We start from the raw sequence: 60,948 nt of genomic DNA, 5'->3' as shown, positions 1-60,948 counted from the left end.
GTCGTGTTTATGTTGTTTGAACATTTCTTGAGAAAACGGTGAAGAGAAGGACTTCAGAAGGGGGTTGCAAAGTACCTCAGTAGTTGCAGGAAATGTATGCAGCTCGGTTTAAGAGCAAAGACTGCCTTAGCGAAAAAACCCCAAACGTGTTGTATTGGTTTTACAAGAGTCAAACCTGTCGAAACTTGTGCCAATCAATAACCATTTTTCTGTATTTTGCAGTCAGTTACAAGAATAAGGAACGCGTTGTGGCCCTCGTTTAAGTGCACACAGTACGCAGTGCATGTCACACTGCTGTCGACAATACACACCCCGAGTCATCACTCGTAATGATTGTTTTATTAATGCTATCATTACTAAATGCTTGTTTTACACACAAGCAGACAGCCGTTACTTGATCTTACCGTACGCTGAGTTTGACCAGTCCCTCTTCACACCTTCCAGAACTACAGCTGAGGGAAACACACCCTTCGGCGAGACAAAGACTTCACTGACAAAGCAAACACACAAACCCGATGGGAGAATGACCGATGGTAATACGGCCCCAGCGTTCACTATCAGCAGCGTTTACAGATCTGCGCTCCGTTCCACACCCTTAAACCGGACCGGCACTTTCCTGTACGTCATCATACGGGCCCTTCCTTTTCCGCTATGTATTTAAAGTGGTATGTCTACAATTTTGTGCGTCTCAATTCTGTGCGTCACATACGACCAGCCCCTGCTCTAGGTACCCTGGGCGAGTTGATGCTCCCCCGGGCCTATGCCACCACCCGATCTGATCTGAACCCCCAACAACAAATTACATGTTTGACTGTATAAAATATGTTAAAGGTTTATTTGCTTTGCACACAAACACACAACAGGGTTCCTTCACGTGTAAACAATAGAAAGATTACTTTAAATAATAGATACTGCTGGTATTCTTAAATAGACTCCCTTAAAAAAAAACAAAAAAACAACTATGTGGCAACATTGCATTCAAATGGAAACTGGGATCAGTATGCAAGCTACCTTTCACATTCTTGTATGTTCGTGTGCTTAAAGGTTTGACCAGCGGTCAGGATCAGGAGGTCAAAGGTTCAATTCCCAGCTCTTCAAGTGCATGTATTTAAGTGTCCTACAACAAGACATCTGTAAGTGCGAGAATGTGAATGCTGGACAAAAAGGGCAAGAATAAAGTACCGTGTGCCTCGGTGAACGTAGGAGTGCTTTGAGTGTTTAGTAATAATGAAAAAGCACAGAAAACATTGTTTTAATGTATATTTTAGTTCATTATCAGTAAACAAAAAACAGTTCATAGAGTGACATGCACTATAAACAAAGGACACAAACTACACAAAATAAGCTGCCAGGGCGGCCATTTTGTCTTTAGGTTTTTTAGGATTTCCACGACGTCCTCGCCCACGCCCCCTTCCTCCTCTTCTTGCACCCCCACCCCGGTGCATGGAATGCCTCATGGTGGCATGTTTGAGCTCCACCAAATCCTGAAACACTGGATCACAGAAAACACAGCCGGTGTGTTGGGTCTCGCCGGCAGGAAGAGGAGTGCGAGTCTTGTTAAAGTCCACTGCAACCAGAGAGGCGTCACACACATCACAGCTCTCCTGAGCAACCTAAGAGAAAAGAGAACAAGAGTGTAAAGAATCAAAAGGAACTGTCTGATCATTTTTTCTGTTTAAGTGGCGCTTGAGAAATACTGCAGTGACAGGCTTTTTCCAGGATTCGTGTCTTCCATACAAGCTAATAGCCTTAGTCATTAGCTCTGAATGGTTGCAGGAGCAACCTAAGAAACTGCAGAACCAGTGGAATACATTTACTTGACATTACATTTATGCAGTTTCCCCAAACAATAGAAATATCCTCAAATGCTGTGGGACTAATCTGGCTGACATTTTAGTTACCTTTAATGGTATGCCCACAGGATAGAGCTATATGAAAACTGTGGAAACTTTAATCACACTTTGAACAAAAGGCAGTAGCCCACAGGTGGCCTTTGTTGATTTTATGTCAGTCTCAATTCATCTGTCTTTTTGTTAGCACTGCCTGATACAGAGCTCAAAAAGACAGGAGTATAAACAGAGCAGCAGCAATGGTCAGAATGAGGAAAATCATGTGGTTTTGGAACATTAATGCATTAACCTATTCTAGTAAAGACCCAAACAAAACAATGCTCCTGTAAGTGAGCGTCAGATGATGTATTGAAGAGCATCAATGCAAACAATAAAATGCAAAACTTATTAGGATTATTCTGAAATAATAATTCTGCTGTAAATCCTTGTCTAACTTAGCTCACGTGAGTTAAAATGGCAAAACACTGCAGTGGCTGAATTAACTTGGTAGTCCACCATCTTTAGATGAAAATGCATAATTTGGAGAAGTCAGATGCTTTTATCTGAGTTGAAAAAAAAAAAGGCCAGCTAGGATGTTCTCAGCTTGCATGTTCTCTGTACTTATATGGATTTTCTTCCATAGTAAAGACATGTATATTAGTGACTGATGATTCTAATTTGGCAGTAGGTGTGGATGAAATAGCAATAGAGCGCATAGGTGCATGGAATAAAGTGCTGCATGAATATGTATGAAAAGCTGAATGCTGCTTGCAGTTTACAGTGTGGCCAGAAAAATTAGAAAACAGTTCTAAAGACCAGTACATGTACATTCATTTTCTTACCTGAACTTTATGTGCATGTTCAAAGAAGTGTACCACCACATTGCATTTATTACAGGCCATCCTCCATTTTGGCCCAGAGGTGGGATCCAACACTAAAACCCCACTATCACACTCCACACACTGTCCAATACCCAACGAGTTAAGAGAGTGCTGACAGGATGGATGGGTACATTCATTGCATCCCATACCTGAGAAAGGAAGACATGGAAAACAGGGTCACAATGTCAGAAAAGCCAGGAGACCACCAAGATGGTGGTGTGCAAATGTGAACACTGATTTTTGGAGCTGCAGTTCCGTTTTGCAAATCGCCACTTTATCGTGGTGGAGGGGTGTGTGTGTGTGTGTGTGTGTGTGTGTGTGTGTGTGTGTGTGTGTGTGTCCCAGTGACACACACACCCCCCACCTCAACGTAGAGCCTGGGATCTGGAGCCAGACTCCTAGAGAGGGGCTGGACTCTGTTCCAATCTGGAATTGCCCATAGTGAGAGGTCACGGGCTGGGGTGGGATTCTTGTATCCCCCAGGCTTGCTGGGTGTATGCTGGAATTTTCACTGGTGGACGACAGGGCACTTCCCTACACCTTTGGGCCAGGGAATGGGCCTTGACAGTTCAGAGTATTCAACTTTCTTGGAGTGGCTGGGTGGGGTGTTCAAGGGTGCTCCATTTGGTGACTCCAACCGTCTTACTGAGAGACTTCAGTGCTCACATGGGCAATGACAGTGAGGAATGGCCTGCCTGATCTGAACCCGAGTGGTTAGAATTCTGTGCAAACCACAGTTTGCCCATAACAAACACCATGTTTGAACATAAGTACACGTGGCACCAGGACACTGTAGGATGCAGGTTGATAATTGATTTTGTAATCAGATCAGATTTTCCAGACACTCGGGTGAAGAGAGGAGCTGAGCTGTCAACTGATCACCACCTGGTGATGAGTTGGATCAGTTGGTGGGGGAGTAAACTGGACAGACCTGGTGCACCTAAATGTATAGTGAGGGTGTGCTCGGAACACCTGGCAGAGGTCCCACTTCCAGCATAACTTCGACAGCATTCTGAGGAAGGTTGAGGATACTGAGTCCAAATGGACCAAGTTCTGCACCTCCATTGTTTAGGCTGCTGCACGGCGCAGCGGCTACAAGGTGGTTGGTGCCTATTACTGCAGTAATTCCCGAACCAGATGGCAGACACCAGAGGTGAAGGGAACCATGAAGCTGAAGAAGGTGGCCCTGCCACCCTCCTTGGTGGCAGGGCCCCTCGGCTGATGGTCCTCAGCCGGAAAAGGGTGGAGTGCCCTCTCTGGGTCAGGGACAAGTTGCTGCCCCAAGTGGAGGAGTTTAAGTATCTCGGGGTCTTGTTCATGAGTGAGGGGAGAGGGAAGCCATTCAATGTGATCTGGGCATCTTACAAGGGTGCTACCTGGGCACCTCTTTGGTGAGGTGTTCTGGGCTTGTCCTACCAGAAGGAGGTAGGACATGCCCAGCTGGATCCAGGACATGCCAGATAAGCTAGAGGAGGTGGCTGGGAAGAGGTAGGTATGGGTTTCTCTACTGTTGCCCCATGGATTAGCAAAAGAAGATGGATGGATGGAGCTGCATTTTGTTCATGTGCATTGAGCTCTTACATTATTCATTCATTATACACAGCCAGCTTCTGTGCAAGTGAAGGAGAACCAGCTCATCAAGGTTTTGTTAGCAGCCGGCAATCAATCAATCTCTCTCTCTCAACTGTCGAGGAATTGTTTGAAGAAGTGACATCTTGGCACATTTGTTCATTACTTACAGCAATTTTTACAGAGGCAACTGCTGTTGAGGAAGTGTTGGAATCCTCTGTTTGAACACAGTTAAGTTATAACAATATAAACATACTGAGCTTGAGTCCAGCTCATCCACCCCCAGACCCACCTCTTGAAGAGGACCAGGGCATGGTATACTTGAACAGGCCCAGGCAATAATCCTATTGCTCATATGCACTGGACTCTGGGGGTCAAACATGGTTGGGCACAGAACAGATCGCCTAGTGTAAGTACACCCTAAGAGTGTTTCATTTTACAGACCTGCCTTTTTGAAAGTGAAGGTCAAAACTACTTTCAGGTATTCCCTTACTCACAAGGGGTTCTCACAGTGATTCTGCATGTTTGATTTGGCAGATTTTTACGCCGGATGCACTTCCTGACGCCACCCCCCCAGGATCAAACTGGGGAGTTTTCACTTGTTAGGTGAATGTGTAAACACTATGGAGCCACTTTAATTTGCTAGATAAATGTTTATGGAAGCTAAAACTGCAGGTTGTTGAGCAATGTTTGAAGAGTATTGATCATCTGGCCTTTCCTCACAATAGCTATGAACAGCAACAAGCTAATTAAGGTCTGAGACCTTTGTTATCTGAGAACTCAAAAGTTAAAATAAACTTTTGCATAGCAGTGCTTAATAGATAGTCCAATACATTATAAACAAACAGATTTGACATAAGAATCTCAGATAAAACAAAAGATCTAATCTTCATCATGGCTCCCTTATGCACTTTGTTTCTCTTGGCTTTTCAAAATATATTTAATTGATTGCCAATATCAAAAGAACCAATTCTGTCCTTTGGAATTCTTTCAAAGATAAGTGTTTTCCTCCATAATTAAATGATGTAAACCATAATAATGATGTTGTTAGGGGTAGTTTCATGTTTGCTGTAGGGTATCAAGGCTCATGCTAGTTAGCCACTACCCCACCACCCAAAAGGGAATGAACTCTCCCATTTTGCCCTACCTTTCTTCATGTCTCTGAAAGGCGGGTTGCTGAAGCAGTAGGGGCACAGGGGGTAGCTCTTTCCCCGGGCCCCAGAGGTCCACAGCACAAGCTCAAATTCATCCAGTGGACAGCGGAGCTCCTTGTACAGCTTGATGGCTCCATTCTGGGGAAGACTGTAGGTCTCATCGCAGTGAGAGCAGTGAAGTCTGCTGGGCTTGGCCTGCATACACATGTTGGCTTTGTTTAATTTAAGAACTATTCACTGCAAGTCCTGAGCAGCTCTGGGTTACATTACATTTTTTGCTAACACATTTTTACCATTGTGTTGTTAAAGGCCATTTTAGATCAAATCTCATTCATCAAGTTACAAGGTAGATTAATGTCAGTGCACATGTTCGCACCACATTTCAGTTTCTTCAGTCTCATGTTTAAGTACTGTAGACTCTGATCGCTGACCACACTGTGTTTGCTTTGTGATAACAAATGGACTATTGCATAAAGATCTGAAACACTGGTTGCTATTAAAGCCTCAAATGATATTGAGTGAATACATAAATTGTTGCGCTTATACATTATTGATTAGTTATGAAATAGAAAAACAGAGAAACTGTTTTGTGTGCTTATATTTTTGTTGAGTGTACATTTGATGCATTTTAAATATTTAGAATATTTGGTTAGATAGTACATCAGTCCTACAAAAACCAATGGTTAGAGTTAATGCCCGAGTCTACCATCTGCACAGGTGTACAGATAATCTGACTCTTCATGTTGCTGTAACTAACTTTAAACAAAGGGACAGCATTCACACTCATCACTGTCAGTCATATGAAAGGGTCAAGGCTTGTTCACTGAATTAATATGCACACCTACATTTTCAAATGCATTATGGGTTTAACATGTGTAGACAGACTGAGTGCACAAACCCACATATTCAGAGTACACGGAACAACCTAAACACATGATGTTTTTGTCCGATGTACTTCCTGGTGGAAAAGGGTAATGCAGACCATTGCGTTGAAACGTTACTCATACAATGACAATGAGCAGACCTGCAGCTTCATGACTCATTCATGAACTTAAAAATGGTTGCGGATGGAGATGGTAATAAAAGAAGTACGTCAGCTGAAGTCTGAAGGCCAGAGCCAGACATCCTGTGGTCTAGAAAAGAACATTAATGGTGCTTTTGTCATTTAAAGTAACACGTGACTGAGGGTAGCCTTATAAACTGTGTGGCAGTGATATAGAAAACCAAGGTTCAATATCTTGGCCAATTTCAAAATGCCACACAATATATCAAAAAGCAGAACTTCCACATACCCAGCCAATGATATTCTACGCTGTAGAGACAAGTTCAAAGGCCTTGGCAGAAACTGCAACAAGGATCTTTGGCCCTAACAAGTGCTGTGACCAACAGATGCAGTAATGTTGGCAACAAATGTCTTGTTGATTTACTGCTACCTAGGTGAGCTCTGCACCTACAGGTGTCCTATTTTCTTGTGCAAACATGCTCTAACAGTCTTCTGGATGAGTAAATCTTCTTCAAATGCCAGCAGTAGCTTTGACTGCTCACCTGGATGTACTTCATGAAGCGGTGGCATTTGCCACAGCGGGACAGGGGCTTCCCAGTAGCAGCAATGGGAGAAAAGGAGACCTCCATCAACTCATCCATGTCTGGAAAACACCACAACACAAAGAAAAAAAATGTGAAAAATGTGGCAGCATTGGAAACCCTCTCTTCCTATACTTTTCTAATGCCAGCTATGGGGTTTTTGTGTCTGCCATGAGCTATTATTTACCTAGTTGCTGATATAATAATTTGGCCAACTATCCATTACATTCCCTTTTAAGATTTTACGCCTGGGCCTAACCTAATCACTGTAATAAAAGAGATGGTTTTATTTTCCATGATTCCAGGATCATCAGAGAAGCAACAGCTGAGTGCATGGTTTTGATACCTAATAGGTACCTGAGAATCTAAAGACTCTTCCAGAATGTGTGTGTGAGAAAATGATCATCATCATTTCAAGTGCTGGATTTATTTGGGTTTCTTCAGTATTTACTGGTCTGTAGAGAATATTCTTGATGGATTATGGTGCAGTAGTTAGCAAGAAGGTCCTGGGTCTGAATCCACCCAGGCACTTTTTGCTAAGAGGGTTTTCTGTGTAGAGTTTGCATGTTCTCCCTGCCTATGTGGATTCTCTCTGGGTATTCCAGCTTCCCCCCAAAGTTCAAAGACTGTAATTATGAATGTGAGTATGAATGACTATCTTTCTGTGTTAGCGCCACAATCAACTGGCAACCCAGGCTTTGTCCCATCTCCTGGCCTACAACAAACGGGATAGGCTCCAGTCCCCCCCCCATGACTCTGAATTGGATAAGTGGAAAAGAAAATGGAAGGAAGGATGGATTTAATGCTTTGATCTATTCAATTCAATTTTATTTATATAGCACTGAATCACAACAAGTCACCTCAAGGTGCTTTTTATTGTAAGGTAAAGACCCTACACTAATACAGAGAAAACTCCAACAATCAGATGACCCAGTATGAGTAAGCACTTGGTGATAGTGGGAAGGAAAAACTTCCTTTTAACAGGAAGTTCTACCGCTCAGCCATTGAGAGCCTGCTGACGTACTGTATCACAGTATGGTACGGCAGCTGCACTGAGGCAGACGGGGAAGGTTTCAGAGGGTAGTCAAGACAGCACAAAGAATCGTTGGCTGCCCTCTCCTCTCCCTGACGGACATCTACACCTCCCGCTGCCTCAGCAGAGCCAAAAACATCATCAAAGACAGCTCACACCCGGGCTTTAAATTGTTTGACCAGCTGCCCTCTGGCAGGCACTACAGGTGCACCAAAGCCAGAACAAACAGACTCAAGAACAGTTTCTTTGCCAAAGCAATCTCCACCCTGAACTCAGACACTCACCCACTCTCACTGTGCAATACCCACATCTCTGCACAATATTATATTATTCATACCGAACAATATCACCCCTATAATGTGCAACATCCACTATTCATTCACTAAGTGCAGTACTCACCCATCTTCATTATTATATGTATATACTTATTTTATTTTTTTTTACAGTGTAAATATTTTTTTTACATTCTATTTATTTTCTTTATATTTTTAGAAGTTTTATTTTATATTTTAGAAAGTGTGACTTTATATTGCATGGCACTGAACAGGAGTGGCCCTCCAATCTCATTGTACATTCTGTATAATGACAAAGGCATTCTATTGTAGCCATCTGCTGCAAGCAGTTGAGAGGTGAGAGGAGGGAGACAGGACTAAAGACACACTGTGGAAAAGAGCCAGCTTTTAATAAAAACTAATGATTAAATGCAGAGTGATGTCTAAACACAGTGAAAAGAGGTGAGTGAAGAAGAAAAAGTGCATCATGAGAAGCCCCCCCAGCAGCCTAAGACTTTTAAAGCGTAACCAAGGGATGGTTCTAATCCAGCCCTAACTATAAGCTTTATCAAAATAAGTTTTTTAAGCCTAATCTTAAAATTAGAGACGGTATCTGTCTCCCGAATCCAAACTGGGAGATGGTTCCAGAAGAGGGGCCTGAAAGCTGAAGGCTCTGCCTCCCATTCTACTCTTAAGTATCCTAGGAACCACAAGTAAGCCTGCAATCTGAGAGTGAAGTGCTCTATTGGGGTGATATGGTACTATGAGGTCTTTAAAGTAAGATGAGTTTGATTATTCAAGACTTTGTATGTTAGAAGAAGGATTTTAAATTAAATTGTGGATTTAACAGGGAACCGATGAAGAGAAGCCAATATAGGAGAAGTACATTCTCTGTTTCTAGTCCCCATCAGTACTCTCAATGTAGCATTTTGGAAGTAAAGGCTTTTCAGGGACCTTTTAGGACAACCTGACAATAAAGAATTACAATACTCTAACCAACTGTGTCAGCACATGGCATTGAAGAAGATAACAGAAGAGGAATTATATCCTTAAGTACTTTCAGAAAGACATTTACTGTAATAAAATTTATTCCCCACTGATGTATAATCAATTATTGTAAATGTTATTAAGAAATGATCAGCCAAAAGAGGGTTTCAGAGAATACTGTTAAATGTTCGGTTTCTGTGCCATATGTCAGAACAAGATCCAGAGTGTATTTAATCTGTAATAACAGATTGAATGCAGTGTTGAGGCGGTCAGCTACATGGATGTAAAAATCACTATAATTATTTTATCTGAACTGAGCACTAAATCAAATAAAAAGTCTGAGAAATCAGATAGAAACTGAGTAACTGAGGGCCAGGTGTATGGTATATTATAGGTTTTTGAGTTTTCCAATTAGGGTGGACAAGACCAAGAGTCAGGCTTTCAGATGAATTAAAACTCTGTCTGGGTCTTTGGTTGATTAAGAAGCTGGAGTGGAAGAAGTGCTGCTACTCCTCCTCAACCTGTGCTTTAAGGATGCTGACAGTTAGGATGACTTGATTCATTTAAAGTGACATATTCATCCTGCTGTAACCGGGTCTCTGTAAGGCAGAATAAATCCATATGTTGATTAATTTACTTAAAACATAAAACATTTACTTACAGGGACTTCAAAGAGAAAGACCTAATGTAGTCCACATTTAACGGTTTTACTCGTTGGTGCAGAGTTGAGGATGCTACAAAGTTTTATTATTTATTCATCTTTTTGCTCATTTTTGGTTCGTATTTTGGTGGTCTGGGAGCAGACAGTCTATGGGGATGGGGTTTTGGGGGAATGACAGGAGGAGAGAAGCTGCAGAGTGGCATTTAAGACTGCAACTCTGCTTTCTGGTCTCAACCCTGGATAGTCACGTTTCTTGGGGTTTAATAAATTTGGCCAGATTTCTAGAAATGAGAGCTGCTCCATCCAGTGTGGGATGGATACGTCCATCCTAATCTCCGAATCATCTATAAAGCCCACATCGTTCTTTGGACACCACTCCGACAGCCAGCTGTTTAAAGAGAACATTTGGCAAGTGAATACTATGGATTTAATTTGCAGCCAATTCAGCAGAAAGCGTGCTTTAGATAAAGCACATGAAGGTTACACTATGAATTAAACCGTTGTTATGTTTGTAGTTAAACAAACTACACAGATTAACCTGCATGTGAGTTTTGGCAATACCCAGAGCTGTATAATACACCACAAGTGCAGTGTTTAGGAAGTGTGATAATAACTATGCATAATGCCCTCCGGCACCGTGATTTACAGAATGCCCCTTCGTACCAGATAATACCTTAAAGGATCTTGTGACACTGTTCCTGTGGCTCCAGAGAACTTACTGGTGATGGAATCCACAAAGTAGTGAAACTTCCTCTTGAAGATGTCTAGTGCATGCTGCAGGACCTGCTGGTAGTTGGCCTTACCCAGAGAAATAAGGTTCAGTTGCTTCTCCACTGCACTGCGTATAGTGGGAAGCACAAGTTCTGCATCTGCAAAGCCACACCCACACAGCCCAACACATTTAAATTATTATTAATACTCTTGTATTTTAATGACCTGGACCACTCTGTGGTCCATATCCTGATCAGTTGATTATACGAAAGTACCTGCATCAGCTACCATAGTTTTCAAAGATAAATCTGCTATGTTCTAGAAACCCTCCACTACTGACGAGCCACAAGTCCATTAAACGTCTAAGAGAATACAGAGTAATTTAAGGCAAATGACCTATCTTGTAGTAGCCATGTACCAGGACTATGCCCAAGTTGGTTGGCTTCAGCTTGCGTCCATTCTCAACCGTCACATAGTTCCTCTGGCAGATGTTATTGATGTGGACTGGGATACTAGCATCGGTACCTGGAGAGAGAGTGAACACCAATATCTAGAAAACTGTTTTTGTTTTTTTGTTATTTTAGATTATTCCCAGGCAAAGAAATGCTGTCATGCAGGAAATCTTTATTTTTTCTTCTTGAAAGACTAACAAATATATGAGTCATCCATGCAGATGGGTAAAAGAGGACAGGTTGAGTGTCCGGCATCTGGCAGTCATGTTGTATCCAAATAGCACACAATCAAACTATAACCACATATGAAGCGATAACACACACTTTGTCCACGTTATGGATATAGACAAGCTGTTCTGCTTATACAGAATTAGGTTTAATTCAAATGATGTGCATAAGTCGCTTCCTCCCTTACAAACACTTTCAGTTAGAAGATATAAATGAGCAGTGCTGAAGTATACCAATGCCATGTTTCTCCATGAGGGTGATGAGCTCGGCCTCGGTCAGGTAGTCTGGTGGGCTGGTCTGTTTTTCCACCAGCTTGATCTCGTCTACTGTGAAAGTGTCTCCATGCTCACATGCCGGTATGACCTCCTCCAGAGGGATGCTTTGCCATGGCATCACAGCCGTGTAACCTGTAAACAGGATATACACCTAGCAAGGATTAGTTGGCAGCAGTTACAGTTGTCCTTTAATGTTTGCATATTTCTGCAAAGATGACCTAAGCCATAATCTGATTTTCATACATCAGAGAAGTAGACAAAGGGAACCCAAATAAAGAAAAGAGACTAAATTATAATTTTTGGTATTTTATTTATTGAAGAAAATTAATGATCTATTATTATATATTGTTGTGTACAATGCAAACCTCAAGGATTTGCAGTTGATTTGGAGGTAAAACAGTAATCAGGTGCCTTTTCTTAATGTAAAGAACGGGGACCTAACAAAGTCTGATCTTCACAAGACGTGTTTAGAGGAAGTGTATCACGACATGCACAAACGAGGAGTTCCTGTCCATCATCAAGTTCAAAAAGTGCTCTGCAGTTTGCTAAAGGTCACATAGACAAGTCAGAACGCTGTTTGAACAATGTTTAGTGGGCCAATAAGACCAAGATTGCAGTTTTTTATAAATTCATTTTACATGCAGTTATGTGAAATTGAAAGTTTCCATAGGACTCTGGCAAGCCTGTGAGAAAAAGTATGCTGCATGATACAATACTTTTTAGAACCGCACACATCAAGTTGCAATTATAACTGCACAATGGGTTCACTTAAGGTAGTGAAAGAAAAAGTCACTGTACTTTCACAGCTCACAGATGTGCAGTAAATCATTTTCAAATTCATTTGTCTAATATTTCTATTTCCATTGAATTTCATTTGTTTATAATTAAAGGAATACTTTAACTTTTCTTAAACATTTTATTGCTGTTTGTTTTTCAATCCTCCCTTGTAAAGCACTTGGTAACTTTTTGAAAATAAATATTTAACATCGTTATCATTTTGGTTCGGTTTATCTACTTTCTGTTTAAATCTAAACTTTCCAACCTTATACAAACTGGGTTTAAGCTTGTCATTTGTGAAGTCAGGTTACACTATTTCACACCAACTTTTCAAGTAATGTGTGAAATATGTTAGGGCTTAAGAACTCACTGCTCTGACATTATTTGCAGATTTATTCTTAAATAGTTGTTAAGAACTACAAAATCTAGACTGGTGTCAAATCCTCAAAATTGGAGAACTGGATCTGGGTAACTCCACCATGTTGTCTATGATATCATGTGAGGTCCACATGATACGATAGATTTTGTTGACTTTTGTTCACCAGAAGGAAAGCATATGATGTCATGGCATCTTTGTAAGCTACATAGTCACAAGCAACCACTCCAAATACACTAAGCAAATAACAGCGTTACTTGTAATACAACAGTTTTCAGAGTATTGCTAAATTCTGCGAAACAACAATAAGTTTTACCTGGTGATATAAGGGTTCTTCCACTACATGAGAAAGCCTCTGTGCCAATGCTGAATTCTATAGTCGTTTGTAGGTACTTGCAGTCTTGACTAACAGTGGCAATAAAATGCCGTGTGATGTACTCATACAGCCGCCAGCCATCACTTCCTGTGAAAAAGGAAAAGTAAGTGTTGGAGTTATAGTATAAATTCCATTCTGTTTATTATGAATTATCACATCTTCTGTTTGTATATTTTCTATAAGTTGTTTTATGTACATATGATACTGTTGTTTTTATGTTTGAAATGGAAACACGTGGTGACATTTTTTACAAAGGAAGTTGTAGTTACCTGCAGGCTGTTTTCAGCCTGCAGAGAACACACACATAGGATACGTGTCTCATATATGCCATGTTACATGCACATTCCACAGGTTACTTACTACCATATATGGTAAGGAAAAAGCCAAGAATGTTGTTTATTACATGCCGTAAACTGCGTTTGGTGTAACCCACGTGATCTTATTGTGAAAGTCCGAATAAAAGCGCTGCGCAGGAAGCAGTCCTTTGGGACAGATAACTTCCGCTCAGCCGCGAGCTGAGTTCAAGGAACGGATCTCTCCTCCTTGCGCAAATTTGAAAAGAGTTGTGTGTTTGTTCTCTGAGTTATTAAAATGATCTGAACCTATCAGTAAGAATGGGTACACATGAAGTTATCAGTGTAGTAATCTAAAGGCCTACAGGTCAGTCCACTGTTAGAAGTTTTTATACAAATGTTAAAATGTTTGTTCACCAGATCTGATATGTTGTCTTTGCGCTATTAAATCATTTGCTAACTACTGCATTCTGCTTTTATTTACATTTTGCATAGTGTCCAACCGTTTTTTGAAACGCATCCTAAAGAATCACAGTCTTACATATGGTACAAAGCTCACCATTTATGGGTGGGTGGAGTTTCAAATGAGGATAATAGCACATTTTCAGTTTAGTATCTCCTGGGAGTCATCTAGTATGTACACATCTATCTCCAAAAAAACAAAACAAAGCTGAATATTGTGAAAAAAGAAGCATATTAATGGAAAATAGGAAAATGTGTAGGAAAATGTGCATACGCAACAGGGAATATGCATCCTTATGAGCATTCTCAAGATATTTTGATTCAAGAAGTTGGGATTGAGGCTGGTGTCAGTGCATCAAAAGCCACTGTGCACAGGAAAATTGGATACCACTGGTGTATTCCTCATACATGAACCAAAGACATCAGAGACATTAATGAAAATCTAAAATAAATATAGAACTCAGAATAACATTACAGCCCCATTTCACAGAAAACCCTTCAGCAGAACTCTTATTACCTTCAGCAAAATTATTCTGGAGACCTTGCCCTAAACTTTTCTCCAAATATTTTTAGTCACCCCTGGGTTAGTAAAAATACAATACAGAGTCCAGTTGATGTTGCACATCTTTGAATAGTAAAGAACACATATGCCAAATTCCATGGCTCAACTCCTTGTGGTTTTGGAGTCGATTGACTGAAAAGGTAAAAACCTCAGGAACAGACGCCTCAACAGACATATGAATATGAACACACTTTACCCTGTGTAGCTAGATTAACTATAAAACTCTAGATAATTTATTTCATGATGTACTCTTCATATGTTTTATCCAAAGCACACTCTTTGCTTATTCACCTGTAAATTATATTCACAGTATTCAACGTTGAATCCTTGGACATAACAAAATAATCCTCAACTTCTCAATGAAAGGGACTACGACAGGGAGTGATTTGTTCGTGAAGGTAGGTGCATGCTTGGGCAGGTTGGGGCTGAAATGGGACAAACTGGCAGGTGTTCCAAACAACAGCTGTCCAACTCTGACAGGAAAAAATGTCAGACTATGGTAGTGAATGCAAGACAACGTGAGTGAAATGAACCCAAAACCAAAATTTGTACTTTTGTATTGTATTATGCAACAGGAGGTGTTGTGTGAGTCAATACTAAAAGTTGATGTTGTTATTGTAACTAAATTAAACTTTAAGACATTCAAGGGAAGGTTTTATTTCCCATCACTGCGTGCCTTCAAACATCAAACCAATTTGAGCCTGAACAGAGGGAATGATAACACAAAAAAACAATACTATCACTGGGTCTTATCGTGTACAAAGAGATGAGAAAGGCAAAAACATAATTTAGGCATCATTTATAGCTCTATACTCAGGGTTTAAAGTGGGCCTGACCAACCTGAAACATATTTTGGTGCAGTATCCATTAGTAGTGGTCACAGTATTTCAGCATCTAGCTAGAAGAGGAGCGAGCATAAAGGGAGTGATGTTTTGTTTTATTAGTGGAAGGTAATTTCAAAATGCAACTTTTCCAAATGCTCAACAAATACCAGCAAACACACAATCTGTTTCTGTGCAATTTGTCACACAGTGTGTCTGTTAACTAAAGGTACAGCTGCTGTATTTTCCAGGGAGATAAAAAAAGTGAGATGAAGAAAGAGATATTATATTTAAAAAGGTAAGGATTGCTCACTGCTCATTTGATAAACTGAAAATTTGTGTTTTTCAAGGGTTGCATGAAAATATTTGGCAGTTTAGTGCAGGATTAGTTTGCACTAAAATTTACAGGGATGGAGTGGCTGTGGTTCAAGAGGTAGAGCACATCATCTACTAATCGGAAGGTTCAATCCCAGGCTGCTTCAGTCTGCATGCCAAAGTATCCTCGGGCAAGATACTGAACACAAAGTGGCTCCCATTGCGTTCATCGGACTGTGACTGTGTGACTAGTTTGTTCTAGTGCAGGAACAAAAGTAGGAAAAATACATCCCAGATGTATTAACAGAAAATGTGCATACACTATTGCACTATGGCTCTCTGAGGCCATGCCCTGTACATTATATTCTATAAGAACATGATATAAAACAGCTTTCTCTTATTATCTCTCACAGGTGATATTCCTATTGTTCATTTATTTGCCTGTATTACTCACCCAGTTCTGCTTCTGAGGCAGCACACATGGGAGTAATAGGTGGATGATCTCCAGCATCAGTGCCTTTCCTGGGTCGGTTTATTCCAGCTGAAAGAAGCGCTTTTACCTGATGGACAGTTAAAAAGCTTTTTTAAATTATAAAAAAAAAAAAAAAATCCATAATCCAAATATCCATTTTCAATCACATTATTTTCTAACTGCCTTCCTAAGACCATAAATACAATGAATCTGTTTATGTATACACACACAGCTGGTCTTGAATGAATGTCCTCACCTCTTCTCCCCAGATGGGGTTGTTGGTCTGCTGCTTCAGTGTTCCCTTCAGGTCGAAGTTCTCAGGGTAGTGGGTCGTCTCTGTACGTGGGTAGCTGATGTAGCCCTGTGTATACAGGCGCTCAGCAATCTGCATGGTATGTTGGGGACCCATGCCTGAAACACAATATCACATTATTTTCACTTTAATTCTTTCACACTTTTCTTCTTTTAGAAGATTGACTATACAGGAAGGCTGGCTCTGCTGGCTGAAAACTAGACACACTTGAAGTCATGGTGTAAAAGAGGTCCCTGAACAACTCTTACCCATCATGGACAATCCTGGACACCTTTTGCACTTACTGGAAAGGCAGTGGAGTATCTTCTCTAATAGAATCATTTACCTCTACTGCCACAAGGCCAGACCCAGCAAATCTTTCATATCACATGTAATAACTCTACAACAAAACATGCCATTTAGCACTGAATCATGTTAAGATATCTTATATTACATAACTGATAGGTGTGACGGCCAAACTCATGTTAAACATTAGCACATCTTAGACAATCTGAGTCATACATTTGCAAAGATGTTAGACAATCTATTCCTACATGTAAGACACCAACTCTGCTTCCTGGTCCCAACTCTGGATAGTTTGTTTTGGGGGGTTTCATAAGTTTGGCCAGACTTCTAGAAATGAGAGCTGCTCCATCCAAAGTGGAGTGGATGCTGTGTCTCCTAAAAAAGACCAGGTTTTCCCCAATCATACCTGGTCTGATTGGGAAGGGGTCCAGAGAAAACTACAGTTTGACATTGTTTTGGCAAAGTTACACATCGATTCAATATTAACTTTAGTAACCTCCAACTGAAAGGTGTCAATTATTGTGAACATGAATTATTATTTTACCAAATCTATGTTCATCCTTAGCCAGCAGTTTCAGATTTCCTTCTATGTCTGGGCCCTGGAAGACAATCAGCTATGGTTGCTGGTGTTGCTAGCTTCACGTTTCTCAAAACAGAGTTGCCAATAATCAGAGTTTGTTCCTCAGTGGGTGTGTCGCCAAGTGGTGAAAAAAAACTATTTGAAATGTGAACGGGTTGATGGTTTACCGGGGGCTTCTGTTTACCACAGTCACAGTCGCCCAGCCTGCTGGATTTCCCGGCTGCTCTGGACAATCTGCTGGGGGGAGAGCTAACAGTGGCTAAGCTACCTTTGCCCACACCTACACTACAGAGAGTATGCTTTGGACATGAAAATTATACTGTGAATGAGCTGTTATCTAAAGATTTAAAATTAATCAAGCTACACAAAACAACACTGTGCACTGATACAGGAACAGGAAGTTATAGAATACTGCAGTGAGAGTCAACACCAAATGAGTGTGTCACCAAGAGCCCAAATTTAATAAAAATTTCAGTTGGTGAAAGGTCTGGACTAGCATCTATATAGCACTTTTCTAATCTTACTGATCACTCAAAATGCTTTACAGTACATCACATATCCATACAGCAAACTTCCTCCATTGCGTCCACATATAAGGGCCAGTTTAGAATCACCAGGCAACCTAACATATCTGTTTGGACTCGTAAAACCCAATTAAATTCTATCTGAATTAGTTTCAATGTAATCATGATTAACATCCGTAGTTCTAACGTATGTATGTGGAGGATTTTCACACCTACACCCTCAGTTTCTTCTTCTTATACTTATGGAGAAATGACAGCTGATGAAAATGTAAATACCTAAGGCTGAACTGGCCACTCTCAGCATCTCCACTGTGTTTAAGGCCTGAGGCCTCTGCTTGGACTTTTCCTTCGTACTCACTGACTCCACCTGTGAGAGAGAAAAGACACCTGCTTAAGCAAGTTGACCTAGATTAGTTATAATTCAGGTTGGCTGAGAGTTGGCTGAAGTAGTGGAAAATGTCTTATGAAGCAGAAGTTCTCTTTGTAGTTATTTTAACTGGCGAAACAGTAGACATCATCTACACATGACGCAGTCAGGATTTTATTCTTACCTGGGCCTCCCTGGATGTCTTGGCCAGGTTGACAAACATCTGACCCACCTCCCTGTCAAAGACCCTAACCCTGTTCCAGTCCAGTATCAGTGGGCTCTCCTTTCCTTTGAAAACCTAACAAAAGTACAGCACCTCTGACAATATAACAGAAAAGCAGGCAAACTTTGATAGTGTATCAGGGAACAGAAGCAGTGATTTACCTTTGCCTGGAGGACCCAATAAGTCTCTGGTTTAAAGGACTGGATCTTGTCATGGCGTTCCACACAGAACCCAAGCGTTGGGGTCTGGCATGGACCAAATGAGATTAAGGAAGAGTCTAGATTGCCATATTTGCCTTGAAAGTACTTGGTTTGGAATCTGAAAAATAGTTTAGGCAAGAAAAAAAAAGGCTTAGATGAACTCTATCAATAGCTTTGATCAGCTGTAATCAATCATGTTTGGAAAGATTGTGGAATTTTATAAATGTATGAGCAGATGAACTTGGCTTTGAATGGGGATGAAATCACACATAAAGAGCACTGTAGCATTTTCTAGTCACCTCTGCCTTTTTTTTTTTTTTTTTTATTTTAAATTGAGTACAGTTTAAAGGTGTGAGATTTTAACTAACCTTTTGATTCTACTTGCATTTTCCACACAATCCTTACACATGCGCTCAAAATAGGTGAGTTTAGCTGATATTTTATGTGCATTGTAATTTTGAAATCTTTTGAAATCAGTAGATAGCTGTGAGTGGGTAGAGACAGCAGTGTACCGGGTGAAGGCGCAGCCAATACGCAGATCCAGCTCTTGGCGTGCATCTACTGACAGAGCTTCATTGCGGTTGGGCTCTCCCAGGCGGTTCATGGCGTTCCAGATGTCAGTGCTGGTAATGGAGCTGAATTTGGCACGGTAAATGCTTCTCATACTTCCCTTGTTCATCACTGGCTGAATGGCATCCAGTACCTGGAAGAGAAATAGTCACTGACGGGTGAGGCAAAAGAGAAAGCAGAAAATAGGAGCACATAAAGACAATGAACACAAACAGGACAAAACAGGAAAGTGCAGAAAAAATTAATGGCATGCAGTAGTGGCATATTAATACATTGGGGGTGATAAGAGGAGTAAAAACAGTGAGTGCATCATGGGAAGTCTCCCAGCAGCTGGGGCCTGTAGCAACATACACTATCTTGCCAAAAGTATTCACTCACCCATCCAAATCATTATATTCAGGTGTTCCAATCATTACCACAGGTGTCTAAAACCAAGCGCCTAGAAACACAGACTTCTTCGAGAAACATTTGTGAAAGAATAGGTCAGTCTGAGGAGCTCAGTGAATTCCAGCGTGGTACCATGATTTTATGTTTGTATAGGTATAACTGCAGGTTATAGTAGTCCGAAAGGCTTTTTTCGAACCGAAGAAGCCTTTTGGATGAGAGGTGAAACGTCTTCAAGAAAAAAAAGTTCAGTCACCCTTTTTCAAGCTCCAGAGACTACCATGACAATAGTTATGTTACAATCACCGTGTCTTTGGCCAGCAGTGTTGTCCGAGTTCACCCAGGGTTCTATCCAGAAAAAATTCACAGGCTGGCGGGATCATACGACCAGGAGGGGCGTGGCCCTCTTCGTACTGACCAAACGTACCGAACAACGGATAGCTAATGGCAGAATCGCTAGCTATCTGTTACGATAGTGGCTATCTGCTTAAACTCTTAGCCCGGTGCGACAGCATCTCAGCAAGGCACAGTGCCAGGTGATCAACCGCTGGCCCGAACCCTGTCACCTGTTTGCTTTTTGACATGCTCCATGTGGCTGACTGCTGATTGGCACCAGTTTAAGGTATATGAACGTGTAATTTTATGTTTGAGTTTGGTGTGGAAGAACTTGACTGGGCTGTACAGAGTCCTGAACTCGACCTGACAGAACACCTTTCGGATGAATTAGAGCAGAAAATGTGATCCAGGCCTTCTCATTCAACATCAGTGTCTGACCTCACAAATGTGCTTCTGGAAGAATGGCCATAAACACGCTCCTAAACTTTGTGGAAAACCTTCCCAGAAGAGTTGAAGCTGTTATAACTGCAAAGGGTGGACCAACATCATATTAAACAGTATGGATTAAGAATCGGATGTCACTCAAGTTCATGTGTGTGTGTGAAGGCAGATGAGCAAATACTTTTGGCTCTGGGTCACCTGATTCAGCTCTAACTATACGTTTTATCAAAAAGTTTTAAAGCCTAATGTAATGCATAAATGGGACCTGAATTACCTCAAAACATATGTTCTCTCCTTCTTTGTCACAGTCCAACCATAGAACCACGTAGTCACAGCCTCTGGCTTCAACCTGATATGACACCACAAACTTGGGGTTAACAATACAGTGCTGTGAACAAGTATTTGCCCCCTTCCTGATTTTTTTTTTTTTTGCATATTTCTCACACTTGCATGTTTCAGATCATCAAAAAAAATTAATATTAGACAAAGATAACCCGAGTAAATACAAAATACAGTTTTTATATGAAGATTTCATTTATTAAGGGGAAAAAAGCTATCCAAACCTACCTGGCTCTGTATGAAAAAGCAATTGCACCCTAAACATAATAATTGGTTGTGCCACCCTTGGCAGCAAGAACTGCAGGCAAGTGCTTGTGATAGCTAAAACAAATCTGGAATACATTTTTCACAGCACTGTAAAGACACAAGGCATGACACTGTCATAGAGAAGGCAGCAAGTACCAGTATCTCGTCATACCAATGACGTAGTCAACCTACCTGAAGGAACTTGACCATGTTGAGTTTAGGGTTGGCCTCCTTTTTTTCAGTAGGAGCTTTACTAAAGAGTTCTGCAGGGTCCACTTTATCCCAGTTGTTATACTTCCCTTGAAAATGAAGACAAAAACAAAAAAAGAAGCTGGTAAAGTAATCAGATAACCTAAGTACAGTGCAAAGTCCTACCAATTTACTACACTTGCTGTGGGACCAGTATTAACTATATAGTTCATATAAGTGGATCTCTCCAGTGATATGAAAGAACAGAAATTTAATTTAACACTGTTTTATGCTATACTACACTGTGTGAGCCTTTGCTTTTCTACACAATGGTGCTTTAAGAAACCCCAAATAACCCCTTCATTGCCTGTCACCTCTAGCTCTTGGTGTTCTGAGCTGGATTATTTTAGAAGAGTGCCTCTATTCATTTTAATTGCTTCTCCTCTGTAAAATCAGGAGGGGGAAAAGCAATGAAAATTTAGGTAAGGGCTGAGCAGGACCCAACATAGAGAATACCCACCAATAAAATCCAGACTCATCACATGCCCGCAAACAGAAGTCATCTTAAAGCGTACAGTTTGGCTCTGAAAACTGCCGGTGTATTCGTGCACTGAGCATGCTCCATTGAGCCCCTTACGACTTGTACAGTTTCCTACAGAAAAAAAGAGGACAGATTACACGGTTATATTATCATTACAAGCCTCTAATCATAAGTTCATTCAAAACATTTCAATGCCCATGTTATACCTGAATACAAATACAATAGCTCAAACAGCTATTGCAGCTGTTGCTGCTGCCTTTAGGGGTCGCCATAGCGGTTCATTTACCTCCATCTCACCCTGTCACTAACATCCACTTCTGTCATACCGACCATCACATGTCCTTCTTCACTACATTCATTAATCTTCTCTGAGGTCTTCCTCTTTTCTTCTTTCCTGGCAGCTCCATATTCAACAAGTTTTGCACAATACAGCACATCACCCTTGTTTTTGGAAATCAGTACAGAACATTTCTCCATTCCTCAGGCATTCTCTCACACTCACACTCAAGATTCTGTTAAAACAATCTGGTTAAAACTCCACTGCCTTCTCTCCTAGACATCCCCACACCATGGGTATGTCATCTGGCTCAAAGGTCTTTCCACTCCTCTTCATCTTCACTCTGTGAAAAACTGCCTAAATTTCACGTCATTATTTTATTTATTTATTTGTACCATCAGACGAGGACACCTTTGACAACCCATCTGCAGCATCAGGACCTAGCAAAACACCTGCACTTTTTCTGCAAGTGTTGCTATTCAAGAAGCACATATCTGCCCCATCAAACACTTTCACCCAGTTCAACAGTCTTGCTGCCTCTGGTTTAGAGCCAGCAGTCTTTTCAAGCAGGCAGAGTTTCTCTCAAAAGAGATGCTCAGTTGCCACGAATGTAATCTCCAATTAGATGACACACTCGGGGTGAGATGTGTTGGCATTCCCATTCCAGCTGAAGCCGTGAGACGGGAACCTTTAGCAATACTGTCTACTGACAGTTTGTTCTCCATTCTCTGTTTTCTCCTTGAAACTCTTTCATCTGGACAGACTTTAGGTTTGACTTGTACCATTTAATTTCAGGGTGTAGTATGATATATGGCAATATATTTTTTATATATGTATAAACTTTCTCCCCTTTTACAGAGCATAATGCAGAAAAAGATGTTTGAGAAATTTTGGAAATTGTCATCAAAAAGTTTATCCAGCTAAATGTTTTTCAGTATTCTCAACACTGTGTGCAGCACATGTAGCAGAGTAACACCACAGCTGAGCAGACAGTTGTGGAGTCAAGCTGACCCTTCATTATAAGTTTCAGCTAATTTGTGAAATACTCATTTACTTCTTTACATGAAGTAAATTAAAAATTACCTAATTGTTTGCCGTTTCTTATCCTTGATACACAAAATATCCACTGACATAGGAATCTTTAATCCTTAAAACCTGCATCAGTCCCAAAACATTCAGTATATCAGGAATAATCTGCATTGATACAAGTCAAATTTCAGCAAGACAGTCATTTGTCATGATGCAAGCATTCTTTGTTTTCATTATGTGTACTGAATAGTTTATATTTTTCATAGAATAATGCATAGATTTAAAAAAAATTAACGTTTGAATCAGGCTTAAAAACTTTACGGAAAAATTACTTAACTTTTTTGTTCTTTTCTCATACTGAAGTCTAATTGCTGATGAGTCACACAAGCAGCCATTAGTGGTGGTGGTGAGCGAGCATCCTTTCATTGGTTACCTGAACTCAGTGGTGCATGCTGATGTCCTTAATGACTAAAATGAGTCTCTCAAGGCTGAATTCTAATGACAGGAACTTGGACACAAACTATTATGATGGTAACTAATATATATCCCCACCCCACATAGACACGAAAGCCAATCCAGCCTCTGTGATGTGGACAATCCAATCAACAATACAGACATAGGCAAGTAGAACTCCAGCCAAGAACAGGGTGCATATATAGAGGCAGGTCCAGAAACAGCTCACAGATTGACTCCAAGCCAAAGAACCGAGTGACAACCAAACAAAGAAGAAAAATAAGCTCCATCGCAACAATCTCAAGCGAAACGCTTCAGCCATGGAACAGCTCCAAGTAAGTAAGCTGCCTCTTTGGTGCTAGTAGGCTGACTGATTCACAGCTACATTACACTCAGCTGGGCTTTAAAGAACAGACTAGCAGATTTATAGATGTTTCATATTCTTTCAACTCTACTTTAATGCAATATTCAGGCTCATTATTGAGGTTACTAATATTAAATACTAACATTCATTTTCTACATATTTTATGTATTAGCTTATTAGACAGCCTCTGAAGACATGATCTTGACTGCATAAGATAACTGTATGAATCTATGTGCCCAACTTACAGAAGTACTCGACAGAATTTTTAGGACTGTCTAGTAGCAGTATAAGACCAGTACACTGTCGCCAAGTGCTTGCTCATAGGGGGTCGTTTTGACTGTTGGGTTTTCTCTGTTTTATTGCAGGGTCTTTACCCACAATACAAAGCGCCTTGAGGCAACTGTTTGTTGTGATTTGGTGCTATTTAAATAAAACTGAATTGAATTGAATGCCTGACATCACCTACCAGCTGCTCAGTATATGGAATTGTGCAATATGAAGAGCTTATACCATCCATCCATCCATTCGCTTCCGCTTATCCTGGTCAGGGTCGCGGGGGGGCTGGAGCCTATCCCAGCTGTCATAGGGCGAGAGGCAGGGTACACCCTGAACAGGTTGCCGGCCTGTTGCAGGGCCAACACAGAGGGACAGACAACCTTTCACACTCACATTCACACCTATGGGCAATTTAGAGTAGCCAATTAACCTAACCCCAGTAAGTGCATGTCTTTGGAATGTGGGAGGAAACCGGAGTACCCGGAGGAAACCCACGCAAGCACGGGGAGAACATGCAAACTCCACACAGAGAGAGGGAGAGGCCTGGGCCAAGGTGGAATCGAACCCAGGCCTTCCAGATGGTATTCTATCTGTGAGGCAGCAGTGCTAACCACTACGCCACCGTGCTGCCCAAGAGCTTATACCATATTTCATAATGTAAAAACAATTAAAAGCTGGGCCTCTGATAATGTCTGGGGTGTTGATGTGAAGCAGTAGCCTAGGGACAGACTTTAGGCTTGACATCTATTACCTCACCGACTCATGTGGAGACAGGTTATGTTTTCACTCCTGTTTGTTTGTCAGCAAGAGAACTCAAAAAGCTATCCCTTAGGAGCCCAAGAACATCATTTAATTTTCAAGGTCAAAGGTCAAGGTCACCAAAAAAAATTTCACAACTTAAAAAAAATCCCTATCTCATCATTTGCAAAATTTTAAAATACCTATCTGAGTGAATTTTTCATCTATGGCCATGAAATCTGGAACTATTACTGTCTGCTGTGATGTAAACCAAGCGGAGGTCTGTCCTGCACTGTGCGAAAACTTTAATTTTTTGTGGACAACATTTCTGCTCTCAGACCTTCATCACCTCAGGCTGAAACAGACCCATCTGTACCTCCGTCCAGCAGAGCTGTCTTTGAGCAGTGTGAGGCAGTCAGACAGACAGTCAGCCTAAAACTAGATTAAAACAGAGGTGATCAAGCTTTTGCAGCATCAGCACCAAAACTATGGAGCGATCTACCTCTCCATATCTGCACAGCTCAGACGATACATCATATCAAGGCAAAAGTAGGGCTGGATGTTTTTCAACACGTGTGGAGCTAGAATATCTGACACTTGGCACAGACAAAAAAACTTCTAATATTGTTCTTTAAGAAATATGAGCATGACTTAGACAACTTCATAAATTTAAGAATAAGCCAAAGGTGAAATACTGCCTAAAAACATAAAACAGGAATTTTAAGTCTTAAATCAGGAACTATTCAGTTATGTTTGACCAGTATTAGATGTCTCACTGCATTTGTTACCTTTAGAAATTTGGTGCTGTTTCTGGTTACCCAAATAGGGGGACAGCTGACAGAAAACTCACTTCAGTCCATACTAACACAAACTTTCTGATTCTGTGTCTAGCAGCTGCGTGTCCTTCTGCTGTGCCTGCTGGCTCTTCACAGATGTGTGGCCCTGCCACTGAGCAGCCAGTGTGTGGATGAATCCTTCTGCACTTACAGCCTGCAGGACTACCACAGCCAGCTGGTCAACCTGCCCAGCCGCATCAACGAGCGCAGCATTGCGACCTGGAGCTACTTGTAAGTGCACATCCCACATGTCACTTATCTTTAAGTTATAACACAAACTTTAGCTAGCAAAGAGATTAGTGTTGAACTGCTCAGTGGACAAATAATCTGTGTGGCTGACATAATGGTTTAAAAAAATAAATAAATCAAACACTGAGTTGGTCTATCATTTCAAGTTTGGGAAATTTAAAATTTGGCCTGCTGGCTGGACAAAACTAGAAATAGAATAACCAGAAAAAGTAATTTTGGTCATTTTTTAATCAAAAAGCCTTGGTTTCTATTTAAGATCACAGTATGACACAACATATAATCCAATGTGTAAAATCCATTTTGAGAGAGTAAAGAACCACCCAGAGAAAGCGCCGCACAACCTCTGCAAGCAACTGTCAAGGTCTGTCAGCCTCAGACATGGCAGGGGATGCTAACTCTCTGCAGTGCAGCACAGTGTTAACAGTGACATTCTGTCTTGGAACTCAAACCACTTTCTCATGAACTTCAGATACATACATTTTTTTAATCTCATAAATGTCAGTGGAAAGTCAGGTAATTGCACTAACAAATGAGTGAGGGCAGCCCTAGAAGCAACAACTGACTGAACAGGAACCAAAGGAGCAAGAACATGAAGGACAGTGCCTTATTTTGTTATTTTACAGGAAGTGTTTTGGGACAAACTGAATGGGTTCTTTCTTCAATCATGTTTTACCTCTCCACCAAATTCCTGAAATTTGGATTGGTCACTTGGTGTAATCTAGAAGTATAAACTAATGCTGCAACTATTGATTTTCTTTTTTAAACAAATTAAAAATAAGTATTTCTTTTCTTAAGGTGTTTTCAAATTTGCTGTTGTGTAACTCAATACCTAGACAAGGACAGTTCCGCAGATAAACAGTATACTACCTGCCTACTTGTCTACTACATTAACTCACTAAATCAGTGTTTTTTAAACTGTGGGGCGCAGGGTCCCGGACCTCACTTCTCATGAGGCATTAAAAGATTTTATCCGGCAAAGTGGGGCATGATGGAAGAAGTTTAAGAACCACTACACTAAAGTAACAAATGCCTCTGACCCGACCTGCTCCTTATCTCTCACCAGTGAAAACATCGACTTGAACCGGGTGCCTCAGGTCATCCATGAGGCGAGCTGCCACACCGGCCACTCTTGCAGAGGACTTGACAGTGAATTTGGTTTGGAGACCATTCCTGTATCCCTGAGGATGCCTGTCCTCAAGAAAAACCCCAGCTGCTTCCCCTCAGCCAGCTACTCTCTGGAGTTTGAGCTTATCACTGTGGCATGTCTATGTGCCATGTCCAGACACAGCTGAACAGGACTGAGCACGCTAATGTCAGCTTAGGACACTGGCAAACTTTAACAATATACATTTGTTCAGACAAAGCATTGGGTTGAGATGTGTTTGCTGAGAAATAATCCATTTCACTCATTGTTGTTGTTTTCCAGAGAATATTGAAAAGTCATCACTCATTGCAAACCTGCTGACAACTTATTAAAGCAATTACAAAACACTTGACATTATGTGGTCTCAATGTTATGTCTATATGTAGTGTTTGAACAGCCTGGTTATCAAAACACTTTTCCTGTATAACTTGGGATCCAGTCTAAGACATTTTTAAAAAAAATAATATAAATACTGCTTTACATTAAGTATTGTATAAAAACACTGTGAGCCACCAGTGCTCTCCTCAGCCTCCTGGCAGTAGAGTCTGTAGGTGGCACGAATCCTCTGGAAGCACAAGTTCTACTGCACATAATTAGAAGGTCTCAGTAGAGCTTAATGGGGTGAATGTGAGCCTTAAGGACTTTAGTCACCATATCAATTCAAAATCAAATGTCTCAAGTAAGAACCAGGCACAAGAAATGCTAAAATTATAATAAATATAAACCACTGAGAAGACTTTCATTTTCTGTGATTGGAATCATTGTAAGAACTAACTTCTCTGAGAGTTTTAGCAGATGCATCTATCGAAGCAATTTGAAAATTCTAGCTGGCATCTTTCTTGAGTTATTGGACTCACAAGATTTTCAGAAAACTTGACCAAAGCACAACTGGGAATCTTAACATCCATCAGCATGTCCACAGGAAAAAGAAACTCCGATACACTCTCCTTCACTTATATTTGGGTTTTGCTTTTCCTCACTTCTAGCATGAAGTAATCTACTAGTGCAATGATGTGAGATAGGAATTTCTAAACCAAAACAAGGAAATGAGGTCTTCAAAAAGCATTGCATCTCTTACGCTGAGGTTATTATTTTTTTTTTCTGCGAGCATGCTGATGGATGTTAGAATTCCCATTTGTGCTTTGGTAAGTAACTTAGTTATGTTTGTGGTGTGTTGCACATGTAGTAATCTGTTATGTTGTAAACTGTTTGGATGTGCTTGGGGAATTAGACTTTAATTGCATAAAATAGTGTTGTGACTCAAACAGGCTCTCCCCCACACAGTCCTCTTTTATAAAGTGCTCTATGAACCTGGACATTATGGTTAATAGCTGCATTTTCCCATTTCAGTGCAGCTTGGTGTTAACATAAACTCATTGCTGTGGCCAGGGGAAGCACAGAGTGACCCAGCTTACGCTGCTTTTTAGTTTTAGTTTACTTGTTTTCCACTGAGTTATCGTTTCAGTCACTAGTTAGCGCACATAAACTAATGCAAATCTATTAGCGGCAACCAACCAACCCAGTGATGCTACATTCTGTACTGGCACAAGATGGTGCTACACTTCAACTTTAAACACTTATTTCTTAAATCCAGCTTCACAGACAGTGTTAAATCTATGAGAGTTTTTTAGAGAAGGACTCCATGGAGTTAATTAGTTCTTATACATGTAGTGTTTCATGTCCCCTTTAAATAAGGTTTAAAAATACCACCCAACAAAGGTGTTGAGAGAGAAGTACAAGAGAGTTGAAAAGGAAAGGAGAAAGTTTTCAGATCTGAACAGTATAACAATTTTCTATTTCAAAATGATAATGAATGTATAACAGTTATTAAATGCAAACACGTGATTCAACTTGTGCAAATGTAAAATAAATTGCATTTAAAGATGTACAATGACTTATATTAAATTATCTTGACTTATTCAAGCCAAATCATGAATTCCAATATTGGGACCATCATTGAGGTTACTCTGCAAAGCAAGACTGGCCAGCCAGCTAGGCTGATTTGATCCTTCATGACCAGATTTAGGCAGCATCTTCTTAAAGAGGCCAGTCATCTAATACCGAAAGGTTGGCTGATCAAAACTGATCAATTTCATTAACAGAAAATATCCAATTCTGGGAAACAAGTCAAAGCAGCATCAATGATGGTTAGGCAATGATTTTGAGTGTGAAGCTCTGTCCCAGCTTAGCTGTCTTTGATAAATGTCATGCAAAGACTTTCAAGCAGTTCTAAGGCCATGGGAATAAAAGTATTCGATTACTGCCCACCGCTCGCATATCTAAATTACTCCCACCAAAATATTTCATTATTCAGAAAAAAATTCATTCTTTGAACGAAAATCTATCAGCGGTCCCAGTCTGGCACAAAAACACAGCAAAATCGTCGTCTTCAGCCCGTTTTCCCGCATCTATGAACACACAATAACGAATAAACATCTTTATCTAGCAAGTAGGAAATGCCCACAGAAATACTTTAAGGCCACTTTCCTCTTATTTTCACTTCCTCGTACAATTTTACTAGTCTTCATTTTTTAATAATAAATAATGAAAGAAAGATTTTCTTGAACAGTAATCTAATACTTTCATTCCCATGGCCTAACTAGTCTAACTCATTGTTTTCATTAAGTTAACCTACGCAACACCCAATCATTTAACGGCAAAGCTTATCAATGGCTGGTCAATTAGTTTCACTCTATATTAAACAGCTTTAAAACTGTACCCACCTTTCGAAAGAATTTTGGCAATCGACTGAGCCAAGGACGGCTTCTCTGCTACCATCAACACAGTCCTCATTTTGAATTAGTGAGAACAGCTCACAGCTATCACTGCACGTGTCAGGGTAATGCTCGCTTACTGCCGCAAACCTGATCCAACCCTGCCAGCAAAAAATACTTCAATGGAGACAAACTCTTCCCTTCGCACATAATCAGCTAAAATACTCTAAAGAACTGCTGGAATAGCCATATATACGATACGAGATTTACTTCCGGTGTCACGTCATGTTTCCCCCCCCTTTTTTTTGTTTTCAGTATTATTATTATTATTATTATTATTATAATTATTATTATTATTATTATTATTATTATTATTTTGTCAGTGAAAGATTTCAGGGCCGAAGGAAAGGATTCGCGGATGGAAGCGGTTGGCCGCATAAATACACGTAAGTAGACGGCGTGTTCCGCGATGACTCGTACGTCAACGCCGCCGCCATATTGGCTGTGGCAAACATAACATAACAGAGATGTTTCACTCTTGTGGTGTACGGAGTTGTTCAACCGGTTTTACAGTCGAAACCGGATCACATGGAATTACCTTTCACAGATAAGACTGAATAATTGTTGTTGTTTTAGTTAAAAAACATTAAAAGATTTTGAAAACAGAATTTGCTGACTTTAATACTGTGAGTCCCGCTATGAATTATCGCGGTCAAGTGAGCCGCAACTCAGCTGCCGCTAAAATTTTCTTTGCGCGTCTGCCCTAAGTTTTATGGTACGCTTTAATGACTTTTTTAAATATCATATCGCCACACTAGATTAGATTGAGTTTATTCAATAGGCCCAGAATTGTCAATTTATAATTATAGTTTTACAGTCCTATAACTTAAGACTGGGTTTATTTATTCTGATTTTCTGTATACATATTAGCCACATCCAGCCATCCATTCTCTTGTGCTTATCCTGTCCAGGGTCGCGGGGGGAGGGTTGTCGGATAATGTCAACATTTTACCCATAAATTTAGGGTAGAGCTACCCTGACATCTCAGACCTCAAAGAAGGCTCTAGAGACCCTGGCAGTCGACTGTTTCCAGCTCACCCAACTGACCAAACCCCTGCCTTTTGCACAGTGTTGTGAGCACTAAGTGCTAGCTATGCTTCAAACAGCTGTGGGCATCATGCCCCTGGTTATATACATACCCCTTCCCCCTTTCACCACCTCCCCACTCTTACTCTTTCAGACATACGTATGAACACACATACACAACCCTGTAATGGACTGTGACTAAAATATTTCATTCATATTGTTTCTAGGACCACTCCTATGCTCAGCCCTTGTCACCTGACGATCTTAGTGCCAGAGTCAATGAAGCCATTGCGGAGAGAAGAGGAATGCACAGGACAGAGAAAGAAGAGCAAAGGACACTGTGTGTGGCCCTCTGTAGGAACTCAGAGGGAAGCAGATGACAAATAAAGAGCTGAAAAGGCTTAATTATACTGCTATACTACAGTTTATACTATGTTGTGATTTGTTGCCATACAAATAAAGATTGATTGACTGATCTTTCAGACTTTCTGTATGCCCACAATTAAAAATAAAAGGATGTTCAATTGAGTCCAAGGCTTTATAAAAGTTGAGAAATAAAATAAAACCATCATATTAAATAATTATACTAGTACTATAAGTACTAAGCATGTATTGTTATGAATGCTTCATAAAGCCTGACTGAGAATCACTTATAAGTTTATGCAAGTTTATTTTCAGTCTGTTAGCATAAGTAAGGGCAAGAATTTTGTAGTCAGTGTTCAATAAAGCGATTGGTCTGAGATTATCAAGAACTTTAGGGTCTTTGCCAAGTTTAGGAATTAAAGATATCACGCCTTGTTTCATAGTTGGAGGGAAAAGGTCCAGCCCACTGTAACCTCTGATTATAGCACTCTAAATGATACGTAAATTATACGGTTTTGCCTTTTTAATATCTTTGTATGCGATAAGCCTTGGTGATGAGGATACGTGAGTATGATTGTCTCTCACATTCCGCCATTTAGACTCAGATCGTTTCATATTTGACGGTGCAGTGACCAGAAAACTTCTCTCAGACGTGTTAAACCTAAAGTAACGAGCCTGTTTGAAAATGTAAGAAGTAGAAAGTACAGATATTTGTGTGAAAATGTCGGGAGTAAAAGTAAAAAGTAGTCAGAAAAATAAATACTCAAGTAAAGTAACGATACCTGAAAAATCTACTTAAGTACAAAGATTGTATGAAAATACTCTGCAGTTTATTGTGTGATACTGAAGTATTTGTACTTTGTTACTTCTCACCTCTGACTACAGAGGACAAAAATGAATTGGAGGATATGGAAAGCTGGAATTAGCATGTGCTTGACACATACAGCATACATCCCACAAAAAAAAACTGAACATACCTGACACAGTTTCTCCAGGAATGGCCACCGCCTCACCAGCAAGAAGCCCTGGATAACCAGTGATATCAAGGATCTCTTGAATAAAAAGAAGGCCTTTACAGAAAAGAACCAGGAGGAGCTCGGGAGTGTACAAAGGGAACTCAAGTCCTGCTTAAAAAAGGCCAAGGAGTCCTACAGGAGGATGGTTGAGCGGAAGCTGCAGGACAATAATATGAGGGAGATTTGGGACAGTATGACGACTATCACAGGATGCAAGCAGAGAAACAGCAGTGCAATAGACATTAATATGAAGAGAGTGAATGAAATCAATCTCTTCTATAGCCAGTTTTACTGCCCTGTCTCTGCTGCAACTGCTACTGTCTGCCCTGACCCCCTGTGGAATGGTGCTAAGTGAACCAACTGCTGCTGTACATGTCCAAGACTAAGGAGATCGTAGTGGACTTCCTAGGTCTGGACCAACCCCACAGACAGTCTCAATTGGGGGGGTTGATGTAGAGATAGTGAGGACCTACATGTACCTCAGTTTGCAGCTGAACAATAAACTGGACTGGTCAGTGCACACAGACACACTGTACAGGAAGAGGCAGAGCCGGCTTTATTTCTTCAGGAGATTGGGGTCCTTCAACAGCTGCAGAAAACTATTGCAAATGTTCTACCAATTTATAGCTGCTAGAATCCACTTCTATGCGTTGGTGTGCTGGGGAGGCAGCATCAAAAAGAGAGATGTGCTGAGGCTAGATAAGTTGGTCAGGCAGGCTGGGTCAGTGGTTGGAGTGGAGCTGGACTCTGACTACAGTGGCAGAGAGAAGGACACTGGACAAACTGCTGTCTATCATGGACAATGACAGTCACCCATTACACACCAGTATAATGAAAAAGAGGAGTGTGTTCAGTGAAGGCTGCTCTCAGAGAACTGCTCAACTGACAGACTTAGGAAATCTTTTGTTCCAAGAGCCATCAGACTCTTTAACACTTCACTTGGGGGGATGATAACATACAGTCATCATTACATTTGTTGATATGTGATGTGTGGAGTTTGCATGTTCTCCCCATGTGTGCATGGGTTTTTTTTCTGGGTACTCTGGTTTCCTCCCACAGTCCAAAGACATACAGTTACTGGAGTTAAGTTAAGTTAATTGGTGATTCTAAATTGCCCATAGGTGTGAATGGTTGTCTGTCTCTCTGTGTTGGCCCTGTGACAGACTGGCGACCTGTTCAGGGTGTACCCTGCTTCTTGCCCCAATAATGCATCGAGCAACCAAGAATAAGGCTGTCAAAGACAGACCCATATATAATTACAAATATAAATCCGAAAGACATAAACTTGCTCAGAACTAGGAGTAAATGGCAGATTGTACAATTGGATATTAAACTTCGTGTCTGGTAGGTCAATAGAAGTAAAAGTAGGCGCAGTGTATTCAAGACAGCATAAAGTTGATAATGGTACTCCACAAGGTAGTGTGCGGTCCTATATTATTTAACGTAATGATTAATGATATTTTTGAACAGGTTGAACAAAATGGAGGGAAATCACTTTACGCTGATGAGGGGGCGTTCTGGATTGAAGATTCTGCAAATCTAGAATACCTCAGAAACAAAATGCAGTAGGAAAAGTTGAAGACTGGGCATATACGTGGGATTTAAATCATCAACTGAGAAATCTTGTCATCTAGTTTTTTGAAACGCCATAGATTAGTACCAATGAAGTTATATGGACAGACACTTAAAACAGGTGTGGGAGGTTTGATTCCTTGGAATGATGTTTGATGAGAAGCAAACATGGTGTGAATATATTAATGAAGTTAGAGATAGGTGTAAAAAGATCAATAAGGCATTGTGTTGCCTGTCAGGATGGGAATGGGGAGCAAGGAGGACATTTACTGAGCTCTTATGAGAGCAAGACTAGATTATTGATGTATTACTTATATGCCTGCACCAGAAACACACTTTAAAAAGTTCGACATTGGACAAGCACAGGACCTCGAATCTGCAGCAGGGTACTCAAAACATCACCAGTTTCTGCAATGGAGGTGGAAAAGGGAGAAATGCCACTGAAAATGAGAAGGGTTAAACTCATGCTAAGTTATTGGATGAGCATACAAGGCCATGTTAAAACTAATCCTGTTAAAAGCATTTTACTGGAATGCTGGGAACATCACTAAACCAATTATTATCATTTTGGCTGGATAAGAAATCCAAGGGTGCAAGCTGTAGGCTTGGCATGTTAAAAATAAGTCAGACTGTGTCAGCCATTCCTATCTGGAGACTTATTATCTGTTGATATGAGTCTGCAGGAGAAGTTGAAAGGGAAATCAAAAAGAATATCAGATGGCATAATAGTACAGGACTATATAGATCAGCACCAATGCAAAATATTCATTTTCACAGCTGGGTCAAAGGACCCAGAGACTTGGCTCACAGGGGCTTCTTTTTACATCCCACAGTATGAGGTGGCAGTGAAGAAGAGAACAGCTGATCATTTGTCAGTATACATAGTGGAACTGATGGAAAAATGCTTGCACTTCAGTGGGTGAAAGAAAATAATTAAAATCAAAGTTTCGTCATAGCTTCTGATAACTTATCAACACTCTCAAGTGTTAGGTCTGGAAAATCATGTAGATAGGATATTATATTATATATTATAAGATCTTTCACATGCTTTTGGAATGCCTTTGGGATTCCATAAGTGGGGTTTAGTGATGTCATTGTTTTGAGTTCCTGCACATATGGGGTTGCAGGAGGGGTTCTGCTACCTGAGGTATTCATTAAGCAGTTGATCTGGCCGACTTCCTGCTGTACCAGTATAGTGGTTCTGACCCTCACTAGTCCTGGGCCTCCTTCATTCTGCTTAGTATACAGTCTCAAGGTGCTGGATTTGGCTAAAGAGGTTTCTTGTCTTGATGTCAGTGGCTTCCATCTCCTCCTTTGGCCAGCTTATTATCCCAGCAGGGTATCTGATGACCAGGAGGTGTAGTTGTTGATTGCCTGGATCTTGTTTTTCTCATTGAGCTGACTATTCAGGACTTGTCTTACTATCTGCAGGTACTTGGCAGTTCCAGCTTTCCTAGTGGCCTCTTCATGGTTCCCGTTTGCCTGTGTGATTCCAATGTACTGTACTTGTAGCTGTCCTCAATGTCTACAGTGTTGCCTTCTGGTAATACAGTCTCCTCAGTTCTGACATTGCCGTAGATCCTAGTGGTGTGGATCAGTGAATCAATGTCTCTTTCACTCCTGGCATAGGGATGTCATCCATTTAGAGGAGGTGGCTGATGTTTGCTTCATTGTGTAGTTGATATCTGTAGCCAGTCTTGTTAATGACCTGGCTGAGAGCGTTCAGGCCCAGAACACTTTTTCAGGTAGTTCCGTTGTTTTCCTCCATTATTGAAAAAAGTTCTTGATTTAGTTTAGATTAACTTGGATTTTTTAAAAAGTGGTTCACATTTAAAACAAATGTATCCAGCTTCATTGACCTTCTTTCACCATATCATCATTCCAACAGGTTGATATGAAGATGTCTTTTTACTTCTTTTCTAATGGCACCTATGAGTAATAAAATGGCCCTACTGTGTGTCACAGATTGGCCACTAGATAGCAGTAGAGTACATGAAATAACAACGACCACCAAGTCATTCGTTCTTCTCTTCTTCTACCCAACATCAGAGAACGGATCATCTCAGTAGAGCAGATTTTTTTTCTAGCATTTTTTTGTCTATTTGTTTGTTTGTTGTTTTTATTTATTTATTTTACTTTTGTTAGATTGGGCATGCAAATGACTGCAGCCTGGATTCTGTTACACTGAAAGCATACACATAGAACAATGATCACAATCAGAAACAATGATACAATGCTCTCAGTTCTATGATTCACCATTTATTTTCTCTAAAATCACAGCCGTGTAGACATCCATCCTTCCATCCATCTACTCCACAGTCTTCTTTGAGAATAGCCTGGGTCACTGGGGGCAAGAGGGCAAGAACTAGAAAAAAATGCAGGGAACTGAGGGGGGTGGGGAAGCTGGTCTTTTCCTCATCTTTGGGGAGGGTAATGGGATGCTGACCCCCAGGCAGATGGTGATGAGAGAATCGTGTGTGTTGTTTCATTCACCCCCTCCTCCACACTTCAAAGTGGGTAATCAATTAAATGCGTCCACCCCCTCCCTGCTGCCCATTGAATCTGCAGATCCTTTGGGCTCAGTGTGTGGCTCTCTGTAACTACCAATTTCTCTTGAAGACAGTCTGGTTAACCAGTACTTTAATTCTGCCTAAGTGAACACTTATCTGGATATTATACTAAGTATATTTTCATTCAAATAATCAGAAACATCTTTGAAGATTCTGGTAAGAAGTCTTTTTAATCTTCCAGACATCTCTGGTTTATCTTTCAGAGAAAGTGACGATTACATCTGTGCCCTGTATGGATGCTAACATGAGAGCAGAAGTAGTCTCATGGATGAACTTCATGGGGTTGGTTTGCATAATGCTGGGAGCTGTGGTTTAGGGAAGCTGTAGTCATAGTCTGGCCTCGGGGTCTCAGCAGGCACAATGAATATATTTGCATGACAGTGAGCACTGGCGTACTTCATTAGGTTTAAGTAAGCCTTTAAAGATGAGTAACGTGGACAAGAACTGAATTTGGCTAATCCAATCTGATTTTTATTGGTTAGTAGTAGCTGTTGTTAATATTTACTCAGGGAATTTGATTTTAACACTACCATCATTAGTTTTTAAAATTAGAAGCCTGTCAAAGAGTCCTAGTTATGCATTTCATGGGAGGTAAAACAACCTAAAACTCCACAATAGGGATGTCACAATATAGATGAGGATGATGATATCTATATGAAATACCGATAGCATGATAATAATGCACATTGGGAATAATCCATCTATCAGTGACTTATTATTCTTTTTGTATGCTGTAATTCATTCAGCAAAAAAAAAGAGTAAAAAACATAAAGTTGAATTTTTCTGATAGGATTCTTATTGCATAAGCTCCTCACTTGTTTCAGTTGTTCTGTTTTGTTTCCACCTCATGAGTGTGTGTATGATCATGACAAGTACTTTTGAATACTTTGGCAGAGAATGATGCAGTCACAAATCCTTACAGGAGTGTAACAGACACTGAACCGACTGAACCTTAACAAAAGTTTCCTCCTTAAAATGAAATTATTTATGCAAAGTCACTGTGTAATTTTGCTGTTGCTGAGCATCAACACACAGACCTACTTGAAATATGCCACAAGTATGTTCTGTCAGCTTGACTATATTTGCTATTTAAATATGAGACTGTGGGCTATGTCACAAGATGGTAAACTAAGCTAAAACTTGGCAATTGTTGCTCAGGGAAGGGGGTTAACGAACAATCAAATGCATGAAAGTATAAGTATAATGAATCAGCCGTCTCACCAGGTATAGGATTATTCTTGTAGAAACTATTACTAGGACAACACAGCAGTTTTCTGCAAAGGCCAAAATGCTGTCTGGAATTAAAAAAAAAAAAAAGTGACCTAGATCTGCACCAAAGTTGTGAATTCTTTGTTTTATCCACGTCGTTTTCAGACAGACAGACAGACAGACAATCATGGGACACTGAAAACATACTAGTGAGCCTTCACCAAGGCCCCTCCGCATTGGCAAAGAGTTAAATCCAACTACATCATACAAAAGTTTCCAACAAAAGCCACCACTGACCCATTTATGGTATATGCTGTGTCTGCATCTTCATGTATGTGAAACATACATGAAGATGGGTAGTGGCAAATTTACACACACACACACACACACACACACACACACACACACACACACACACACACACACACACACACACACACACACACACACACACACGTGCGTACTGCTTGCAGCAAGTCCCAAAAGAATCCAACCAATCACAGCCCCTAAATATATATTAATATCCAGCTGCTAATAGTGAAACGCCTGTGGAAACCACAAGCTTTCCAAAGGTGGACACAATCAATGGTGGACAGGAGTCAGAATGCTAGAGGTGAGGGAAACAATGATGAGAGACAAATTTAAATGAGGTGAGGTAACATTTAGGGTCAGAGTGCTGCCTCTGTTTTATACCATATGGATGTGTATTCCTTAGAATGCTATAGAGAAAGTCCTCAAGGAGGGATTTCTTTGGATCTTCAACAAACATTGCATATTTGTTGAAAATATAGGTACAGATCATGCCTAATGTTACAGTGACCACTAATAAGTATTGCATGCTTAAAGCCTTGTCAGTGGTCTTTGTCTGTCATCGCAGCTTTTTAATGTCAGAAAACTGTAAGTCATCAGTGAGCTTCATTGTCGCACCTGGATATAATTAGTTTATTTTCACACATATACCATCCTGCTACTACATGTGATCTCTAAAGCATCAAAAGTAGCTTAATTTGTAATCAGAATTTTGACTTTCTCTCAATTTTTTTAAGAAGAAGAAGAAGAAGAAGAAACAGCCTTTATTGTCCCACAGAGGGGAAATTTGGGTGTAACAGCAGCCGCAGTTATTATAAATATAAATAAAGATATAATAATTTACACTATTAAGAAAAGAATATATATAAAATCAACAAACAAGATTAACCTTAATACTACTAATAATAACACTATATACAATGTACATGATGTGCCTGTGTGTTGAACCTTAACAGGCCGGACTATTTACAGTATATTATATATTATCCTACATTGTGTAGGTTATTGTGGTTTTTGTTGGGAGCAGTGATGGTTATAAAGTCTTACAGCTGCTGGGAGGAAGGATCTGCGGTAACGCTCCTTTGTGCATTTAGGATGCAGCAGTCTGTCACTGAAGGAGCTCTCCAGCTCAGCAACAGTTTCATGCATGGGATGGGAGACCTTGTCCATCAGTGATGTTATTTTGGTCAGAGTCCTTCTGTCTCCCACCACCTGCACTGAGTCGAGAGGACATCCTAGGACAGAGCTGGCTTTCCTGATGAGCTTGTCTATCCTCTTCCTCTCAGCTGTAGACAAGCTGCTGCTCCAACATACTGCTGCATAGAAGATGGCTGATGCCACCACAGAGTCAAAGAAGGTCTTCAGGAGTGTCCCCTGCACTCCAAAAGACCTCAGCCTTCTCAGCAGGTAGAGTCTGCTCTGACCCTTCCTGTAGAGCGCATCAGTGTTATGAGTCCAGTCCAGTTTATTGTTTAGGTGAACACCCAGGTACTTATAAGAGTCCACTATCTCAATGTCCACTCCCTGGATGTTCACCGGTGTCCGTGTGGTGGGTCTGCGCCTGCGGAAATCCACCACCAGCTCCTTGGTTTTAGCGGCGTTGATCAGGAGGTGGTTCCGCTGGCACCAGTCCACAAAGTCCTGAGTCCACTGTCTGTACTCTGAGTCATCCTCACCTGTGATGAGGCCAACTATGGCAGAGTCGTCAGAGAACTTCTGCAGATGGCAGCGTGGGGAGTTGATGGAGAAGTCTGCAGTGTAGAGGGTGAAGAGGAACGGTGCCAGCACAGTTCCCTGTGGGGCCCCCGTACCGCAGACCAGCCTGTCAGAGACACAGCCCTGTGTCCTCACGTACTGTGGGCGGTCAGTGAGGTAGTCCAGTATCCACTCGGAGATGTGGTGGTCCACTCCTGACAGTTCCAGCTTGTCTCTCAGAAGTCCTGGCTGGATGGTGTTAAAAGCACTGGAGAAATCAAAGAACATGATCCTCACAGTGCTTCCAGGCTTCTCCAGGTGGGTCAGAGCTCGGTGCAGGAGGTAGATGATGGCGTCATCCACCCCGATGCCAGGCCAGTAGGCGAACTGCAGCGGGTCCAACGAAGACGACACCATGAGGCGTAGATGGTTGAGGACCAGCCTCTCGAGGGTCTTCATTAGATGCGATGTCAGGGCTACCAATTACTCTATTCTCTATTCTACTCTATCCTAGGAACCACAAGTAAGCCAGCAGTCTGGCTTATGGGAAGAAGTACAGTTGCTTGTCAGGAATATGTATAGTATCCTCAGCTATTCCACAAAGTACTATAGGAGAGTGTTGGTATGAGAGTTCTTCTTTTGGGTATTAGGTGTCAGTCACCACAGTGGGTCATCTGTCTCACATCCCATTAGGTTGGATTTAGCAAAGACCAGGTTTCTAAGATTTATGGGGCTGAGTACAATAACTTCAGTTTTATTTGAATTTAGAAGCAGGAAATTAGAGGTCATCCAGGCCTTTATGTCTTTAAGATATTCCTGCAGTTTAACTAATCTATGAGTGTCATCTGGGTTCATTGATAGACAAAGCTGGGTATCATCAGCATAACAATGAAAATTTAGGCAATGCTTTCTAATAATATTGCCTAAGGGAAGCATGTATAGTGTAAATAAAAACTGGTCCTAGTTCAGAATCCTATGGAACTCCATAACTTTAACTTTAACTTTAGTGTATCAAGAAGACTCCCCCATTTACATGAACAAATTGGAGTCTATTAGATAAGGGTTTTCCCTAACCAGAAACCCTGGATGAACAGCCAGGTCCGTTCACTACTCAAAACCTGTGATGCTGCCTTCAGGTCAGGCGACAGAGCTCTATATAGTGCTGCTTGAGCTCACCTGAAAAGAGGAATTAAAAAGCCTAGGCAGACTACAGTTGGAGAACAGAGTCTCACCTGTGCAGCGACAACACATGGGAAGTGTGGCAGGGCATTCAGAACATCACAAACTACAGAGGCTGTGATGTGACAGCAGGAGACCTGAGTGTGCCGCTAGCAGAGGAACTTAACTGTTTCTTTGCTCGCTGTGAGACACCTCAGGACCGCTCATCTGCTCCGGCCCTATCCCCCCCACTGGGCTCCAGCTCCACCCCACTCACTGTCCAGGAGCATGAGGTATGGTGAATGCTCTTGGCAGTGAACCACAGAAAGGCAGAAAGGCTGGACCAGACGGAATACCTGGCAAGGTGATCAGAGCGTGTGCCCACCAGCTCACCCTGATTCTCACCAGGATTTTCAACGTCTCTCTCGCCCAAGCGGTTATCGCCCCCTGCCTAAAAACAGTCCCAATCATCCCCGTGCCAAAAAGGTCATCCATCACCAGCATAAACAATTAGCGCCCTGTGGCCCTCACACCAGTAATCATGAAGTGCATTGAGAGACTGGTTCTCCAGCACATCAAAGATCATCTCCTCCCCACTTTCAACACCCATCAGTTTGCATATTGTGCAAAGAGATCCACAGAGGATGCCATCGCTGTAGCTCTCCACTCTGTGTTGAACCACTTAGAGCAGCAGCAGAGCTACATTCACATGCTCTTTGTGGATTACAGTTCAGCTTTCAATACAATCATCTTGGACATTCTCACCACTAAACTACACACCCTCCCTCACATGCTCCTGGATAAATGACTTTTTAAACCAACTGGCCCCAGACTATGAGTCTTGGTCCCCATCTCTCCTCCACCCTCATACTGAGCACTGGCTCCTCACAGGGCTATGTGCTAAGCCGCCTCTTGTACTGCCTCTACACCCATGACTGCAGTCCGGCTCACAATAACAACCTCATCGTCAAATTTGCTGACAACACCACAGTGGCAGGACTTATCTCGAGGGGAGATGAGGCAGCCTACAGACAGGAGGTCCTGAAGTTGACAGCCTGGTGTTCAGAGAACAACCTGGCACTGAACACCATCAAAACCAAAGAAATCATCATCAACTTCAGGAAACACAGGACTGACGTTAAAATCACCCACTATAATTATTTTATCTGAACTGAGCACTAAATCAGATAAAAAGTCTGAGAAATCAGACAGAAACTCTGAGTGAGGTCCAGGTGGATGGTAGACAATAACAAATAAAACAGGTTTTTGAATTTCCCAATTAGGGTGGATAAGACTAAGAGTCAGAGATTCAAATGAATTAAAACTTTGTCTGGGTCTTTGATTAATTACTAAGCTAGAATGGAAGATTGCAGCTACTCCTCCTCCTCGACCTGTGCTTTGAGCATGCTGACAGCGTGACTCAGGCATGTTGATTCATTTAAGCCAACATATTCATCCTGCTGTAACCAGGTTTCTGTAAGGCAGAATGAATTAATATGTTGATCAATTATCAAATCATTTACTAGTAGAGACTTACAAGAGGGAGACCTAATGTTTAATAATCCACATTTAACCGTTTTACTCTTTGGTGCAGTTGAGGATGTTATATTGTTTCTTTTTGTTTGTTTTGTTTTTTTGCCAAATGGGTGTGATCATTGCGGGTTAGTTTTTGTTGTTTGAAAAAATAAACACATTTTTTTTTTGGTGGTATTTTCAGGGGCAAGATTTTTCGGGGCTATTATTGTAGCAAAACAATTTGTGTGTATCTCAATCAACTTGTGTATTTTGTATTTTGTATGTGGAGATCTGTGTGTATTCAGATTTATGTGTGTAATCAGATTTGTAACTTGTAAATAAATCGGCTTTCTCACATGCTCAGTACGTACCACATTAGTCACTGGTAGTGGTGGCTGTGCCGATGCAAAGCAGCCTCAGATGGACTCAGTGGATTCACTGCATGCTTGCTGTAATGAGACAGGTAGGGTTGAAGAAACAGAACTATCCCCCCGCCAGTACCCCTACTCCCACTGGTGGGGGTTGCCTATTGGCTGGTGGTGGAACTAACTCCACAGAGTATAGACAGACACTCACCTGCCATTAATCTTCTGCTCTGCTCCTCTGGCGTTAGGTGGGTGCGACCGACCTGCAACCTGGGATCCACCGGTGCACTGGCCACCGATTGCATGACCATGGTAGCCGAAAGGGAGAGGGGTTTCTTGGGGCCATCTGGTCCATGGTCTACAATGCTCACAGATGTGACTGTTCAGTATGGCACATGGAAATGAGCTGTTTAAGAGAATTGGGTAATTCTTCCAACTAATTGTGATCATACTCAGACAGACAGAAAAGTGCCATGAAGCACCTCCTGTTCCCACCCCATCTCCTCTGCCAGGATCCAGAAGTCTATTCAGTAATCAGGCACACTCCTCCTTCCCTGCCATAGGCTAAACATGCGATGGAACTGGAACATGGAACTGACTCCTTTAACAAACAGTTTTGAATTTAATGAATTTGGCATAGGTTAGTTGACAACTAGAATTTGTGCCCACTGCAAAGCTGCACCCCTCATTAAATTGGTCATGTAAGTTATTTTAGAGAAATCAAAACAATATGTCCCGCAAAGCTACTTGAAGACAAGAGAGCACTGAGTTTAGAACCCCTGGGCATTTTACAACTCATTGGTGAAAAACACAGGTGAAGGCAGAGCTCTTTCTGGGGGCTCCAGCAGTTCTGAAGAGGCAGGTGGGACAGATTTACCCGATGGGCAGAAACCTCCCCAGGAGATAAAACTGCAGGGGTAGCTTGTTTCTTACAACACATTGTATGTAGAAAGTTTTCAATTTTCTCTACTGTTTGGAGTGACAAGATGGTAAATGGTAAGTGAGCTAGTTTTTCTATTGTGCTTTTATACTCAAACACTCAAAGTGCTTTATAGAACGCACTGATGATGTACTTGAAACTGACAGCAAAATCTCACTGCAAGATATTGAAGATAATTTGAATTAGCTTTGAGCCTGAACACCAATTGCTCATTATATAGCTGCAACAGCATAAATGGCAATAATTAGCTTCTAGTAATTCTAGTAATTCCATATTCAGAGTGTGGAGGCAGTCTAGAACAAATATGATTCATCAGGGCCCCAGGGTGGCTCATGGTGTGAGTAGGCAACCATGTATCCCATGTGGCGGAGCGGTCGGCGCAGGCTCGAGTCCCGTCCTGTCGCCATTGACCACATGCCTTCCCTATCTCTCCTCCCGCCTTTCTGTCTTTCTCCACTGCAAGAACTACACAATAAATCCATAAAAAGGCCAAAAAAACCTATATATGGTTCATTAGTAAGTTGCTGTTTTGAGGATTTACTGACTGCTTGCAAAGTGAAATTGGCCAATTTAACTACAGCTGTTATTTCTACTGTGCACTGGTGGATGTGCTGATACTAAAAAAAACAAACAAAAAACCAAACAAAACAACTGAGAATTCTAAGGTACATTTTGAAGCACTCATCCAGTCATGGTGCAGTTACATGTGTTTGCTGCATACTGAGCAACTTTTTGTTGGCAGGTTTATTTGTCTCCATTTTGGCCAAAGTTATAATTGCTAGATCCTGATGCACACTTTCAACAAAGTTTAGTTTTTTATTTAGTTTTGGTTCACTGTAATAACCTTGATTGTTGTGTTAGCATCTGATAGAACAGGGAATCTGTGATAGCTTCCTAAACAAGGCTACTTGATAACGGATTATTTTTCAGCAAAAAAGGCATGTTACACTAATGTTATACTTTCCATATCTGGGGATGTGGAGCATGGAGTATCAAGGTCCCCTAGTGTCTGAATGATGGTTTGTCATCAGAGTGCATATGCACATGAGTTTATATGGTCAGGACCATTTGGCATCACTTTATTTTTTTTTAAACACACCAGTTACCTTTAGGTACATATTATATGTAGGGTAGCATACTGTCAACTCTGAAAGTTTAAAAACTAAAAAAAAAAAAAAAGGTCTGCATTAGGTTGCAAGCTTTGTGGCATTTGCATCCCATGCAGTTTGCATCCCATAGCAACAAATAACAAAACTCATGTTCCCACACCTACAGCTCAGGAATCTGAGCCCTGCACACAATACTATTGAACACCAGAGAGCTTATGTATTGCCTCTGATTTCTGTACCTTATTGAACCTGTCGCTGTTCAGATTTTTAATGGGTCTTTGTGACATTCATGCTGATTGTTCCACATATCCTCCCTAACTGAACAAGCTGCTGAATGTACATTAGCCTGTACCACTCCTTCCTCTCTATATACCATGAGAATGGCTGTGATAAGCTGTGTTGCTATGGTAACATACTCCCATTTTCCTCCCTGATGCCAGATCCATTTGGAATAGTGCTCAGATAGCAAACTCAGATCCGGAGCTGCAGGATAGGAGTATTATGGTATTGATCCCATGCAAACAGGCGCGGGAAGCTTTTCAAAGCTAGTGCAGTGCAGGCAGGCAAACACTGATGTCTACACAATATACACACACACAGAGATCACACATGTACACATAAGACCCTTTGCAGCAGCTGGCATGGGAGAGTGTGCATTAAATAAAATCACTCAGAAGACATTCATGCATATACATAGCTCTTTCCATAAGTGTCTTTATTTTGGTAGCTTTGAAACCTTGACTTTGACCTAGAGAGTAGGGGTTGTAGTGGAGGGTTTATACTGAGTAACAGATCTTGGGGACCTCTTCTAGAAAATCTTGAGCATCAGTCCATCCATCCTCTTCCACTTATCCTGTTCAGGGTCAATCCCAGCTGTCATAGGGTGAGAGGCAGGGTACACCCTGTACAGGTCACCAGCCTGTTGCAGGGCAAACACAGAGAGACAGACAACCATTCACACCTATGAGCAATTTAGAATCACCAATTAACTTAACCCCAGTAACTGCATGTGTTTGGACTTTGGGAGGAAACTGGAGTACCCAGAGGAAACCCACGCAGACACAGGGAGAACATGCAAACTCCACACAGAAAGGCCCAGCCAAGGTGGATTCTAGTTGTTCTTCTTACTGAGGCAGCAGTGCTAACCACCATGCCACCTTGCTGCCTGAGCATTGGCATGGAATTATATTTATAAGAAAACTCACGTGAGAACAAAATCTGAGCAATTGAATTTCATGAGCAAAGGTATTCATTCCTCACACGTAAATTCAACAACTCGTGAATGCAGAACTCAGCAGCCGCATGCACAAAGAAGCCATGCATGCATCTACTTTGTGCACACAGTACAGTTTCATGCTCGTGGGTGACACTGTACTCAGACCTGAATCCTGCTTGCTCCAATTAACTGACCTTTGACATTTTGGACGGAGCCTAATGTGATTGGTCACTTTGATGGTCAGTTCAGGTTACTGCATAAAAACCGAGTTGCTCTGGGGCAATAACAAGAGCTCTTTTAAACCTTATTTGTTTACAGTTTGGAAAATAAAGTTTGCAAAATTAACTATCAGCAGTTATTTTTTGCTGTGTAGCTGGCATCTGTCACTGGATTATGTTATTACTGACTAAATCTTTAAAACCTGATGATTCAGACAAGTTCTCTGCACTCCTGTCCTATTAATCTGTAATTCAGACACTTTCTGCACCAACTTATCATCTGAACATGGAAGAAATGTCCTTATTTAAACTCAAACAAATTCAAGTTCTAGGTAACATTTCAAGATATAGAAAGACAAATAAAATACTTTATTTAGCCCATTTCTGTATATTTGTTTTTGCTGTTGAAATGATAAAATATTAATACACAGAACAATATTAATAACTCTACCAGAGAGATACATGGTAAAAGATTTTTAAAAAATTATGCATCAAGTGGTGGAAAGAGGGTCAGGATTATAACATTTTGTGACTTCCTCTCAACCACAGCTTCAAAAATGTCCAGTTTGCAGCCAATCAGAGGTAGCTGCAAACTGGACTGCTACCCCAGGAGACCACAACAAAGTATACTGCACTCACTAAAACTCATTTTGCTGCACATGTATAAAGATCTTAGTTTCCATAGGAAATAGAGCCTGTTTATCCTTTTTGTATAGGATTTCTGTGTTGGTTTTTCAGTTCAGCCTCTTAGAGGGGTTAGGTTTAGATTCAGCCACGTTTCTGTGAAGCACATCCTACTACACTCAATGTACTCACACAGGGTTGTAATCAGTGTCCATTTTTGACCAAGAGTGTAACAACAAGTATGTATCTTAGTTTTCTGCTTCATTCATGCTCTGCAGCCATGTCATCTCCTCTGTAGCCTCATGGGGTCGACAGGGCTCATTCTATAAAGTATCACTGGTGTACTCAGTGCCATCAGTTGGTCCTGTGAGACAAGACATATAAATCAGTGAGTATATAAATCAGTGAGGCCTTCAAATGTTCTGTGTCACACCCAAATAGTTATTCTTAACCTAATTAAGGTCTGTTAGTGTCAGTGATGTTTTCATTTGTCATTATTTAGATTTTAATGGTTACAATCAAGATGTGTTCATGTTGAAAACTTTATGGTGCATTTAATTTCCTACATGCTGTTGCATTTTTATGCACAATCAGTAGCATTTCTTCAGTTTATGGTAGAAGTGTATTTATCTGAAGGAAAAATAGTTTAACTTAAACTGGAATATAATGCAGTGAGGCTGTCAGACCTCTATTGCTTTTAAATAATTATTCTTAACTTTTCTAATTTAACATCGCTCCCGAGTCCACACACAATTATGCATATGCATGATTTACTCTGTTGTCTTTCATGTTTGTTCCAGGGGAGCTGACAATTCTGCCTGATATCAGGCTGTTTTCTACATGGGGAAACAAGGTGGCAGGACCTTGCAGGCTTGAACTGGGAGATCTTTAAGGAATTGTGAATTTTCATGTGATGAGGTAATCTCAAATGGACAGTAAATGGGTTAATGACAGACATGATTGCAAATGAGTTGATAAAGCTTGGAGACAGTTTTTGATTCAGTATGCAAATGGATATGTCTGGTACATAATCAAACCTTTTGACCTGGAGTATTCTTGGGTGCTGGAGACAATGCTGGTTGACCCGCTGCTTGTTCTGAGTAGCAGTAGAGCAGCCCAAGTTGCTCTCCACAGGTGTTTACAGCAACAAAGGTGATGTTCCAAGGCGACAGTTGAAATTAGCAGTGGGAGCCCAATGTAGTACCTGAGAACAGATGGAGGATGGAATGAAGAGGCGGTTAGGAGGGTCGGTCCCAGGGTCCAGTTTATCCTGTTAGCCACTCTCCACCAGCTACTCGATCTCCAAGGAAAGATCTCTTTAGAGGGTAAGTCCAAGTCTGCAAACTGACAGGACAGAGCATCAGGCTTGGTGTTCTGGGACCCCGGGTGGTAAGAAATAGTGAAGTTAAGCCATGCAACTAACAGTTACCATCTGGTTTGACATGCATTCAGTTGTTTGGCAGTCTGAATGTATGAAAGATTCTTGTGTGTATCCAGACTAAAAATGGCTGTTTGACCTCTCTCCCTCCCAAGCCAGCTTAACTGCTAGCAGCTCCCAGTCTATGACGTCATAGTTCTGTTCTGCAGGAAACAAATGGTGAGAAAAGCACATGGATACATCTATTAGACCTTTGAGATAGGATTGCACCTACCCTAATGTCTGAGGTATCCACCTCAACAATAAACTGGTGAGAAATGTCAGGTTGAGCCAGGATGGGTTCCCTTGGGGTGATCAAAATTTTCCAGGGCTGCAGAGTTCCACTGGAATGGTTTCTTGGGGGAGGTCAAGGAAGTTAGTGAAGACACAACATGACTATAGTCTGATAAAACAATGGCAGAAACTTTGCAACTGCTTTTGAGTGGAGATAACTGGCCCATTGACAACAGCCTCCACCTTGGCTGGACCTTGGTTGGTCAGGCCAAAGGGCATCACCCAGATGCTGTCCTTTTCAATAATGAAACCCAAGAAAAAACTGAAGATGAAACTCACATTTTTCCCTTTTGACAGGATTTTCCAGTAATCTCAGAAGTACCTGGCAGATGTAGTTCTGGTGCTTCGAGAGGTCTTTTAAGATAATGTTGTCCAGGTATACAATCACAAAGCAGTTTAGGAAGTCCCAGAGGATGTAATTTATCAAAGACTGTAAGACAGCGGGGGTGTTGATCACGCCGAAGGGCATCACCAAATACTATAGACTGCCCCAGAGGTGTGTTGAAAGCCATCTTCCATTCATCCCCTTCTCTGATTCTGATGAGTTGATAAACTTTCTGAAGGTCTAGTTTTGAGAAGACAGTTGCTCCCTGCAGACATTCAAATACAGAAGACAGAGGCAAGTGATATTTGTTTTTTGGTTATTTGGTTCCTAGTAATCAGTGCATAGCCTGAGTGTTTTGCCTTTTTTCCTTCAAAAAAAAGAAACCTGATGTTAGGTGAGAGGAGGATGTTCGGATTATGCCCACTTTAAGGAAATCATGGCTGCATCTTTCTATGGCCTCTCATGACCTAGAATGAGAGGAGTATTTGGTAAATGGACTAGTTGTTATATAGTGCTTTTCTACTCTACTTGAGCACTCAAAGCACTTTATACAACACGTTTGAATTCATGCAAGCACTTCTTTCTGCATCTAAGTGCTTTCTAACCTCAGCACGCCGATGAATACGTTGAGAACAACTCGGGGTTTAATATCTTGCCCACGGATACTTTGGCATGCTGACTGGAGCAGTCAGGAATCAAACCATCAACCTTCTGATTAGTAGATGACCTGCTCTACCTCCTGAGCCACAACCACCTGGAATGAATTTAAATGGCGAATGGAAGATATACAGAGTGAGGTACTCAGTGATTGGCTGAGAGAAGCAGAGAGCGTAATCCTGTGTGGTGAGTGATGTTGGCCAGCTAATTCCAATCGAGTGCAGAAACATACAGAGGCTCAGGAAGAGAGATGAATATTGAGCTGTTCGGCCAAATCAGAGTCCAGGAAGCTTTGCTCAGCACTGAAATCGACCAAGGCTTGAAGGGAGAAAGTTTTGTTATTAACAGATTGAAGCAGGAACCATTCGACATGGTAGTTTTGAAGAAACAAAAATCCCCCGCCAGTACCCCTACTCCCACTGGTGGGTGTTGCCTTTTGCCTGGTGGTGGAACTAACTCACCGCAGTAGACATTCACCTGCCATTAGTCTTCTGCTCTGCTCCACTGGTGTTAGGTGGGTGTGCCCAACCTGCATAGGCTCCACTTCAGACTCTGCCAGTGCACTGGCCACCAATTGCGCGACCATGGTGACTGAAGGGGAGAGAGGCTTCTTGGGGCCACCTGGCCCATGGTTTATAATGCTCACAAATTGGATTGTTCAATATGACACACAGAAATGAGCTGTTTAAGAGAAAAAGGTCATTCTTGAGTTTCTAACTCATTGTGGACATAGACAGAAAAGTACCATTTAGTGCCTTCTCCTCCCACCCCATCTCCCCTGCCAGGATCCAGAAGTCTATTCAGTAATCAAGCACACTCCTCCTTCCCTGCCATAGGCTAAACATGTGATAGGCTGCTGCATTGGAACTGACTCCTTTAACAGATTTGAATTTAATGAATTTGGCATAAGTGAGTCCACAACAAGAATTTATCACTGCCTGTGCCCACTGCAAAGCTGCACCCTTCAATAAATTGGTCATGTAAGTTATTTTAGAGAAATTAGAGCAATATGTCCTGTGAACCCCCGGGTGTTTTACAACTCACCGGCAAAAAACACAGGTGAAGTCAGAACTCTTTCTGGGGGCTCCAGCAGTTCTGAAGAGGCAGGCGGGACAGATGGACCAAATGGGCAGTTGAGACAGCTGGAGGACAAGAAACCTCTCCAGGAGATAAAACTGCAGGGATAGCTTATTTCTGACAACACATCATTTGTAGAAAGTTTTCAATTTTCTCTACCTTTTGGAGTGAGAAGGTGGTAAATGGTAATGGTAATGATTACTTCTTGAATAGCCCTTTTCTACTTGAGAACTCAAAGTGCTTTATACAACACATTTGCATTCACCCATTCACACACATTCATACAGCCACTTTTTTCTATGTCTAAGTGCTTTCTAGCATTCACACACATTCACACTCTGATGAATACATTGGAAGCAATTCGGGGTTTAATATCTTGCCAAGGGACACCTTGGCATGCAGACTGGAACAACGAACCACCAACCTTTCATTTAGTAGATGACCTGTTCTAGCTCCTGAGCCATAGCCACCCCAAGACACTGAAGCACTCACTTGTGTTCCCTTCAGCTGCTCTCCCTGGGAAGAGAGGGCTCTACAAATCAAGTCCATGTCCACTGAGGAGAACTCACAGGATACAAAAAAAAGTTAACACTGGTTTTATTGGCACAAAAACATGGTGTAAAAAGTAGTGATGAGAGTGTGAAACCAAAGCTTCGATACGTGCTTACAACTCCATAGAACCACTGCTTCGAAGCTTGCTTCAGGACAAAAAAAATAAATTATGTAACATATGACATCCAAAGCAGCAAATGCTTCATTCTCAGAATGAATCACCTGACTGGTTCAGGTGATTTGCTGGTTATGAGTGAAGGAGCGAGAACAAGACAGTCAGCCAGGTTCATACTTGCACAGTTTTAGCGTTTTTATGGCCAACAGATACTGCTGAGTTATGCAAAAGTATTCACTCACCAATCAAAATAATTGAATTTGGGTGTTCCAATCACTTCTATGGCCAGAGGTGTGTAAAATCAAGCACCTAGGCATACAGACTGCTTCTACAACATTTATAAAAAATGGGTCGCTATGATGAGCTCAGTGAATTCCAGCGTGGTATCATGATAGCATCCCACCTGCGCAACAAGTCTAGTCATGAAATTTCTTTGCTACTAAATATTTCACACTCAACTTTTAGTGGTATTATGGCCGTTAGTGGGGTGGCTGCATCTCAGGAGGTAGAGCAGATCATATACTAATCGGAAGGTTGGTGGTTCGATCCCCAGCTGCTCCAGTCTGCGTGTAAAACTATCCTTGGTAAATGTAGAAAGTGCTTCTATGAATGTGTGTGTGAATGGATGAATGAAGACATGCTGTATAAGGTGCTTTGGGTGCTCATGAAGAGTAGAAAAGTGATATATAAAAACCAGTACATTTACCATTATAACAAAGTGGAAGTGATTGGGAGCAACAGCAACTAGGCCACATAAAAGGTCAGAGGATGCAGACGTCGCCAACTTTCTGCAATTGCTACAGACCTCCAAACTCCACGCAGCCTTCATATTGTGTATAGAGCTTCATGAAATACGTTTCCATGGCCAAGCAGCTGTGTCCAAGCCTTACATCACCAAGCACAATGCAAAGTGTCAGATGCAGTGGTGTAAAGCACACTGCCACTGGATTCTAGAGCAGTGGAGACGTGTTCTCTGGAGTGATGGATCACACTCCTCCCTCTGGCAATCCGATGGACAAGTCTGTCTAAGTTGGACTTAGTTCCAGTGGAAGGAACTCTTTGTGGGAACAGTTTGGGGATGGCCCTTTCTTGTTCCACCAGTGCACAAAGTAAGATCCATAAAGACATGGATGAGCAAGTTTGCCGTGGAAGAACTTGACTGATTGCATAGAGTCCTGATCTCAACCTGATACAACACCTTTGGGATGAATTAGAGCAGAGACTGCGAGCCAGACCTTTTTGTCCAACATCTGTCTGTGAGTTCACAAATGCGCTTCTGGAAGAATGGTCAAAAATTCCCATAGACACCTTGTGGAAGGCCTTCCCAGAAGAGCTGAAGCTATTATAGCTGCAAAGGGTGGACCTAAATAATATGAAACCCTATGGATTAAGAATGGGATGTCACTCGAGATCATATGCGTGTGAAGACAGACGAGCAAATACTTTTGGCAATATAGTGTATTTTCTGTGTCTACTAGAGGTGTAAGTAAGCTGAATAAAACCTGTTAAGTTGGAGTGTTGCTGTAGGTCTTGGCAGAACAGACTGCATTTATATGTGGAAAGAAATTATGTGGGACACAGTTTGACAGCAGGGGGTATTTCACAGCCAGTGAAAGGAGATGGCCAAACATAAATCCACCAATCTCTTTCGAATGACATTTCAAAAATTGAAGGCCAAAATGCAAACAGTTTTAGAAAGAAAAATGGTGATTTCACTCAAATGTAATAAAAAGAGAGAGAGAGAGAGAGTAAGACAGAAAGAGAAAAAATCAAACACCTTTTCTGTTTTTTATTGCTAGGAGCCATTGGAAAATGTTAGTGTTTTTTCTCAAATGCTTGAAAAGAAGGCAGTTTGACTTATTTAGGTTCATTAAGACATTTTGCCTCTCATCCAAGAGGCATCTAGAATTCTAAACATCTGATAGCGAGTCCTAGGTAATTAACCCATAATGGTTTTTAATCCTTCCATTGGAGGTGGTCCTGTGAGTCATTGACCCACTATTAATCATGTGATGTGTCACATGAGCTAAGGTGGGGGAAAAAAGGGCATAGGTCATTTCTATAACCAGGGCCAATGGGTAAAACCTCTGAGAGACATTTCCCCACCCCACCATCATGTGACCTGTTGAGGTCACCTGAGGCAAGGTGTGAGTGGAGGATGAAATGCTTGGGAAGGGATGACAAGAATGCGTTGTAGGTGGCTGACAGCTGGCATTGTATGCCACCACCTCTATTGATAGTTGTTCACAGTGGATGTAGATGGCCTCTGTCATCTGTCTTCTCAGTCCAAAATGTGAGCATTGTTATCCTCAAAAGAGTGGCCTTTGGGTCATTGCATCCAGTTCACCCAATGAGTTAAACCTTACCCCCTCAGATTTAGAAGAAATTTGGTATATCAGCAGTCTTTGGTGAGAAAAAAGCTAATTTTCAAATTTCAGCTCAATTGGAGCAACAGTTCCTGAGATATTGCCTTTTTTTTCCTTTTTTTTTTTTCGCTTTTCGCAAAAAAGGGCTCAACATCTGAAATTCAAATGACCATAACTGAGCAACCAATTGTCTGATTGGAATAGTTATGCATGATGACCTTTTGACCTACTTTTTGACCTTGAAATTGACAAAATGGGACAAATCCATCCATACATCCATTTTCTTTTGCTTATCCGGGGCTGGGTCGCAGGGGCAGCAGCCTAAGCAGAGAAGCCCAGACCTCCATCTCCCCAGCTACCTCCACCAGGTCCACCAGTCACAGTAGGCGTTGTAGGGGTCAGGTGCAATGTGTGTCATGTGGTGGCCAAGGGCGGAGGCCCTGGCGAACCAACCCCCAGCAATCAATAGAAATTATATTGTGATACTCATTAATGAAAATTGTAGCCCCATATGTTCCATATAGCATATTTAAAAACTGTGAGGGTAAAATTTTTAGCTTTCAAGCAATTTTTAAATTGAAGTTGGCGTACCTGTTGTTAAAATCACTGTCCCTGTATTTTTTACATACAAAAAGCACTAGTTATGTACATGAACATGCATGTGGTTTGGGTATAAATCTCTGATCATCAGATCAGTTCCTAAATATGAAGAAAACTGTTTAAAAAATGTTCGTACATAATCCTAAAGTTTGTCAATGAGAACTCCTGCAGTAGCCATCCTAGTTCATGTCAACAGGCCATTCTGAATAGTGATTGGAGATTCTGACAAGGTCCTCCCAGGAGATAATTTATTTTTTGTGGAAAACAGACAGGGATTTTCACACACCAAAATTTAATTATACTCTTCTTGGATGGGATGTGCCACACAGCAAGTTCTATTATTGTCAAGTAATCTTGTTTGTTAGATAAGACACCAACACACCCATTTGGAACAATCCAGATATATGTCAGAAAAAAACAGTACTGAACTTCTCAACATGGCAAGAGAAAGGAATAAAGAACTTAGAACATGTTATTCACGATGGGACCTTTATTTCATTTGAAGAACTTATTTCCAAATATGAAATTAGCAATAGCAAATTTCTCGAATACCAGCAGTTGAGGTCTATCATACAGGCAAGGTTTAATTTAAATAATTTAAAATTAGAAACCCCTGTACTGGTAACAGAATTTCTAAATCTTTATACCCCTAAATTACTATCAAAAATATATAAGTTATTATTAAAAATTAATGATTCAATATCCCTCCCAACTACAAAATGGGAGCGAGATCTTTCCATTAACCCAGAGGAAAACTTCTGGACACAGATATGTTTAAACACTTTCAAAATGACTAAAAGTCCGAATTTACAACTTATACAATACAAAACTCTCCATAGAATACATTATACAGGACACAGGATGTTCCAAATGGGCCTTAGAGACACAAATATATGCACCCACTGTTCAGGCAACCATACTGAAAACTATATGCATGCAGTTTGGTCTTGTACACCTGTTCAGAGGTTCTGGCAGAGGATATGTGAGGAATTATCCACATGTTTTAATTGCGATATCCCAACATCACCAAAACTGTGCATTCTAGGTGATTTAAGTGAATTAAACATGGAAACAAATATATCACACATAGTTCTTACTACCTTATGCATCGCTAAGAAAACTATCCTCATGAATTGGAAATCAAAAAATGATTTATGCGTTACTCACTATAAGAATCTACTTTTAGACCACATTAGTCTGGAAAGAATGTCTGCCACCTCTAAAAATCAACTGGCAAAATTTGAATCTCTCTGGTCCCCACTGATCAGCTCCATCGCATGATGGGGGTGACGAGCTGTGGTCTGGTTTCATGGCGCACCCGGTAGGTGGCTGGGGGTGGGCCGGGGGGGCCTGGGTGTCTGATGGCTCTGGCCTGGAGGCGGTGGCTACCGTTTTGTGGTTTCTGTGTCCGGGCCCTGGTTGTTGGTGGTGGGGACTTGGATGGTGCTCTTATGGTCATGGGGTGTGGGGCTCGGGGTCCCGCGGTGGCGGTGCTGGCCCCGTCCGGGTGGCCGGCTTCCTCTGTGGGGGCCGGGGTGCGGGGGTCGGGGCCCTGGTGCCCGGGGTTGCCCGTTTCCTGGCTGGGCCCCTCCCTGCGCTGGAGGGGTCTGTGCCCCCTTGGGCGCGCCGCCGTGTGGGGTGGGTTGGCTGTGTCGGGGTGTCTGGCTGGCATTCTGGGATTCTGGGTGCCCTCCCCCATGGGGTGGTGGGGCGCTCAGGTGAGGGAGCAGCAGTTGCCCCACACGGGGCCGGTTGGTTCTGACTCAGGACCACTGTGTGCGTGTGTGTGTATGTGTGAGTATGTATGTGGGGGTGTGTGTCTGTGTGTGTGTGCGTGTGTGTACGTGCGTGTGTATGTGTGCGTATGTGCGTGTGTGTGTGTGTGCGATATTTGTTGTCCTTTGTATGCATGTGGGGTGTGTGTTGTGTCCTGTTTGCAGTGGGGGCAGTGGGTGCCGGCCTGGAGTACGGTGGCGTCCTGGGGGTGCGGTCACTTCAGGCCCTGGACCTGCCTTCCCTGGGCTGCGGGGGGGTGTAGGGAACTGGGGTGCCTAGTGAGCCAGTAGCTAGCTGGCTCTCTTCCTCCGGGGGGTAGTCCTCTGCCTCCCGGTCATATTTATCCTGGCCCCTCCCCTCCTCCCGCTCAGTTTAACATCACATTATGCACACATAGGTTCTCGGGGGTGGGGGGCTCGTGCTGCAGTAAGTAGGGCCATCACCTCGGCTCTGCTCGCTGTGCTGCGTGATGTCCCACTCCTCCTTTTTTAATTGCATTATACAGCTCACAACACATCATAGTACATATAGGGCCTTGGGGGGCAGGTGTGTCACACAGTGGTTAGTGGGTGGCACTGCTGAGGTGGCCCCACTTGTCTGTTCACTGCTGCCTGCACCTCAATTTTATTTACATTTTAGACATTGAGGGCCTTGGGGGGACGGTGTGGATGGGCGCTGTTATTCAGTGCTCATATTACATCTGTCCCTCCAATTTTAAAAGCACTGTAGTTTTCACACATCCATACACATTCTTCTCAGTACATACATTCACATCACCCCCCCAACACGCTGAGTGGGAGGAGGGGGCGGGCGGGCCTTCTCACACCCCGGTTCCATGCACCCCGCCTGGGATGGGGACTGGCTCATTGTTCAGGGCTGGGTTGGCTGCTTCCCTGGGTTGCCGCTGGCTTGGTGCTGGTACCCGCTCTCCCACATTAGGTGTCCATGTATGTTACATGTGCGTATGCATGAGTGTGTGACTGGTGCATGCGAATGTGCGTGCGTGTGTATGTGCGTGTGTGTACATGAGGGAATGACTGGTACGTGTGTGTGTGTGTGTACGTGCGTGCTTGTGAGAGTGTGTGTGTGTGGACAGCTGGGCCTGGGTTGGTGGCTTGCCAAGCCTTGGCACCGGTGGGACATGGAGGGTGGGAGTTACCCCTCCCTACCGCTCCACGCTGCTCCCCACTGGTCGTCACTGCCGCCCCTGGGGTGTGGGTGCCCGTGGGTCCCGGGATGTGTGGCCGGATGTCTCGGCATGGTTTTTGGCCTGCTCCCTTGGCGGCCGTGACCTGGGGGTGGCTTGGGCCTCTTTGGTGCGTGGGGGGGCTCTGCCGGGTGTCGGGCTGCTCTCGGGCGCTTGGGGCCTCGGGGGCCGCATGCCTGGCTCGTGCTGGGGGTGCCGGCCTGCCGGGGGAGGTGGGCTGCCCGTCGTCTCTGGCTCTCTGGACTCTAGCCCCTGGATTGTGGGGGTTCCGTCTGTAGCCTCCCTCCTTCCTCTTCTGGGGAGTGTACGCGGTTGCCATCGGGATGTGTGGCCCCAAGTCTTCTGAGCTCCTGTGCTGTGGATGGCCTGGGTCCCCTGGGTCCTTCCCTATCTACCTCTGGATCGCGGGGGGCATGGTTGCAGTTTCTCGCCCTCATTATCGAATACATTGCATGACAAAGGCGCATACACACACATTACTACAAACAATAAACTTGTGTGTGTGTGTTTGTGTGTGTGTGTATATGTAGGTGCATATGGGTGTGTGTATGGATGTGTGTGTGTGTGTGTGTGTGTGAGTATATCAACCCCTTTTATTTTTTTTTATTTTTTTTTTTTATTTTTTTTCTATCTCCTTTCTTCCTTTTCTCCCCCCCCCTTTTCTCCCCCCCACCTCTTGTTCTTGCCCCTTCCTTGTTGCCTGTCAGACTTGGCATGAATAACTAAATAAAAAGATAAATAAATAAAAATAAAATTGCAAACATTAACAAGAAGAGCCTATAGGAAACATATAGAGCTGTTCTTGTCAAAGCAAATATGTTTGGTACATCAGTGCATTCGGATCATCATTCCGATTGTGAAAGATGCCAGACATGACAGGCTAAAAAAAAAAAAAAGATAAGACACCAACAGCACAAACACAGTGGAGATTTCCAGTGCAGAGATTAGAATTAGTGGAAGTGAAGTCTATCAGACAGTGATCAGCTTAAGTTGCCTGTGTCAGCACAGTTGAAATGTAATAACTAACTTTAAGCCTTACCAGTATTACCAGAGTTATTTCCATTTGTTATGAAGGAGGAAACTATCCCAAACCAATTTTTTTAACAGGTTTTTATTTTATATGTTGCGTACATTGATTACTGATTATAGACTTTAAGTTCCCTCAGTGTTCCCTCTGTGTGGAACTTCATTGATATTTATTCTGTAAAGTTCTTGTCTCTGTGTCTCATTATTTCACAGTTTCACACAGTTTCACATTATTGTTTCTCTCTTCCTGTTTTATTCTGGTAGTCATTTTTCTCCTGTGTCTTGCATTTATTTTTTCTTCCTTTGCATCATTATACTGAATACTTTTAGCTGTGCCTTGTTCATGTCCACTTCCTCCAGTTCCCTTGTGTGTATTTATAGCCTATTTCTTTTTCAGATAATCTGTTAACTGTGACACTTGGATGTTGCTGTTTATTTTTTCCTTTAATCATGGATTTCTACATATAGTCCAGTTAAAGGTTAGTTTTCAGTTTAACCTGCTGGTTTCTGAGTACTGCATTTGCATTCCTTTCATTCCACACTTCACAGCAGATCACAAATGCATATGCAAAAGCAAACAGCATAATCAATATATAGATTACTCATTTTTTTAAAATATTAAAAGTGTAACAATAACCTTACCTCTTTGGACATACATGCTACTTTGGTGCAGGGATAACATGCAGACTCCCACCACAAACCTGCTCTTTGCAAATTCCTACTATTTTGCTTATTCTCTTGGTAATGTATGTAAAAAGTATATTATAATGGAGTCCACATTGAATTACTGATTATTAATTTGTTTTTGTTTTGTTTTGTTATTTTTAGTATCTCTTCAAGATAATTCCCAGCAAAAGATGAAAAGGTGGAGAACACTTCGAGCAGGTGGCTGGTGGTCAGTCTCTCCCTCATACCAAAAAAATGAGTAAACTTGCTCTTATTTGTGAAAAGAATTGGATGCCGGTGACAAGCCAGCTGGGCAATGAGCACAATGTTGGGACCTTCCCCGTGGAGTCTGTTTCTGACAGTTTGGTCAGAAACATGCACGTAGTCCACAGGAGGTCATTTTGTGGGACTAGCAGTGTTCTGCTCCTCCTCACACAAAGAAGCAGACACTGGTCCTGAAGCTGGGTTGATGGGCTTCTATAGTCCTGCTCTCCTCATCTAACAGCCTATGTCTTGGTGTCTCTACCACACTCTTGAGACTGTGCATAGAGATGCAACAAACCTTCTTGCAATTGGACCTATGGATATGCCATCCTGGTTGAATAGTTGAATGGACAGCTTGTACCATCTCATATGCTAACCAGCAGTGACAAGGACACTAACAAATCAAAAATAGACTTATCAAAGCTGGATTAGAAGAGAGCACTGGTCTTTGGCCACCTTTCCTTGAGGGTGGGCAACTGTTTCATCATTTTTCATGGTGAAACTGAAATTTACCTAGATTGAAATGTAACTTTTTTGTCCAAATATCTTCATGTATCTGCAGCCCAGGGGAACTTGCCATGTTCAGTGTGACTCCAAGTTTAGGGTTCTGTTCTGTTTTGTTTCTTTGGCTCATTCAAAACCATTTGGCTCTTGGCACTCAATTAGTTAAACTGCAGGAATGTCTTAGGCTACGTTCACATTGCAGCCTGAAGTGACCCAAATCAGATTTTTTTTTTTTTTGCCCTTGTGCAACCTGTATCTGATTTTTTCATGACTGTCGATTTTTATGAATGTGACCCAGACCACTTGGACATCCATCCATTTGCTTCCGCACATCCTGTTAAGGGTCGCAGGGGGGCTGGAGCCTATCCCAGCTGTCATAGGGCGAGAGGCAGGGTACACCCTGAACAGGTCGCCAGCCTGTTGCAGGGCCAACACAGAGGGACAGACAACCTTTCACACTCACATTCATGCTCTCATTCATACCTATGGGCAATTTAGATTAGCCAATTAACCTAACCCCAGTAAATGCATGTCTTTGGAATGTGGGAGGAAACCGGAGTACCCGGAGGAAACCCACGCAAGCACGGGGAGAACATGCAAACTCCACACAGAGAGAGGGAGAGGCCTGGGCCAAGGTGGAACCGAACCCAGGTCTTCCAGATGGTATTCTAACTGTGAGGCAGCAGTGCTAACCACTACGCCACCGTGCTGCCCTCCACTTGGACATGTGGTCCTAAATCCAATATGTATCTGATCTTTTCAAATGTCAACTGTGTCTGTACGGCCAGGTCACATTCATCCAACCTGTACGACACTGACACTTGACAAACGTCAATATTCTGCATTCTGATCCATGTTTACTTCCGCAAACACTGACCACGCTCGCTACATGTGACATTATTGCATCTTCTAATGTGCATGTGGTACACTTTTAGGTTGTTTTCAGTTCACACAGGAGATCACATATAAGTCGCATATATTTGGAAATGTGAATGACCACACAGAAAAAGATAGAATTTCACAAAAAATCGGAATTGAGCATTAAGGCCTGCAGTGTGAATGTAGCCTTAAAGACATAAAGGCCTGGATGACCTCTAATTTCCTGCTTCTAAATTATGATAAAACTGAAGTTATTGTATTCAGACCCACAAACCTTAGAAACATAGTGTCTAGCCAGATATTTAGTCTAGATGTCATTACTTTGGCTTCCAGTAACACTGTGAGGACTCTTGGAGTCATTTTTGACTGGTATATGGCCTTCAGTCCACATATTAAGCAAATATTTAGGACTGCTTTTTTGCATTTGTGCAGAATTTCTAAAATTAGAAACATCCTGTCTCAGAGTGATGCTGAAAAGCTAATTCATGCATTTATTACTTCTAGGTTGGATTATTGTATTTAATTACTATCAGGCTGTCCTAAAAGCTCC

At 41.8% G+C, this 60,948-nt stretch overlaps 1 protein-coding gene across 2 annotated transcripts; it reads right to left on the bottom strand.

Moving 5' to 3' along the window:
* Positions 1-816: 816 nt before the first annotated feature.
* top3b (DNA topoisomerase III beta) lies at positions 817-29,966 on the bottom strand. Of its 2 annotated transcripts, XM_030723711.1 has the most exons (18): positions 29,718-29,966; positions 21,608-21,739; positions 21,091-21,197; positions 20,588-20,662; positions 19,095-19,285; positions 18,544-18,700; positions 18,344-18,457; positions 18,069-18,159; positions 16,347-16,501; positions 16,073-16,178; positions 13,106-13,252; positions 11,595-11,768; positions 11,078-11,206; positions 10,690-10,839; positions 6,979-7,079; positions 5,427-5,628; positions 2,672-2,859; positions 817-1,613 (listed from the first exon to the last, which is right to left on the bottom strand). In XM_030723711.1, the coding sequence occupies exons 1-18, from the start codon at positions 29,785-29,787 to the stop codon at positions 1,332-1,334; spliced, it is 2,571 nt and encodes an 856-aa protein (XP_030579571.1). In that variant the 5' UTR covers positions 29,788-29,966; the 3' UTR covers positions 817-1,331. The 2 variants fall into 2 exon arrangements, with proteins under 2 accessions (XP_030579571.1, XP_030579572.1); XM_030723712.1 differs by lacking the exons at positions 21,091-21,197; positions 21,608-21,739; positions 29,718-29,966 and adding an exon at positions 20,881-20,907.
* Positions 29,967-60,948: the final 30,982 nt, after the last annotated feature.

This window comes from Archocentrus centrarchus, unplaced genomic scaffold (assembly GCF_007364275.1).
Source record: "Archocentrus centrarchus isolate MPI-CPG fArcCen1 unplaced genomic scaffold, fArcCen1 scaffold_26_ctg1, whole genome shotgun sequence".
NCBI classification, from domain to species: Eukaryota; Metazoa; Chordata; class Actinopteri; order Cichliformes; family Cichlidae; genus Archocentrus; species Archocentrus centrarchus.
Note: the sequence above shows the minus strand (reverse complement) of the source record. Positions and strands in the feature narration are given on the sequence as shown.

Bases quoted from the DNA above. Each gene is read 5' to 3' on its own strand.
- top3b (XM_030723711.1), bottom strand. From the start codon at position 29,787: ATGAGGACTGTGTTGATGGTAGCAGAGAAGCCGTCCTTGGCTCAGTCG. The intron at 21,740-29,717 runs GTGGGTACAGTT...TTTTTTCTGTAG, and splicing joins TGCCAAAATTCTTTCGAAAG to GAAACTGTACAAGTCGTAAG. The intron at 2,860-5,426 runs GTAGGGCAAAAT...TTCCTTTCTCAG, and splicing joins TTTCAGAGACATGAAGAAAG to GTATGGGATGCAATGAATGT.